This window comes from Octopus bimaculoides, unplaced genomic scaffold (assembly GCF_046866305.1).
Source record: "Octopus bimaculoides isolate indiv1 unplaced genomic scaffold, ASM4686630v1 contig153, whole genome shotgun sequence".
Lineage (NCBI taxonomy): Eukaryota > Metazoa > Mollusca > Cephalopoda > Octopoda > Octopodidae > Octopus > Octopus bimaculoides.
Window position 1 is genome coordinate 366 of NW_028315403.1, and position 72,089 is coordinate 72,454.

The 72,089-nt window shown below is 37.5% G+C and overlaps 4 protein-coding genes across 8 annotated transcripts; all 4 read left to right on the forward strand.

Annotated features, from left to right (window-relative positions):
• Positions 1-11,120: 11,120 nt before the first annotated feature.
• LOC149129108 (uncharacterized) lies at positions 11,121-15,791 on the forward strand (the record flags this gene model as incomplete). Its single annotated transcript, XM_089346780.1, is given in 2 exon segments — positions 11,121-13,092; positions 13,095-15,791. Coding segments are annotated over 2 exon segments (2,202 nt in total), but the record flags the coding sequence as incomplete, so codon positions are not given.
• Positions 15,792-20,423: 4,632 nt separating this feature from the next.
• LOC106873635 (uncharacterized) lies at positions 20,424-38,909 on the forward strand. Of its 3 annotated transcripts, none has more exons than XM_089346783.1 (3): positions 20,424-20,476; positions 23,298-29,646; positions 38,020-38,909. In XM_089346783.1, exon 2 carries the CDS (start codon positions 23,739-23,741, stop codon positions 24,456-24,458), a length of 720 nt encoding a protein of 239 aa, XP_089202909.1. In that variant the 5' UTR covers positions 20,424-20,476; positions 23,298-23,738; the 3' UTR covers positions 24,459-29,646; positions 38,020-38,909. The 3 variants fall into 3 exon arrangements, with proteins under 3 accessions (XP_089202909.1, XP_089202907.1, XP_089202908.1); XM_089346781.1 differs by having other exon boundaries at positions 23,298-28,510; XM_089346782.1 differs by lacking the exon at positions 20,424-20,476 and adding an exon at positions 20,494-23,201 and having other exon boundaries at positions 23,298-28,510.
• LOC149129109 (uncharacterized) lies at positions 33,650-38,013 on the forward strand. Its single transcript, XM_089346788.1, has one exon. It carries the CDS (start codon positions 33,853-33,855, stop codon positions 34,324-34,326), a length of 474 nt encoding a protein of 157 aa, XP_089202914.1. The 5' UTR covers positions 33,650-33,852; the 3' UTR covers positions 34,327-38,013.
• Positions 38,910-63,647: 24,738 nt separating the features above from the next.
• On the forward strand, positions 63,648-70,678 carry LOC149129110 (uncharacterized). 3 transcript variants are annotated; one of them, XM_089346785.1, is made up of 2 exons: positions 63,648-64,713; positions 65,249-70,678. In XM_089346785.1, the coding sequence occupies exon 2, from the start codon at positions 66,775-66,777 to the stop codon at positions 67,348-67,350; it is 576 nt and encodes a 191-aa protein (XP_089202911.1). In that variant the 5' UTR covers positions 63,648-64,713; positions 65,249-66,774; the 3' UTR covers positions 67,351-70,678. The 3 variants fall into 3 exon arrangements, with proteins under 3 accessions (XP_089202911.1, XP_089202910.1, XP_089202913.1); XM_089346784.1 differs by having other exon boundaries at positions 63,648-63,829; positions 64,559-70,678; XM_089346787.1 differs by having other exon boundaries at positions 63,648-63,829.
• Positions 70,679-72,089: the final 1,411 nt, after the last annotated feature.

Sequence of the window (72,089 nt, forward strand, 5' to 3'; positions counted from 1 at the left end):
TATATATATATATATATATATATATATATATAGAGAGAGAGAGAGAGAGAGAGAGAGAGATCCCTATAATAGGACATCTAACCCGCTAGAAAGAGCAGCAAAAAACTCTATACCACAAAAATAGGGATAATTTCGAAAGAGAATGAAAAATAAAAACATTTTTACCAGTCTACACTCTGTACCATGGTTTCAAGCTATTTAGCTAGATAAAATTATATCTAACTCCGGGGCTTTCATCAGCAGAGCAAGGAATACCAGAGCAGATCATATGTGACAATGGAACCGAGTTCACATCTCAGGAATTCAAAAAGCTAGCTGATGAGTATAGGTTCAACATTGTAACCTCATCTCCACACTACCCCAAAGGTCATGGATTCATTGAAAGACAGGTGCAAACAGTCAAAAGAACACTAGTCAAATGCCGAGAAACCAAGCAACACCACTGAGAGCTGACATGAAATCCCCAGCAGAAATGCTGAATGGCAGGAAATATAAAACCACCCTGCCAACTAAGATTCAACCTCCTATTGACCAGGAAGAGACAAAGGCAAAGCTAGCAGCCACTCAGGAACAAGCGCAGAAATATTACAACAGACATGCACAATATTTACCTGAGATACTTGGAGGACAACATGTGCATACTCAAGATCCCATAACTAAAACATGGATCCCAGCACAAGTTGTCAGTAGAGCTGAAACTCCAAGATCGTACATTATAGAAACTGAATCTGGTAGGCAGCTGAGACGTAACAGGGCCCACATCCGCCCAACAGCAAAGCTATCGAGGATAGCACGCGCAACACCTGCAGCATCAGTGACAACACCAACAAGAACCACAACATGCACAGCAGATGACGGCACACACAGAATCCGTATTTCCACAGGATCATCACCCCAACGGGCACCAACCACCCATCAGCAGCCCAACGACACACCTCAGACACCAGTGCAGAGCACAAGATCCACCAGATGGAGATCGAACATTTTACCACCGATTCGATACCGTTAAGAGAGAAGGAAAATAAAACAACTACTTCTGCTAGATTAGGAAGCAGAAAACCATGTGTGTGGGCAGAATAATCCCACGGTTTCTGCTGCAGGATTGCCACCCTTGCGCTGACAATCCATTAGTGCAAGGGAGATTACTTCTATAAGAAGAAGGGATGTTATATGTTCATATCTATGTGCATGTGTAGGTATACGTATATATGAATACATCTTCACTAGTAGTACTATTTTGTTAAGCGCATCTACTAAGCAGTATGAACTGTGGTTAAGGCAGATACGCACAGTGTGTATCACTCCGCTATAGACACTGTTTTGTAAACATGTCAAATAAAGTAAACACGTAGAAACATAGCAATACCTTCAGTGAGTTGTTTATTATCCCATCAAGAACAAAAGAATACATAACAGGGATGAAAGATAAATCTATTTCTAATCAAGAACAAAGAAAAGATGCTCAACCACTTCCAGCAATGCCAAAGTTTTCACTGTGTTAAATTTCATGTGTGTTCAATGAAACGTTAAATGATTTAGCTTAAAAACGCTCGGAATGTTCCGGACAACCTAATATTATTGGGAACATGTTGAGAACCAGATAAGGAATAACATCAAAATGTCTGGCCTCCTTATCAGAATCACGAGATGAGATCATACTTTCAGACACTACCTCTCTTATAGTGACAACATATAGGATACACACTGTCTGGACCATTGCCCCATCAAAGCCAAACAGCCAACGGACAGTGTCCGGTTGTGTTTCGAAACTCACCTGATGTACGAGATGACCTGTATTTGCGAGGGAACTTACATAGGATCGACTAAACGATACCTTCACATCAGAGTGAAGAAACACTATTTAGAAGGCCACAAAACGCAGCACTGTATTCCAATACCACCAACACTGATGGGAATTTCCCCACCTATATACTTGCAAAGGGAAGAGATAAATGAGGTAAATTTAATCAGAAAGAGGGTGGCCAGCCTCATCAGCAGGAATGAACTTGACGGCCGGAAATTTATTTACTGCTACCGACGCCAGGAGTAACCACCATGGAACGTCTGATGAAGGATTGTAGATCCCAAAGCGCTCATATATGTCAAGTCATACTCAAACCCCAGAACTAGCAACAAAGCTATGCACAAGCCACACGCGACCAGTAGGTCCTTTCTATCTATCTATCTATCTATCTATCTATCTATCTATCTATCTATCTATCTCCATCCATCCATTTGTCTGTTTGTCTATCACTCAATCAGTCAAGTAATCAATCCATCATAAACCTGTTAAACCATGGAAATTTCTCTATCTCCCATGAGACTTCTGGGGGAAATTTTGGAATATTTTTTTTTTAATTTAAAAGAAAATGCAGAAAATAGTTTTGAAAAGAAAAACAACAAAAAAAACATTCTGGAATTTTAAACGAAGCTTTCCAAGAGTCTCCTCACAGTTCATGTAATCTACTAAAACCTCGTCCTTTCACACTGCCTCAGCTTCTCATCATCTTTCCATCTTTTCCATGATTTTTTTTTTCTTTTCATCATTTTTCAGTTTTTCCACTTTTCATTTTTTTAACTTTTCGTTTCGCCATCGCTAATTGCTAATTTTTCAAATGTCACTTTTCTTCTACCCGTTCATTCCTCCTATCAGATTCACAAATACCTTAACTCATACCCATTAAACTTCTCGTAATTTCTATCAGCTTAGCGTCTCCTCTTTCTCTCCTTCATTACACTTCACCCCCACCACTCTTTCATCTTCCCAACCTCTCCTAGTAACGTGCTTACTTGTTCTCCCTTTCTACGGGACGGAGATCCACAGTAACATACTAAGACATCAAGGGAGATAATTAGACTTTGCTGCTTGAAATATTTCAGGACAGGAGATACGCATGCGCATTCAACGTGCTTCCTAATTGATGTTGATGTCCTCTGCATGAATTTCTCTTGATCAGCTGATAATAATACATTTATAATACTTAAAATACGTTCTACCACACACATATATAACAACATTATCCTTTATGAAACATTTCCGTAAATATTAAACAATGAAAATATCCAATGTTTTCAATTCTATAGACTTTCGGTTTTTGGCGCCTCGATTCTTTGTCTTTTCTATGATTTATGAATGAGAGATGTCCTTCATTTGTGCGGGATTTGGCTGCTATTTCTAACTATGAAAGAAAAATGTTTGTTACACATTCGAGATTTGGCTGCTATTTCCAGCCATAGAAGTACCTTCCGCACCCTCCATCGTTGCTTGGTTGGTTTGTTGTGTTTTAGTTTGAGAAATATTCTCAAATCCATTCCAACCACTGAAATGTTTGAAAACCAATAGTTTATTTTAATTTGTCGGTTGTTTCTCGGAATTACTATCGATGTATGCCCGACCAAATGGTAATTTGTTACCTCATAACATTCAGAAAAATGGGAGATCTCTTATTATGACTGACATTTAGGCCATTATTCTAATATCTTCTGAAACTTAAACATAAACATGCATAAATGCATAGAGAATCATATATAAACATATAATACACGCACATATACATTTTTAAAGTTAGTTTTATATACATCTGCGTATATAAATAAATATTGGGCATATCTACACAATTGTGCCCCCAAAGATTTGCTTCTTCAGAACCTTGAGAAAAGTAAATATTTCTTAGTGAAATTTTCTAGAAATATGCTTCAGATCGTGTAGATTCCAATTAAATTGGAATTCATTGTGAAAACTGTTTGTCCCTAAATGAGTTTTAGAACATTCACACCATTAGGCTTTGTTGTGTGTATATATATATATATATATATATATATATATATATATATATATATATATATAGATAGATAGATAGATAGATAGATAGATAGATAAAGCAATTAAGAGTATAGATAAAGCAATTAAGAGTATGAAGACCGGGAAAGCCCCCGGCCCATCAGGAATCACTGCAGAGATGCTCAAAATATCTGGCAGTGTTGGCTATAGCCTAGTCACCCGTATTACGAACCAGGTGATACACGAAGGAGTCATACCCAATGACTGGTGTAGCAGCATCATAGTCAACTGCTACAAAGGTAAAGGTGACGCTTTAGATACAAATAATTACAGAGGCATCAAGCTGTTAGATCAGGTTATGAAAGTTACAGAGAGGGTCATAGCCCAACTAATTAGGGAGCGAATCAATTTAGATGAGATGCAGTTTGGGTTCGTGCCAGGTAAAAGCACTACTGATGCCTTATTTCTAGTGAGACAGTTGCAGGAGAAATACCTAGCTAAGGATAAACCTCTGTACCTGGCTTTCGTTGACATGGAGAAAGCCTTTGACAGGGTCCCCCGATCCCTTATCTGGTGGTCAATGAGGAAACTTGGGATAGAAGAATGGTTAGTGAGAGCTGTGCGAGCCATGTACAGAGATGCTGCCAGTAAGGTGAGGGTTGGAAATGAGTACAGCAATGAATTCCGGGTAGAGGTAGGGGTCCACCAAGGTTCCGTCCTCAGCCCCCTCTTATTTACCATAGTCCTCCAGGCAATCACAGAGGAGTTCAAGACAGGTTGCCCCTGGGAGCTCCTCTATGCTGATGACCTTGCCCTAATTGCGGAGTCACTATCAGAACTAGAGGAGAAGTTTCAGGTGTGGAAGCAAGGTCTAGAATTGAAGGGCCTTAGAGTCAACCTAGCTAAAACCAAAATCCTAATAAGTAGGAAGGTAGATAAAACACAAACCCCTTCAGGTAGATGACCCTGCTCAGTATGTAGAAAAGGAGTAGGTAGTAACTCTATAAGATGTACCCGGTGCAAGCTATGGACACATAAGAGGTGCAGCAACATCAAAGGCAGGTTAACTAGCAAGTTAGTTTTTGTTTGTGGCAGATGTTCAGGTGCAATAAAGACTGCAAACAAATAGGAAACAACTTCTATCTCATTCCAGGGTGAAACACTAGAGGTAGTCGATAGCTTCCGCTATCTGGGCGACCAAGTTAGTAGTGGGGGTGGGTGCGCTGAAAGTGTAGCTGCTAGAATAAGAATAGCCTGGGCAAAGTTTAGAGAGCTCTTACCCCTGCTGGCGACAAAGGGACTCTCACTCAGAGTAAAAGGCAGACTGTATGACGCATGCGTACGAACAACCATGCTACATGGCAGTGAAACATGGACTGTAACTGCTGAGGACATACGTAAGCTCGCAAGGAATGAAGCCAGTATGCTCTGTTGGATGTGTAATGTCAATGTGAATACCCGTCAGAGTGTAAGTATCTTGAGAGAAAAGCTGAACATTAGAAGCATCAGTTGTGGCGTGCAAGAGAGACGATTGCGCTGGTATGGACATGTGGTGAGAATGGAGGAGGATAGCTGCGTGAAAAAGTGCCACACCCTAACAGTTGAGGGAACCCGTAGAAGAGGTAGGCCCAGGAAGACCTGGGCTGAGGTGGTGAGGCAAGACCTTCGTACATTGGGCCTCACCGAGGCGATGACTACTGACCGAGACCTTTGGAAATGTGCTGTGCGTGAGAAGACCCGGCAAGCCAAGTAAGATCGTTGCCAGTGCCCCTGGATTGGTTCTTGTGCGGGTGGCACATGAGATGCACCATTTTGAGCGTGGCCGTTGCCAGTACCGCCTGACTGACTCCTGTAGGATTTTCGAGCGAGATCGTTGCCAGTGCCCCTGGACTGGCTTGTGCGGGTGGCACATAAAAGACACCATTTCGAGCGTGGCCGTTTTCGTGCGGGTGACACGTAAAAGCACCCACTACACTCTCTGAGTGGTTGGCGTTAGGAAGGGCATCCAGCTGTAGAAACTCTGCCAAATCAGACTGGAGCCTGGTGTTGCCATCCGGTTTCACCAGTCCTCAGTCAAATCGTCCAACCCAAGCTAGCATGGAAAGCGGACGTTAAACGATGATGATGATATATATATATATATATATATATATATATATATATATATATATATATATATATATATATATATACATATATATATATATATATATATATATATGTATGTATATATATATGTATATATATATATATATATGTATATATATATATATGTATATATATATATGTATATATATATATATATATATATATATATATATATATATATATATATATATATATATATATATGTATATATATATATATATGTATATATATATATATATATATATATATACGTATATATATATATATATATATATATATATATATATATATATATATATATATATATATATATATATATACGTATATATATATATATATATATATATATATATATATATATACGTGTATATATATATATATATATATATATATATATATATATATATATATATATATACGTATATATATATATATATATATATAAAGTGTAGTATATTGCCACTTAAGTGTGGCTGACCCCTAGGGGTGGATGTTACTGTTGCTTTTAGCCCCAGGAGGACATCTCCTCCAGCTGGCTTATCGACACACGACTGTGTCCTGTTTGCCAAGGGAGTTATCCCTCTCACCTCGACCAGCAGCACGAACGTATCCGGATTTCAGGGTTATTTCCCTTCGTCGGTTATTTCCCTTGGTCATCAGCTGTCGAACGCCGACGAAGGGAAATAACCCTGAAATCCGGATACGTTCGTGCTGCTGGTCGAGGTGAGAGGGATAACTCCCTTGGCAAACAGGACACAGTCGTGTGTCGATAAGCCAGCTGGAGGAGATGTCCTCCTGGGGCTAAAAGCAACAGTAACATCCACCCCTAGGGGTCAGCCACACTTAAGTGGCACTATACTACACTTTATCGTGCAGTTACTGTTAATACTTCATTTAGAGAATTAACATTATATATATATATATATATATATATATATATACGTATATATATATATATATATATATATATATATATATATATATATATATATATATATATATATATGGGTGAATACGTATTTTAATTATACACGAACATAAAAATCTGACACACTATCGGTGTTACGATGATCACAAGTATCCAAAACTTCTTCATCACTCTTCCATTTTCATTTTTCCTCTTGAAGGGATGGCCGTCACCTACTTGGACTATATGCTGTACCACTGTACGACTTTCTGTCTGCTTATATTGTTGATGGTGGCGAGCCGGTAGAAACGTTAGCACGCCGGGCGAAATGCTTAGCGGTATCCCGTCTCTGTGAAGTTATTGCGTGATTCTATGTCGAACTGTTAATTGAATTGTTACCATTGTTGTTTGAATTGTTGCCATTCTTGATTCGTTAATTCTTGTTTTGTTTCCCATTGTGGGAAAATGGAGAAGGAGGGCAAAAGTGTAGATATGCAAGAGTTGGAGGTCCGCGAGATAAAAGTGGAGCCTAGAAAGATGAAGGAGAGTGAGAAATTAATCACAAAAGAAGGAAACATTTTGAAGCTGACACCACCTGAAGAGCTATCGGCCAACGTGACAAAAAGAACGGTTATATTTAAAAGCATGAAGGCAGCCATGAGAAAGATAGAAATAGCACCAATAGAGGCCATAGAGGAATGTGTTAAGAATATAAAAAGATTAACAACATACATTTCGAGAAGGGGAAGATACGCCACTATGGAGGTGCGCTTCACAACGGAGGAGGAAGCAATAAAGCACTTCACTGAGGCAATAAGGAGAGAGGAATGAGTGCTCTTACTTTCGTACTGCGGCAAACATGTGGCCAAGGTGCGAGTGGGTAAGGTGCCATCGGAATTGAAAGAAGAATGGCTGATGACAGCCATTATAGATAATATGAAAGACAGGAAGATTCTGAAGGCTACAAGGACCCAAAAGGTGGATTATGGGGATATGGTATCGAATTAACAATTAAGGCAACAACAGAGGACTTGAACAGTGTAGTGGATGAGATTGTGCCGCCAGAAGATGTGAGACTGAGAGTTACTGTGGAGGGTAGGCCACCAGTGTGTTTCACATGTGGAGAAAGGGGCCACATGAAGGCATGGTGCACCCAAAGAAAGCCACAAACAGAACAGGAGAAGAGACAGGAGGGGCAAGGCAACAGAAAAAGAAGCGGAGAAGGGATTGACTATGGTTAAAAAGAAAAAAAGGAGGGGCGGATGAATGAGTTCTCCTTCAGAGAAGCAGAAAAAGAAGAGAGAAGAGGTGAGAAAAGAAACTGAAGGAGGGCAGTAGGAAGGAAAAAGAAAGTGGAGTTACCAGTGGAGAAAGTATCGGCAACCCAACTGTATGAAGGTGAGAGGGAGAGACTATTTATGGAGGAAGAAAAGAGAGAACCAAATGTCCAAGAGAAAGGAAAGAAGATACGAGGAGGAGAAGGAGTATGGTATTATGTAACGTACCCCAAAAATGTTGAAACAGGGAAAAAAATAATCAAGTTTCATTCAATAGTAAGAGTGAAGGTGCCTTCATACGTCTACGCGGAGGATAAGAAAGCAATATTGATCGAAGAGGAAAACTACAGAAAATTGAAAGAGATATGTGGGGATAATGTTGACCCCCCAGGAGTAGAGGTGGAATTTAAAGAGCCACTAATGAAGTTCTATTAAAGACAAAAAAAGTATGAAGTTAAAGGAAAAAAAGAACAATTGTAAATAGTACATATTACGGTTCAAATGGTACTGCATGGGAGTAGGGCCCATGGGTCCATTTTCATTTTTTCATTTTTATATAATTTTCATTTCATTTATATTCCCTTTATGTATGTTTTTTTGTCCCTAGTGTGGTCTTGTCTGTCATTGTGGTGTCCCCATCTTTGTTTGGGGCTTTTTGGTATTTCGTCTGTCTTTACGTCCTGAGTTCAAATTCTGCCGAGGTCGGCTTTGCCTTTTCATCCTTTCAGAGTCGATAAAATAAGTACCAGTTAAGCACTCGGGTGGGGGTCGATGTAATCGACTTAATCCCTTTGTCTGTCCTTGTTTGTCCCCTCTATGTTTAGCCCCTTGTAGGCAATAAAGAAATAAGAAACGTTAGCATGCCGGGCGAAATGCTTAGCAGTACGCTCTGAGTTCAAATTCTGCCGAGGTTGACTTTGCCTTTCATCCTTTCGGGATCGTTAAAATAAGTACCAGTTAAGCACTGGGAGTCGATGTAATCGACTTGAACTCTTTCTTTGTCCCCTCTGTGTTTAGCACCCCTGTGGGAAATAAAGAAATGAATATTGTTGATGGACATACTGTCACTGGCATTTCACATATGAAGTCCAAGATTATATGAAAAAGTGTGAAAACCGTTGAATTACTTTTTTCTATAAAAGTATTAAAAACTTATTTGGATATAATAAAGAGAAATTAATGGTAGTTGCGTATTGTCTGTATTTTAAAACCACAAATTTTTTTTAAAATGGGGGAATGGGGTGGGTGTAATTTAAAAACAGAATTATTATTTTTTTTTTGGATAACTGTATTCTTTTCTACTCTAGGCACAAGGACCGAAATTTGGGGGCGGGGACAGTCGATTAGATCAACCCCAGTATGTAATGCAACCAAGAAAGGATGAAAGGCAAAGTCGACCTCAGCGGAATTTAAACTCAGAACATAAAGACAGATGAAATACCACCAAGCATTTCACCCAGCATGCTAACGATTCTGCCAGCTCACCGCCTGTTTGCATAATCATATTGATTTCATTATGCAAAAGACAGAATCGAAAAAATTTTGTAAAAATTTATAAAAATAGAAAGGCTATGATGGGTTTCAGTATATTTTTACATGATTATTCCGACATTTGGTATTTCTAGGTCTGCAAGAGAGATGTGTATGATTTGTGTTGGATTTGGCTGCTATTTCTAGCTATGGAAGTTATCTTCTGCACTCCCCATAGTTGCCTGGTTAGTTTGTTTTGTGTTTTAGTTTGAGAAATATTCTCAAATACACTCCACCCAGTGAAAAGTTTGGAAGCCAATACTTTATTTTAATTTATCGATTTTTTTTTCGGTATTACTATCGATGTGTTCCCAACCAATTAGTAATTTTTGTTTCCTCATAACTTTCTCAAAAATGGGTAATTCAAAATAAAATTTTCTGAAAGTACGTAGTGGTATAGATAAAGATTATGTAGGAATTTGCAGTGAAAAGACAAGTATAATTGAATGGAGGTTATGGATAATTTATACATCGACTTTATTTTCTCATACTTGTAGAATTAAAATGATACTGAAAAATGAGGCAGAGTGTCAGATTAGCTCATCCACATATGTTGGATATTATTCGTTTTGAGGGGGATTTTTTCAAATTATCTTCACCACGCATTTGAAAATGATGGGGGTGGGGAAAAAGTTATGAAAATCTGATTTCCACCTACTCATGAGACATTAAACTCTGAAATAATATTATTAGCCATATTTCTGGAGAAAGACTAATGCGTCCACCATTCTGTAGGTTTATTTTAAAACAATGTGAAGATGTCAATTTTAATAAATTAAAGTGTTAAGTTCATCGTCATCTTTTAATGTCTGTTGTCCATACTGGCATGGTTGGATGGTTTGACCAAAGCTGGTATGTTGCAACAGACTCCAGTCTAATTTGCGATTTGTGATGGTTTCTACAGCTGGATGCCCTTCCTAGTGCCAACCACCTCATGGTGCACAGGGTGTGTTTATGTGGCACTATTCTGACACTTTTACGTGGTAGCACTTTTACATGGCACTGCACGTCCGCATTTATGAGAAACTATCACAAGCGATTTTCCTCACCAGAGGCCTGAGTCCGAATACTTTTGCTGTGGAGTACAGGTTTTCTCAGTAAGCCATGTTCCAGGCATCTCGGTCTTTATCTTATCACTTCCACGTGTTCCATCTACTTTCAGAGATCAGTACTTCTCTATAGAACTGTTGGCATTCACCTCAGTTGTTAAGGTAAATGTTTATTTCTACAGTTTATCTCAGTAGAAATGAATCTGTAATTTTGAAGTAGCCTCTATGTCTTACACAGATTTTTTCTCTATAATTTCAGAACATTAGATGACAGAAGAAGAGTCCTCAATATCTACCATCTTTTAAAGACAAAAAGAAAATTTTATACAAAACTGACTGAGAAGATTATTGAATTGATTTCCCCTGAATACATGAGATAATATGTCTGTCATATCTGTATGAATGCTTCTTTCAAGAAAGTAACCTAATTATGCACAAACATATTCATACAGGAGGGAATATCTGTGGTAAATCATTCTCTCAAACTACTGTCATTGCTAAGAACAAATGTACTCATACAGGAGAGAGATCACATCAATGTGATATCTGTGGTATATCATTCGCTCAAAGAAGTCACGTCGCTGTGCACAAACGTACTCATACAGGTGAGAGATCATATTGTGATATCTGTGGTAAATCATTCTCTACTAGAAGTTACATTACTGTGCACAAACATTCATACAGGAGAGAGATCATACCCTTGTGATATCTGTGGTAAATCATTCTCTCAAAGTATTCACTTAACTGGACACAAACGTATTCATACAGGGGAGAAACCGTATCATTGTGATATCTGTCGTAAATCATTCTCTGGAAGTAGTTTGTTAACTATACACAAACATATTCATACAGAGACACCATATCGTTGTGATGTGTGTGGTAAATCATTCTCTCAAAGTAATGACTTAAAGAAATACAAACGTACTCATACAGGAGAGAAGCCTTATCACTGTGATATTTGTGGTAAATCATTCTCTCAAAGTAATGACTTAAAGAAATACAAACGTACTCATACAGGAGAGAAGCCTTATCACTGTGATATTTGTGGTAAATCATTCTCTCAAAGTAATGACTTAAAGAAATACAAACGTACTCATACAGGAGAGAAGCCTTATCACTGTGATATTTGTGGTAAATCATTCTCTCAAAGTAATGACTTAAAGAAATACAAACGTACTCATACAGGAGAGAAGCCTTATCACTGTGATATTTGTGGTAAATCATTCTCTCAAAGTAATGACTTAAAGAAATACAAACGTACTCATACAGGAGAGAAGCCTTATCACTGTGATATTTGTGGTAAATCATTCTCTCAAAGTAATGACTTAAAGAAATACAAACGTACTCATACAGGAGAGAAGCCTTATCACTGTGATATTTGTGGTAAATCATTCTCTCAAAGTAATGACTTAAAGAAATACAAACGTACTCATACAGGAGAGAAGCCTTATCACTGTGATATTTGTGGTAAATCATTCTCTCAAAGTAATGACTTAAAGAAATACAAACGTACTCATACAGGAGAGAAGCCTTATCACTGTGATATTTGTGGTAAATCATTCTCTCAAAGTAATGACTTAAAGAAATACAAACGTACTCATACAGGAGAGAAGCCTTATCACTGTGATATTTGTGGTAAATCATTCTCTCAAAGTAATGACTTAAAGAAATACAAACGTACTCATACAGGAGAGAAGCCTTATCACTGTGATATTTGTGGTAAATCATTCTCTCAAAGTAATGACTTAAAGAAATACAAACGTACTCATACAGGAGAGAAGCCTTATCACTGTGATATTTGTGGTAAATCATTCTCTCAAAGTAATGACTTAAAGAAATACAAACGTACTCATACAGGAGAGAAGCCTTATCACTGTGATATTTGTGGTAAATCATTCTCTCAAAGTAATGACTTAAAGAAATACAAACGTACTCATACAGGAGAGAAGCCTTATCACTGTGATATTTGTGGTAAATCATTCTCTCAAAGTAATGACTTAAAGAAATACAAACGTACTCATACAGGAGAGAAGCCTTATCACTGTGATATTTGTGGTAAATCATTCTCTCAAAGTAATGACTTAAAGAAATACAAACGTACTCATACAGGAGAGAAGCCTTATCACTGTGATATTTGTGGTAAATCATTCTCTCAAAGTAATGACTTAAAGAAATACAAACGTACTCATACAGGAGAGAAGCCTTATCACTGTGATATTTGTGGTAAATCATTCTCTCAAAGTAATGACTTAAAGAAATACAAACGTACTCATACAGGAGAGAAGCCTTATCACTGTGATATTTGTGGTAAATCATTCTCTCAAAGTAATGACTTAAAGAAATACAAACGTACTCATACAGGAGAGAAGCCTTATCACTGTGATATTTGTGGTAAATCATTCTCTCAAATAGTACCTTAAAGAAACACGAACGTATTCATACAGGAGGGAAACCGTATCATTGTGCTATCTGTGGTAAATCATTCTCTGAATATAGTGTCTTAGCAATTCACAAACGTATTCATACAGGAGAGAAGCCATATCATTGCGATATCTGTGGTAAATCATTCCCTCATAATTATAGCTCAACTAAACACAAACGTATTCATAAAGGAGTGAAGCCAAATCACTGATGTCAGTGGTAAATCATTCTCCCCAAATAGTTCCTTAGCAAAACACAAACATATTCATGCAGGAGAGAAGCCATATCACTGGGATGTCTGTGGCAAATCGTTCTCTGATAGTAGTCACTTCACTTCACACAAGCGTGTTCACAGGAGAGAAGCCGTATTGTGACATTTGTAGTAAATCATTCTATCAAAATAGTAACTTATCCTAACACAAACATATTGATAATAGGGAGAAATGTAAAGAGTGGTTTCTATAGTTTCATTTTTGCAATATTCACCCCCTGATCTTTTCTTGATCACTCACACTGTTTCCTTTCCATGATGTAGGGACCTCTGTACCAAATCTCCTTCTCCTGACAACCCTACACATTAGGCTTTCTTGAGTATCGCATCCTGTAATTACGGTACATTTATTGTATTTTAAATGCTTCTCTCATTAAAATACAAATCAGAAGAAATCGCAAAGGAAAAACATGAGGCATAAGTATAGTTTAGTGTCCCATACCAGACTGATTACTTGTTGGTTTCTGGATAATAGGTTCCTTAAATTCAACTTTGCAGATATAGGTTTTGAATTGACCAAATTATGTTGATTTTCATTAACGTTCAAACACAATGTTTTGGAGGAGATTTCTCACTATCCTTTGTCAACTCGGTTCCACTTCTTCAAAATGTGAGGTTAAATTCAGTTCAGCCAAGATAACCTATAAAATATCTTTTGTTACTGTGACCTAGCTTAACTAACAATTTTTTATAAAAATGGAACAGTAAATAGAATTCTCTCTTTCTTTTACTTGACACCTGTAACAGAAGCAACATGACTTGTGTCAGTAATGTCAGAGACATAAAGATGTGATTTCATCTCTTTCCTTGCTGGCTGTTACAGATGTAACATTTCTCTCTTATCCTGTCTACTCAGAGATATTTACATGATGCACAACAACTACACCCAATCTTTATGTATTAACAACTCGAAATAGTTGTTTAGCTGATAATTCTAAACAAAAGCTAGTTCACCTGTGATCTATTTCTAGTGTCCTTTATTCTATGTATGATGAATTTAACAACATGTGGCATTAAACATGTAGTGTGTTTGGGTTAAGTTTGACAGTATGCATAAAAATATCACAAACCACAGTATCCCATCCAAAAATAAATGTATGTTAAAATATCAAAAAATCTGAACTAGATTATGCCTGGGAGACAGCAGTTTACTCAAAATAGCCACCGTCAGCTTCCACCATGGCCCCGAGACAGCTCTAGAACCTGGTCTATGTGTCCCTCCCTTTGTCCCTGAAAAGATCTTCAAACACCTCCTTGATCTTGGCTACGAGCTCAGCAACGATGTTGAAACAGCAGTCAAAGTCTTTCTCAACTGTGCCTTACAAATGATAATCCAGGGGATTACAATGAGGAGAATTAGGAGGCCAGGAATTAAGGCTGGAGAAGTTGTGGGACATTCTCTGACAACCACTTCTGACTTTTTGCAGAAATATGACATACAGTCAAATGTTGTTGTCACACACACATCCTTATGACAGCATCCTGCTTTAGCAAGTTTGCACCACAGTCTCCAGCAGGTTCACGTCTCATCTGAACGGAATCTGATGTCATGTTCAAAGATGTGGTGTAGCATGACGTCACCCTCACTGTTGACACACCCAGAGATGAGCCTGCTGGTCATCACTTTGTAGTCTCTGTTGCTGCTGTTCATGTCATGTCTTACATCTTTTACAGTGTTCAGAAAGCATTGAGCAGCAGTCATAATGTCAGCATCTTTTATACCCAGTGTGAATCATCATGATACAAGTAACTCTCTTCCAATATTCAGATGGTTTCCAATCCTCTGTGTTAGCTGACTTTTTTTAAACTTTATACTCTCCAACAATATTGACTGTTCACCAATACATAAAGTGTTTTTTTCTGAAAGGTGACATAAAATATTGTGCAATTAAGCCTGAACACCCTATGTCCCAATGTTTCTATTCAGACTCTGAACTTGTGACGTGTAAATTGTTTGCTCCTTAAAGGCATCATATAAATGTGCCTTTTATATGAATTATATCTGGCAGTTAACTCTCGTTGGATCCCTTTGTCTTTAACCCTGGAAATCTCTGAAATGGTATGTTTCTCAGAGAAATAAATTTTGCTTTTGAATTCCGCAAACCCAAAAAAAAAATTATCCATAAATGATAAGTACTTTTCTCAAGAAGTAAGCCTAAAATAAAAGAAAAGAGCTTGAAATATTGGAGCTAAAAATAAAATTTGAATGGGTTCCCAATGAAATAAAATATTCAAATAAGCCAAGCCATTTAATACTGATCAACCATCTTTCACCCAAGAAGTAAGCTTAAAATAAAAGAAAACAGCTTAAAATATTGCAGTTAAATATAAAATTTGATAAAAATACTCCGATGCTTTACTATGAATACCCACGAATCAAATAAAAATTGTTTTAAGATTTTTGAAATCAAGATTCATTTTTATTTATTATTAATACAATGTTATAAAGCATATCTCTATTTTATTTCATCATGATTAACTCTATGACGTCTGCATATATTTTTATTTATTATTTGTTTTTGCAAGATATTCACCTTTAGTTCGTTAATTTTCCAGATCAACTGAAATTTACTTTTTGACCTTCAGCTGTTATCACTGTTCAGTGAGGAAATTTGCTCGTTTAGTTTCCCATTTTATTTCATTAAAAGATCTATTTTCTGGTTCACGTTTTGTCCTAACACATTCCTGCAACACATGTGTATGCTATTCTTTGACTTTTTGGAAAGATTTGGTCTCCACTACAAAGTTTTGACGAAGATTTTGCAATTATGATATCTTTCCATATTGACTTCTCTTTCAGAACATTCCATGTATTTACGCTGCACTGGCACCATCCTCCAAGCTGGTTGCTCGATTGGGCGATGATCTCCAGTGTCAATATGGTACTTCATACTACACTAGATCTGTCGTTCTGATTTCGGTGGGATCAGTGTCATCCGTAACGCTTTCACTTCACCACCTGTAATAGACAGCTTTACCACCTTGACACAGTCAAATCTCCCTTTGAGCCAAAGCTTTATAAAGCAGACATCCAGTTGACACCTGATAAATGACAAGTAATCCAGACCTAAGAAACAAGGACACTTCATCTCCACCATGTACACTAGAAGCACAACCTTTTGTCCTGCAACTTCAATCAGGACATCAACTGATCCTCTCAGTTCAGTACAGTGTCCAGTAACTCCATACAACTGCCATGATGACTGGTAGATCTCGATGATGTAACATCTTGAGACTCACAAATGTCTGCTCCAAAGCCGAACCAGTCACAAAGCGACATTTCTGGCCATCACTTCTACCAGCCATTTGTATTCTGTCAATTACAATCCTTTCACATCTTCTAAGGGTTAGAGCTTCTTCGGAATATTCGGCAGGCAGTTGCCCTTTAAAAACTAAAAAAAAAAAAAAATTTTCCTAAAGGGGATGCAGTCCATTGTCTTTACCTTTGCCTTTTAATTTTTCGAAAATTTTCATTTGCATTTCCCTATTTTCTTGCGTGTTTGCAAAATGAATTACTTGATTAAAAAAACAAAAACAAAAAAAAACATCCATCTATTTGAATGTGATACCTTTCACACAATAGGCTGCATCGTGGTACTATTCAAGAAGAGTGGTCCTGGTGCGCACACTCGCGCAAGCTAGTCGTGACTAGTCGATCCTACAATGACTATCTAGCGCGTATGAGGGTTTTAAAAAAAAAATAAAGTAAATAATTTTTTTTTTAAACAAAGTAAATTCTTTTTTGTTGAATCTTCCCCATCTTACTCTTAAAATGTCATTTTACGTTCTCCCAGAGTGTATTTTGGTGTCACATCTTTTTCAGTAATCCCATTGTACGACGCACTCCAACAATCAGAATATATAGTCGTCCCTGATTTGATAATTTTTTTAATAAGTGGTAGAAGAGTTTCAGAAGAACGGTCAGGTACAAAGAATAAAGACCTATTTTGATCCCCTCTATCCCATCCTCCGTTGTATTTGCACATCATAGATTCATCTATTTCTACGATGTGCCCAAGTCCACCAATTTGGTAGGGGTTACGCAAAAGCTAATTACTTGTAATGTCCCTCATGTACTGATACCATTGAACAACAGTAGATTTTGAAAGACCAACTTTTTAATGGACTCTTTACCAAAAACAGGTAGTGTATAATTTATTTACTTTGTGTAAAAAAAAATTATTTACTTTGTGTAAAAAAATTATTTACTTTGTTTAGAAAAATCCCTCATACAGAACAAAGAAAGATGCACTACCACTTCAAGCAATGCAAACGCTTTAACATTAAGTCTTCCTGCTTCACGTACTTGCCCCATCCTTGCTTTGAATCTGGAACTGCAGTCCACCTGAAATATTCCCGTGCTAGACCTTACGATTCAAATTCCAGAGCTCTAGCCAATGCCTCTTGCATAGTATTCCGCTTTGCTTTGGTTCACTTGAACTTTGAGCTCTGCACTGCCCTGCCCAAAGCATCGATAAACTGCTCTTTCTGAAGAAGAGCCAAAGGTTCCTGGGCAAGCAGTTATGATTCTCCTCTAACGCTTATGTGGGTCTGAAATCGTACCCACATAAGCGTTAGACACATTTTGCCATATCTTCTCTCTAACAGCTCAACTATTGAAGAATAACAGCTTCTGTCTTCCACAGACAACTGGCTGAGTACCTTTAGTGCAGTGCCCTTTAGACTAGTAGCAAGCTGAACTGCTCTTTGCTCATCATCCCATCCATTCTGGTCAGCCAAAAGCTCAAACTGGACATGGTAGGCCTCCTATGACACTTTTCCATCAAATTCCTGTCGCTTCTTATTAATGGGAAATCCACTGCGGCCTTGCATGTTTTTGGAACCAATTTTTTGGCTACTTAACGTTGCATACTTTTTTTCCTATCTAATATCTTTTAGCAAAGTCTTTACCAAAAGATTCTACTCATTAAGTTCTTTTAAACATCATAATTAAAATGAGAAAGTAAATATTAGGCACTAAATCTCCCATTTTTGGCCTTACATTCTTTATAAATTTTTTTTCTACTGTGAAAATGTACCAAATTTTTGGCTAATTAAGGCTGCATAACTTGTTTACTACCTCATATCTTTTAAAGAGATTTTCTCTAAAAGATTCTACTCAAGTTCTTTTTAAAAAAATATGATTGAATTATGGTTTATTTTTCCAGTAACTGAGAAATTATGAGGCAAAGTAAGTATCAGATGTTACTCTCCCATATTTGGCCTTACGTATTTTATAACTTGTTTTCTATTGAACCTAATTTCGATTATTTTATGTGAAAGTATAGATTAGCACAGATTTATCATGGCACAAAAAAAAAACCGAATTAAGATTAAGCTAAAACTGAATTAGGGGGTAAAGAGTCGAATTGGCTGAGAGTGAGTAAAAGTTCACCTTACCTCTTTTACTCGTTTCAGTCATCTGACAGTGGCCATGCTGGAGCACCACACTTCACACACAACCGTGTGTGAATAATAACGATGTCACTACCGATGTATGTGTTTGTATTATGTCGGCACAGAAAATATGTTTATATTTCCCTCCTTCTTTCTCGGGCACTTTCGGTGATGCTCCTGATTAATATCTAAATGTAAACGTTTACCAAAACATTTCTATTTTCCTGTCATATATATACGTAAATGCACACAGCTGCATCTGTGTGCGAGAGAGATCATATATCCCGTTGTCTCCATTAATATTCACAGGCGTCATATAGTTGCGTTGCACATTGTAACCATGTCTAGTTTCCTTCACGTACTGACATACTGCACGACCTTTGTGAATAAAGGGCTCTTTGAAGTTGTATCTTCGGTTTCCAGTTCTCCATGTAACCGCGTTATATTTTGTCTTTTGCACAAGAGACTGGGAGATTTATTACCTGACTTGCAACAGATGGCATTTGGCAGCAGAAAGGGAACCTGACCACAGAAACCTCAACCCCAGCATACTCGTCTAACCCTTACAGCATCGTAAGGTAGAAGTCCATAAACAATAGTAAATATGCGTGTGTGGGAGGGGTTGTGAGCGTTCGTATGTGTGTGTGTTTGTAATATCTAAGAAATAAACCTTCTTGTTTCTCCTCATCCTCATCATTGAACATCTACTTTCTATGCTAGAATGGGTTGGATTGTTTGATAGGATCCGACAAGCAAGACGACTGTGCCAAACTCTACTCTCTGCTCTGGTATGATTTCTATGACTGGATGCCCTTATTTCCAATGATATTCTACATACAACGTACATGGATTTTCGGCATGTTGTTGATAAAATTCGAGAGAGACCAGTTTCTAATGCCTAGAAGCACACTCTCTGGTCGTTGATTGTATAAGTTCCATTCCTTTGTTCATGTTTTGACTATGTTCACCAAAAATATTTTTCACGATATAATTGAGAAGACTGCAGATTGGTGGGAAATATACGCAAACAACTGGTGAGTGCGTTTATAGCCAATATTTATTCTGACTCCTCACAAATGTAACAATATCGGTGCCAAAACAGTGTCAGATTAAACGTCTTGCAACATAAAACTATTTATATTCAAAATATAACAGATGTAAGTTAATCTCAAGAATGTAAATACAGATGAAACAATGGAAAATATAGTGTGGGAAAGCTGTTATCAACAACTGTTGTATTTATTTTCATCTATGAATTCATCTAGCCTTATTGGTGGATGAATTTTTTTTGGTTTCATATATATTGAATTTTGACAGTAAACCATATTACTTCCTGCTGTAAGAGGCAAGTAAAAAAGAATACCAGAATTAAGAAAGAACCGGCAGGGAATAATGAGCAACGACCTATTACAACGTCACACATAAAATTTATTAGCTTCAGTATTCTAAACATAAAGGAATTTAAAAGGAGTTACGTACCTTACATGTTTCCGATAGAAGTTACACATGTGCATTGAATGTCCTTCCTCTTAACGTTGATGCACGAATTTCTCTTAATACATTTAAAATACATACATTGCATTTCTCAACAACCACACACACACACACATATATATATATATATATATATATATATATATATATATATATATATATATATATATAAAACAACACTATCTTTTATGAAACATTTCCGTAAGTATTAAACAGTGAAAATATTCAATGTTTTACCGTTTTTAATTCTGTAGACTTTCAGTTTTTGGCGACTCAGTTCTTTGTGTCTTTTCTCTGTTTTATGAATGAGAGATGTCCTTTATTTGTGTGGGATTTGGCTGCTATTTCTGTCTATGAAACATTAAATGTCTATGATTTGCTCGAGATCTGGCTACTATTTCTAGCTAGGAAAGCTAATTTGTGCATTCTCCATCGTTGCCTGGTTAATTTGTTGGCTTAACTACAGATTCTGCTAAATCTACCCCCCACCTGCCCGATTTTAGATCATAACTTTCAGAAAAATGGATATTTTTTAATGAAATTTCCTACAAATATGTGTCATATCATGTAGATTCCGAATATATATATTTTTTGAGGGGGGAGGTATTTTGGAAAATTTACCGGAGTCCACTCCAATTCGCCTCAATTTTCAAGAAAATGGATATTTTTTTTACTGAGATTCTCTACAAGTATACCTCGGACTATGTAGATTCCAAGGACATAGGAATTTTGGGGGTTAATTTTGAGAACTGTTTCCCAATCGGGGGTGTTTCGGAACAAGTCGTCCATACTTGCTTCATTTTCTCCGTTTTGATGCGTTTGTGCATCCGTAGATTTCTACTGAAGCAACAAACAGGCGATGAAGGCAAATTAAGCCCTCACCAGAAAACACGTTATGCTAAAAATAACAGCTAAAGGTCTGGCACGCAGAAATATGCTATTAAGACGACTTACGTGGTGAAAAGTGGCATCTTAATGTTGAATGCAAATATCTACGTGTTCCTGCAAATATCATTGTTTCCATCTTATATAAAATACAGTTTTCATGTTATATTAAAAATATTTACGTTTCTGTATTCGATAGTTATAATTACATACAGTGTTTACATGAGATTTCGTGATGTCACTGTTTTCAACTCCAGGTTTCTATTTCAGTATGCTTTCATTTTTTTTTAAGGGGCAATTTACTTTCACTATTTTGTGAGAGAAAACTGCATGTTAACCCAATTCTTTTCCCCACTTTCATTTGTAAATGAAAGGACTTTTTTTTTTCAGACTTTATCGAACACAAAGAAAAAAATAATTGAATCTAGAAACAATAGTGGAACTATATTTACTCTGTAATTATGATTACAGGATAAAAAGAAAATCATAAACACAGGGTAAATAGGGTTCCACTGTTAGTCTTTAAATTCATTAATTTCTTTTGTTTGTGTTGAATGGAGAAATTTTAAAGAAAGGAAAATTACATATTTCATTTTGTGTTGCGAAGTAAAAGAGGGGAAAAGAATTGCAATGGTGATCGCTGTTGTAAGGGCCAGGAGTTAGGAGCAACTTTCCTAAATTGGGGATTTTCACCAATTTCATGGACTTCTTTTTTTTTTTCGTTTAAAAAGAGTCTATCAGAAAAAGAATTTGACTCATGCAAGCATACAAATTTGGACAATAAAATGATGATGATGTGCAAAACGAGGACCTGCCAAGAAAAACCAATTTCCCATTCTTTCGTGGATCAGACAGACGTTTTTCTGCCAGATGGCCTTCTTATTATCGACCCTCACTACTTTGCAAGCAAGGTAATATGTCCCCATGTCTGCACATATTTTCATGTTGATGTGCATTGACATGTATTAAGTGATATGAAGACACACACACACACACACAGAGGACAACCTTCTTTCAGTTTCTGTCTATCAAATCCACTCAGATGGTTTTAGATGCACTGGTGCTACTAAAGAAGACACTTGCTCAAGGTGCTGCTCTGTGAGACTGAACTTGAAATCACATGGATGGAAATCAGTTGTTAAACATTTTCTTTTTGTTTTTCTAATTCAGTTGGCTTTTTGTTATTCGTCAATGTTTATTCTTGTTTTGATCAATCATAAAAAAATTAGGTTCTGCGACTATCCATATGATTGTATGACCTGCTGGAAATAACAGTACATCTCCCTTAAATTTCCCCTTCCAGTCAGGAATATTGAAGACTCTATTGGATGGTGTAGTAATAGATATAAAACGTTATAGAAATAGACAGGATGTTCATAGATGGAATGTCTTTAATCACATATCTGTTCAGTCAGAACTGACCTGGATGTAAGCAACAATGTCAAGTTATATTTCTGAAGAAAGACTAATATTAGTGTCCAATATTCAATGTGAAGGTGTCAGTGTAGGTTAGAAATATGTAAGCTTCACACAAGATTCTATGATGTCGGCTTTTATGAATTCAAATGGTAACGCCATTGTCATCTGGAAGGGGTTGCATGGTTTGGCCCGAGCTGACAAGCTGCAGCACTCTCCAGTCTGGTTTGTGATGGTTTCTACAGCTAGATACCTTTCCTAGTGCCAACCACTTCACAGTACACAGGGTGCCTTTCTGTGGCACTGCAGGATAATTTCATGTGCCACCACACTGTTGCTTTAACATGGTGGCACTGCACATCTGTTTTTATGAGAAATGGTCACAAGTGCTGTTGGCCACCATTGGGATGAGTCTGAATACTTGTGCTGTGGTTTATGGGCCTTCTAGAGTGTGGTACCAGGCATCGTGGTCTTTATCATATCACCTGAAAGGTTCAGCATCCTGAGTTTGCTCATCAGCACTTCATCCCATGTCTTCTTGGGTATCCCACTTCCACTTCTTCCATCTACTTTGAGAGATTGGCACTTCTTTATGGAACAGTTGGCATCCAGCTCCATTTTTAAGGTAAATGTTTATTTCTACAGTTTATCTCAATAGAAATGAATCTGTATTTTTTAAGTAACCTCTACATTTTACACTGTTGTTTGTCTATAATTTCAGAACATCAGATGACAGAAGAAGCATCCTCAAGAGCCACCATATTTTAAAGACTAAAGGAAAATATTCTACAAAACAGATGCATAGCATTGTTTCTACAATCTGTGGAAGAATTGCTGTGAAACATTTGCTCTGAAATAATATTATTAGCAAAATTTCTGAACATTGCTGACTGGAGTGTCGAGTAGAGGAGCTTGTGTGTTACTTAAAGTTGGATAAATCTATAGAAGTGTTGCAGAAATATAACAGTAGAAGTGTATGTAAGGAATATCGTATAAAAACAAAAGCAAGAGAAATATATTGACTAGGATTTGAGAGGAAAAGTAATAGAAAATAGCGAGAAAATTATAGAAGTGATTTGCAGTAAACATATAATTAAAAGAGATAATATCATATGACTGTGATATCTGTAGAAAGTCCTCCTCTTGGAAAAGTAACTTAATCATGCACAAACATATTTATATAGGAGAGAATCTATATCATTGTGATATCTGTAATAAATCATTCTCTAAGGAGAGTAACTTATCTAGACACAAACATATTCATACAGGACAGAAACCATATTATTGTGATATCTGTGGTAAATCATTCTCTCGGAGTAGTGATGTTGCTGTGCACAAACGTACTCATACAGGAGAGAGATCATATTGCGATATCTGTGGTAAATCATTCTCTCAAAGAGGTAACTTATCTATACACAAACGTATTCATACTGGTGAGACACCGTATCATTGCGATATCTGTGGTAAATCATTCTCTAGCAGTAGTCACTTATCTAAACACAAACATACTCACACAGGAGAGAGATCATATCATTGTGATATCTGTGGTAAATCATTCTCTCAAAATATTCACTTAACTGGACACAAACGTATACATACAGGAGAGAAACCATATCATTGTGACATCTGTGGTAAATCATTCTCTCAAAGTTATACCCTAACTATACACAAACGTACTCATACAGGAGAGAAACCGTATTATTGTGATACCTGTGGTAAATCATTCTCTGAAAGTACTACCTTAACAAAACATATACGTATTCACACAGGAGAGAAACCATATCATTGTGATACCTGTGGTAAATCATTCTCTCAAAATGCTACCTTAACCAAACACAAACATATTCATACAGGAGAGAAAGGAAAAGAGCAGTTTCTATAGTTTCTTGTTTGCTGTATTTGTTTAACCCTTTCGTTACTAACCCGGCCGTAGCTGGCCGAGAGTACCCATTGCTATTTAAATGTAAATTTGAACCCAAATCTCGTTAGTACATTCCTTAAAACACCTGATTTCACTTTGCAAACAGTTGAGTTATTGTATCCGACATTGTTTGGCGTGATATTTGAACTCAGTGAATTTTGGAAGATTTTTTTTTCCACATTTTTGGCGGCTTTAATTTTTTCAGCTTTGCAGATGGAGAGCAGTTTCATTCTATCAAGCAGTGATTCCGAATTTGAAGGCTTTTCAACAGAAGACGTGGAGATATCGAAGACAAGAATGAATGAACGACAAAAGCATGTGGTGAACGATAATGAATCGGATATTTCTGTATCTGAAACTGAAAGCAGCGACAGCGAGGATGATTTTCACCAGAATGGAGTAAAGATTTAAAGAATATTTTTATTAACAATTTTTCTGAGGAGATAGGGTCTAGGAAGCGAAACCTTTAGATTTCTTTTTCTTATTTTTTCCAGCATGCTTGTTTGAAAGGATTACTGCGGAAACAAACTGTTATGCAGAATGTAAACAAGCCAGAAAAAAAAATAGCATGTGAGAGACACTAGCAGTACTCTCAGTACGTGGAGAACCAAGCTTTGATCCCTTATTTAAAAATAAAACCCCTCATCGACTGCCTTCAAAATGCATATAAAATATTTTACAAGCCTGAGAGATACTTATCCATTGATGAGGGCATGGTGGGGTATAAAGGAAGAGTATGCTTCCGACAGTATATGCCAGGAAAGCCACAAAATGGGGGCTCAAAGTTTGGAAAATTTGTGAGGCAAATACTGGGTACTGCTGTCGATTTAGCTTTTATACAGGGAAAAGAGACAATAATGTTAGTCAGCATGGTCTAGGGTACGATGTGGTCTGGAATTTATCACGTCCATACCATAACCAGGGCAGTCAAACTAAAGCGTTTGACCCGGTGACAAAAATTTAAAAAATATTAGTCTGATAGGTGTAAAACAACTCGCTGGGAACGAATATGAAGAAAAAAATGCGCACTCGCGAACGAGGTGGGTGGGGAAAGGGCTCGGAACATTCACATGGTGAATGTTCCAAGACACCTCACCGGAGCCAAGAAACAAAAGAAAAATAGTGTAATAGATGTAAAACAACTTGCTCTGAAAGAATATCAAGAACACACACACACACATATATATAACATTCGTCTAAATTTATGATTATTTTAGAATTTAATTGAAACTCATGAGGGGTGTATTTTGGTCAGAAATATAGTAATGAAAGGGTTAATACTCCTCTGTTTTATGCAATGGAAATTACAACTAAAGTATTTACAAAAATGATTTGTTTTTTGTTGTGCTTTTTCTAATATTCACCTGTCACTCCTTCCTAGACCACTCGTGCATTTACAAGTTATGACTGTTTCATACACAGGAATATTGTAAGTTGTCAAATATTTACATAAACAATGACCCCGAGTACAAAACAGAAGAGACCACTAAAGAAGAACATGAGGCATAAGTATAGTTTAGTGCCCCACACTAGACTGATCCCTTGTTACTTTCTAAATAATGTTTTTTCTTAATTAAACTTTGCAGAAATAAGTTCTCAAATGTCCAAATTATGATTATTTTCATAAAATTGAAAATAAACACCCTGTTTTTATCAACCTTAACTTCAGAACAGGGCAAAAGTTTCCAGCCCTCTTGATCAACTATATATCTGGTGACCCACAAGCTACACTGGTTACATTCTCACTGGAAAACAGGATAGGCAGATCCTTGTGAATGTACAGTGATTCTCTTGTAAAGAATGAACTTGACAACATAGGTTGGCAGTTAATGATTTGAGACTGAGAGCTTGAAGGTCTGAGAGATTTCCTAGAAACTTAGAGATCCCTAAAACAGTTGGAGATGTGATGTAATAATTAAAGCCTTTGATGAAAAGGTGGAAATAACGGACAACTGGAAGTTCCTATGAGACAGCCCATGTAGAGCTGCAGAACAAATCTGTTACTGGTGCAAAATGTCAGCCAGGTGAAGTGTAATGTAAATGTGGAACAGGGAAGTATAGAGCACTATGAAAGAATGGGGATGGCTTATAGCTTGAAGAAAAGCTTAGAGACAGGTCTATTTAGCAAAAGGAAAAGACACACACACACAAAAAAAATATGTATGCCAATATATTCTACAGCTTCAGGATCAAAAATATGGAGAACTCTGTTTTGCAGGATAGTGTAGCAGAGGAAATTGAGTGCAGAAGGATAATATCATGGTTGCATTCTGTGACTGAAAATAAAGAGGCATGTAAGTGCAAATATGAAAAGCTACTCAATATGGAGCATGAATACGAGAAAGCCTTTGTAATGTGAACATATGAGAGGGTTCAATACTCAGATGGCTTCCAGTCCTTCATGTTAGATTAATTTTATTCAATTCTCCAACACCATTGACTCTTCACCAATACATAAAGCTTTTCCTGAGTGCAGATGACATAAAAAAAATATCTTGAAATTTAATCTGAACACCCTGTGTACCAATGTTTATAGTTACAAAGTTGCAGACTCTGATCTTGTAATGTGTAAAATGTTTGTTTCTTAAGGCCATCATAGCAATGTGTGTCTTATATGAAGTATTTCTAGAAGCTAACTCTTGTTTGTCCCTTTATCTTTCAGTATATTGCTATCGATATTACACACAATTTATATTCATCATCATCATCATTTACAGTCTATGTTCCATGCTGGTATGGGATGGGCGGTTTGATGAGGACCCAATGAGTCAAAAACTGCATTTCCTAATGCTAACCCTTTTACACACTGTACTGTGTGCTTTTCTCGTGTCACTGGCACAATGTGGCTCACAAGTGAACAAACCCAGGGAGGAAAGATGTGGCCATTATAAGATAGGTCGGGATAAGACTATGAGAGAAGGGTTTGGAGTAGAGCAGGTGGTTGTGGAAGAAATACATTTAAGAGAAAAAGTGAGACTGAACTAGAGGTAAGTCAGAGGAGATTAGGCATCGAGGTGGCATGGCACTGGAGGCTGCAGGAGCTGTAGCTGATGGGTCGTGATGGTCAGACTGTGTGCGCGGGAGGCTAGGGTGGCAGCATCTGTAATGATTGAGGGAGGAGGGTACAGATGTTGAGGAGGCTACAGGGATACTAGAAATGTGGTGATGATAATTTTGACAGTGGGAAGCACAAACACACACACATATATAATGGGGTTATATCAAAGATGTATATATGTGTGTGTTTATAGACCTCAAAGAAATTCTATAAAATCTTTCATATTTAAGGAATAAACTTTGGATTACTTTGGAGGATGTGTATGTAATTGCAATTTATTGAACCTTAGAGTGTTGATATCATAAATGTTATAAAGAATGTCATATGGAGAAACGTCTGTGTATGCCACACACAAACGAAATAAATTGAAAATCGCAAAGAAATTATTATAAAAACCACGGAGCTAAGTCATCTGAAGGTGGTGCTCCGGCATGGCTGCAGTCAAATGAATGTAACAAGTAAATGAATATAGATGTAAAATATAATGCTGGAAAACTGTTATCAACAACTATCGTATTCGTTTTCGTATATGAATAAATCTAAACTCACTGACTTTTGATTTTCTATTTCATATAGAAGGAATTTCCACAGCAAACCATGTTACTCTATGCTTTAAGAGGCGGGGAAGAGGTTGGCGTCAAGGAAAGTTAACAAACTGTAAACAACACTTTAAAAACCCGGAGCCACAATGAATGGATCAATTGTTTCTGTGGTGAAAAGCCACAAATCAACAGCATTACATAAAGGGAGATAATTAGGTTTTGCTGCAGGAGAGGAAATACGCATGCGCATTGAAAGTACTTCCTAATTGATGTTGACATCCGGTTAAATGTCTTTTGCATGAATTTCTCTTGATCAGCTGATAAAACATTTATTTATTCTCATAACGTATCTCGACTACCACACACACACACACACACATATATAACAACACTATCTTTTATGAACCATTTCCGTAAGTATTAAACAATGAAACTATTCAATGTGTTTTAATTCTGTGGACTTTCGGTTTTTGACACCTCAATTCTTTGTGTCTTTTCTATAGTTTATGAATGAGAGATGTCCTTGATTTGGCTACTATATCTAGATATGAAAGAAAAATGTCTGTAATTAGTGCGAGATTTGACTGCTATTTCTAGGTATGGAAGCTACCTTCTGCTCTCTGCGTCGTTGCCTGATTAGTTTGTTGTGTATTTTAGTCCTGATGATTTCTGAGCATTTAGAATGCTTTTTATGCTTTGATGCTGTTGATACATTTCCATCTTCAGTCTCTAAGTCTTTACAAACTTTGTGAACGAAAGATCTGGCAACTTGTAAAAGTCGAGATATTTCTAAATCGCTATGCTCAGCCTTTATAACCCCAATAACAGCATGCCTCTTCATTTGTTGAGTAAGCTGAGGGTCTGCCATTATTATTGGGTCGGTGCATAACTATTGCAGCTTTTTTCAGCAAATTTTTATTCAACAAAAACAATAACAACATTTAACTAAAACATTCTGGAGAAACACTAATGTTAGTGCTCATCATTCTGTAGTTTTATTTTAAATCTTGCACAATGTGAAGATGTCCGTGTAGTTTACAAATATTTAAGCTTCACACAAGATTCTATGATGTCAATTTTAATAAATTAAAATGTTAAGTTGGTCGTCTTTAAATGTCTGTTGTCCTTGCTGGCATGGGTTTGCAGGGGTGGCAAGCTGGGGAGCTGCAGCAAACTCGAGTATGACTTCTTATGGTTTCTACTGCTCCATGCCTTTCCTAGTACCATCTACTTCACAGTGCACAAGGTGCTTTTATGTGCCATCACAGAGTTGCTTTAACATGGCACTGCACATCTGCTTTTCTGAAGAAGGATCACAAGTGCTTTTGGCCACCAGAGGGATGAATCACAATACTTCTGCTGTTGAGTATGTGTCTTAAGTACAGCGAGATGCCAAGCATCTTGGGGTTTACCATATCACATTTCAGGTGATGTGGTAAATACCGAGATGCCTGGTTCAACGTCCTGAATTTACTCATCAGCACTTCTTCCACTTGTGAGAGATCAGCACTTCTTTATGGAACCATTGACATCCAGCTCAGTTGTTAAGGTAAATGTTTATTTCTACAGTTTATCTCAATAGAAATGAATCTGTATTTTTAAAGTAGCCTCTACATTTTACACATCATCATCATCATCATCATCGTTTAACGTCCGCTTTCCATGCTAGCATGGGTTGGACGATTTGACTGAGGACTGGTGAAACCGGATGGCAACACCAGGCTCCAGTCTGATTTGGCAGAGTTTCTACAGCTGGATGCCCTTCCTAACGCCAACCACTCAGAGAGTGTAGTGGGTGCTTTTACGTGTCACCCGCACGAAAACGGCCACGCTCGAAATGGTGTCTTTTATGTGCCACCCGCACAAGCCAGTCCAGGGGCACTGGCAACGATCTCGCTCGAAAATCCTACAGGAGCCAGTCAGGCGGTACTGGCAACGGCCACGCTCAAAATGGTGCATCTCATGTGCCAACCGCACAAGAACCAGTCCAGGGGCACTGGCAACGATCTTACTTGGCTTGCCGGGTCTTCTCACGCACAGCCCATTTCCAAAGGTCTCGGTCCGTAGTCATCGCCTCGGTGAGGCCCAATGTACGAAGGTCTTGCCTCACCACCTCAGCCCAGGTCTTCCTGGGCCTACCTCTTCCACGGGTTCCCTCAACTGTTAGGGTGTGGCACTTTTTCACGCAGCTATCCTCCTCCATTCTCACCACATGTCCATACCAGCGCAATCGTCTCTCTTGCACGCCACAACTGATGCTTCTAATGTTCAGCTTTTCTCTCAAGATACTTACACTCTGACGGGTATTCACATTGACATTACACATCCAACGGAGCATACTGGCTTCATTCCTTGCGAGCTTACGTATGTCCTCAGCAGTTACAGCCCATGTTTCACTGCCATGTAGCATGGTTGTTCGTACGCATGCGTCATACAGTCTGCCTTTTACTCTGAGTGAGAGTCCCTTTGTCGCCAGCAGAGGTAAGAGCTCTCTAAACTTGGCCCAGGCTATTCTTATTCTAGCAGCTACACTTTCAGCGCACCCACCCCCACTACTAACTTGGTCGCCCAGATAGCGGAAGCTATCGACTACCTCTAGTTTTTCACCCTGGAATGAGATAGAAGTTGTTTCCTGTTTGTTTGCAGTCTTTATTGCACCTGAACATCTGCCACAAACAAAAACTAACTTGCTAGTTAACCTGCCTTTGATGTTGCTGCACCTCTTATGTGTCCATAGCTTGCACCGGGTACATCTTATAGAGTTACTACCTACTCCTTTTCTACATACTGAGCAGGGCCATCTACCTGAAGGGGTTTGTGTTTTATCTACCTTCCTACTTATTAGGATTTTGGTTTTAGCTAGGTTGACTCTAAGGCCCTTCAATTCTAGACCTTGCTTCCACACCTGAAACTTCTCCTCTAGTTCTGATAGTGACTCCGCAATTAGGGCAAGGTCATCAGCATAGAGGAGCTCCCAGGGGCAACCTGTCTTGAACTCCTCTGTGATTGCCTGGAGGACTATGGTAAATAATAGGGGGCTGAGGACGGAACCTTGGTGGACCCCTACCTCTACCCGGAATTCATTGCTGTACTCATTTCCAACCCTCACCTTACTGGCAGCATCTCTGTACATGGCTCGCACAGCTCTCACTAACCATTCTTCTATCCCAAGTTTCCTCATTGACCACCAGATAAGGGATCGGGGGACCCTGTCAAAGGCTTTCTCCATGTCAACGAAAGCCAGGTACAGAGGTTTATCCTTAGCTAGGTATTTCTCTTGCAACTGTCTCACTAGAAATAAGGCATCAGTAGTGCTTTTACCTGGCACGAACCCAAAGTGCATCTCATCTAAATTGATTCGCTCCCTAATTAGTTGGGCTATGACCCTCTCTGTAACTTTCATAACCTGATCTAACAGCTTGATGCCTCTGTAATTATTTGTATCTAAAGCGTCCCCTTTACCTTTGTAGCAGTTGACTATGATGCTGCTACACCAGTCATAGGGTATGACTCCTTCGTGTATCACCTGGTTCGTAATACGGGTGACTAGGCTATAGCCAACACTGCCAGATATTTTGAGCATCTCTGCAGTGATTCCTGATGGGCCGGGGGCTTTCCCAGTCTTCATACTCTTAATTGCTTTATCTACCCTGGTACTATCAACTCGGATAGCTGGTCCCTCTATTGGGTCGACATAAGGCAGGCTCTCTTTCTCCCATTCATTCTCTTTATTAAGCAATCTATCGTAGTGGCATCTCCAGACCTCTTTCTTTGCATCCTCATTTAATGCAAGCGTACCATCATCCATGCGAACACATTTCTCTCCTACAACATCACTATTCTCTCTCCTACACTGTCTTGCAACACGAAATACCTCGAGTCTTTGGTCCTCACGGCGCAGAACATTGGCAAATCTTTCCTTATCTGCTTCCCCTCTGGCTAAATAAACCTGTCGCCTAGCCTCCCTTCTGGCACATTGGTACAATTCCCTGCTACCACCGTTCTTCCAGTCCTTCCAAGCCTGTTTCTTTTGTCTAATAGCCCTGTCTACCTCCTTGTTCCACCACCACGTTACTCTGGGTTGGGAGGGGACCTTACACCACCCACAAATCTGGTCGGTGGCTTTCAACAGGTTGTCCCGCAGAAATCTCCAATTGTCTTCCACGTTGTATGATGCTATATCCCCTTCTATTTCGTTAAATGCTTCAAGTAACTTGTCTCTAAGTCTCTGTCCATTTGCAGGGTCTTTAAGCTTCCACACCCTTCTTCTCCAAGCCTGTCTAATTCTGGGCACCCATTTTGCCTTGATCCCAAAGTCGCTAACTACTAATCTATGTTGTGGGGTACATTCTTCGCCAGGGTAGGTTTTGGCATTTATAAGCCGCCCTCTTTCCCTATTTCTGGCGAGGATGTAGTCGATTTGGCTAGAGTGTCTGCCGGAGCGGTAGGTGACTAGGTGACTGGCAGGTTTCCTGAAGTTGGTATTGCAGACCATAAGATTGGTTGCATCACAGAACTCCAGCAGTCTGGTTCCCTCCTCGTTGCGGGAACCGAAGCCATAGCCTCCATGTATGCCATGGAAGCCCCCAGCACGACGTCCGACATGACCGTTGAAGTCTCCAGCCACAAAGAGAAGGTCCCTGTCACTCGTCGACGAGGTAGTTTGCAAGAGGGTGTCATAGAATTGGTCTTTCAGACCATCTGGTAGCCCAGGTTGAGGTGCATAGGCTGAGATGACAGTAGCTAATCTATGATGAAGCACTAGTCTGATCTTAAGTACTCTGTCACTTACTCTAACGACCTCGATTACCTTATCCACCCATTTCTCCGCTAGAAGTATTCCTACGCCCCCGACCCCGTCAGTGTTCCCTGCCCAGAAAATCTTGTACCTGTGTTCTTTGCCTGTGAGGAACCTCGCAGAACCTCCTCTCCATCTTACTTCCTGGATGCAGCACATATCTACGCGTCTCCGTTCAAGCATCTCAACAATTTCACCAGATCTACCTTTCAGCGTGCCGACGTTGAGAGTGCCAATCCTAACAGTATGGGTGTTGGGGGTGTGGGCCTGTAGCCTGGGAAGGGGAAAAGCAGTGTCGTGTACCTGAAAAGAAAACTTGCAATTGGAAGAATTCATAAGCAAAACAGTACCTACAACCTGCAAACATTTCTCAACCTTAATGCGCTACCCAAAGGTAGGGGAGAGGATGGCCAAGGCCACTAGATGGGTTCCGGGAGACAGCCGAGGTTGACAGGATGACAGAGGAATGAACTTCCGGTGGAGGGGGCGGGATGACAGAGGAATGAACTTCCGGTGGAGGGGGTGGTCTATATAACTTCAGAAGAAGAATATTCAATATCCAACATGTTTTAAAGACTAAAGGAAAATATTATACAAAACAGATGCATAACACTGTTTCTACAATCTGTGGAAGAATTGCTGTGAAACATTTGCTCTGAAATAACATTATAAGCCAAATTTCTGAACATTACTAACTGGAGTGTCAAGTAGAGAAGTTTGTGTGCTGATTAAAGTTGCATAAATTTATGTAAGTATTGCTAAACAAAGGTAACACTGGAAAGAAATGCAGCAGTAGAAGGAATAACATATAAAAACAAAAGCAAGAAAAATGTACTAATTTGAGAGGAAAAGTAATAAAAAAAGGAGTGAGAAAATTATAGAATTGATTTCCCCTGAACACCTGATAAAAGAGATGTGATCATATGACTGCCCCTCTCTTGAAAAAGTAACTGGATTATGCACAAACATAATCACAGAGAAGAGAAGCCGTATCATTGTGATATCTGTGATAAACCATTCTCTGAAAATTCTGTCTTAACAGAACATATGCATATTCATACTGGAGAGAAGCCATATCATTGTGATATCTGTGCTAAATCATTCTCTCAAAATTATAGGTTAATTGCACACAAAAGTAGTCATACACCAGAGAGCCCGTATAATTGTGATATCTGTGGTAGATCATTCTCTGAAAGTACTACCTTAACAAAACACAGACGTATTCATACAGCTGAAAGGCCATATCATTGTGATATTTGTGGTAGATCATTCGCTCAAAATAGTGACTTAACAAAACACATAGGTACTCATACGGGAGAGAAACCATATCATTGTGATATCTGTGGTAAGTCATTCTCGCAAAATAGTGACTTAACAAGACACAAATGTATTCATACAGGAGAGAAACCATATCATTGTGATATCTGGTAAATCATTCTTGCAAAATAGTGACTTAACAAGACACAAACGTATTGATACGGGAGAGAAACCATATCATTGTGATATCTGTGGTAAATCATTCGCTCAAAATTCTAGCATAACTACTCACAAACGTATTCATACAGGAGACAAGCCATATGACTGTGATATCTGTGGTAAATCATTTGCTGAAAACACTACCTTAACAAATCATGTATGTATTCATACAGGAGAGAAGCCTTATCACTGTGATATCTGTAATAAATCATTCTCTCAAAATAATCTCTTAACTATACACAAATATATTCATACAGGCGTGAAACTGTATTATTGTAATATCTGTGGTGAATCATTCTCTGGCAGTGGTCACTTATCTAGACACAAATATATTCACACAAGAGACACCTTATCACTGTGATACCTGTGGTAAATCATTCTCTGATAAAAGTAATTTAATAAAACACAAATATATTCATACAAGGAAGAAAGGAAAGGGGTAGTTTCTTGTTAGCCAGTTATTTAATATTCCTGTGTTTTATGCAATGGAAATTGTGACTTAAATATTTCCAAAAATTCTAGACTTTTTTCTTCTATTTTTGCAATATTCACCTCCCGCTCCTTTTTTGACCACTCGTGCAGTTTCCTTTCCATGATGTAAGGGGCTCGTATAGAGCTCCTTACATCATGGAAAAGAAAGAAATCTCCTCCTTCTGATAACCCAGCACATTCTTTCTTGAATATCACATCCTGTAATTTCAATACATGCATTGTTTAATGTGTTTTAAATGCTTCTCTCATTAAATATGTTATACAATAGTATGAGTTATGGCTTTTTCACACAGGAATATTGTAAAGTTGTCAAATATGTATATAAACAATGGCCCCAAATACAAAACAGAAGAGATCACAATGGAAAAAACATGAGGCATAAGTATAGTTTAGTGCCCCACACCAGACTGATTCCTCATTTTTTTTTTTTTTTAAATAATTGTTTCTTCAAATGAAACTTTTCAGAGATAAGTTTTCATAGGTTCAGATTAAGATTAGTTTCATAAAACTGAGAATAAACATTTTGGAGGACATTCTTATTCTCAATGCCACCCTGTTTTTGTCAACTCTAACTTCAGAACTCTGGGAAACCTACCAGCCATTTGATAAACTATGAATCTGGTGACCCACAAGCCAGAATGGCTACATTCTCACTACAAAACAGATACTTGTGAATGCAGTTCTTCCCTGGTAAAGAATGGACTTAACAACATAGGTTGGCAGTTAATGATTTGAGAGACTTAGAGATTGAAGGTCTGAGAGATTTCCTAGAAACTTAGTTATCGTTAAAATAGTTAGAGATGTGATGTACTAATTAGATGCTTCAATAAAAACCTTTGATGAAAAGAAGAGATAGAGGACAATTGGAAGTTCCTATGAGGCATCTCATGTAGAGCTGCAGAACAAATTTGTAGCTGGTACAAAATGATCGCCAGATATAGGATGACGTGATGGTTGAACAAGGAAGTATACAGAACGATGAAAGCAGAGACATTTTGAAGGGTTTGAAAGAATGGAGACAGCTTTTAGCCTGAAGAAAAGGTAGGAGACAGGTCTATTTAGCAAAGGGAAAAGACAAAAAAAAAGGGTATGCCGATATTCTAGAGCTTCACGACCAAAGGGAGCATATTGTTGCTCTCAAGCCAACAATCCCAAGGAGAGGAAATGTTGCTGCTATAAGGTAGGTGGGGATAAGACTGTGAGGGAAGGGCTTTGAGTAGAGCAGGTTGTTGTGGAGGAATTACATGGCTATTTACATTTAGGAGAAAAAGTCAGACTGAACAAGGAGTATGTCTGAGGAGATGCATGGAAATGGCACTTCAGACTGCAGAAGCTGTAGCTATAACGGGTAGTCATGGTCTGCTAGTATGGGTGAAAGGGAGGAGAGCAACATGTGTAAAAATTGAGAGAGAGGGGTACAAATGTTGAGGACGCTACAGGAATCCTAGAAACGTGGTGGGGACGATAATTTTGACAGCGGGAGCAAACACACGCACAAGCAAATATATATATATGTGTGTATATATATACGGGGTTACGTATAGTGAGGTGTACCTGTGTGCGTAGATCTCAAAGGAATTCCATAATAACCCTTTGTATTTAGGGAATAGAATTTGGATTACTTCAAAAGATGTGCATTTAACTGCAATTTATTTAACCTTGCAGTGTTGATATTAAAACTGTTATAAAGAATCTCAAATGAGCAAACATCTACATATGCCACACACACACACACACACAAAATAAATTCAAAATCCGGAAGAAATCATTTGTATTATAATTATCACAGAAGTAAGTTATCTCAAGGTTTACTCCAGCATGCCTACAGTCAAATGACTGAAACAAATAAAGGAATAAAGATGGGGCGATGTAAAATATAGTGCTGGAAAGTATCATCAACAACTCTTATATTTATTTTCATGTATGAATAAATCTTGACTCACTGAATGGTGATTGTTCTATTTCATATAGAAGGAATTTCCACAGTAAACTATGTTACACTATGCTTTAAGAGGTGGGGAAGAGGTTGGCGCCAAGAAAAGTTAACAAACATTAAACAATACTTTAAAAAACGAAGCCACAATGAATGGATTAATTGTTTCTGTGGTTAAATCTTACAAATCAACAGCATTATACTGTTATGTAAAAAGAGATAATTAGACTTTGCTGCTTAAAATATTTCAGGAGGAGATACACATGCGCATTGGACGTGCTTCCCACTAGATGTTGATATCCGGTTAAATGTCCTTTTCATTATTTAATACTTTTACTTGATCTGTCATAAAAACTGTAGTTCCTGTGATTCTCCATGTGATCACATGACTTACTACAAATATTAGCACATTTTGCTTACATGTCTCCTACGGGTCTTGAAGACCTTATTGGATGAAATAAATATGCAATGTTACAGAAATAGACAAGATGTTCATGGATGGAATGTCTATAATCGCATGTCTGCTCAGTCAAAACTGACCTGGATCTAAACAATGTCAAGTTATATTTCTGGAGAGAAACTAATGTTAGTGTCCGCCATTCTGTAGTTTTATGTGAAAACTGTTACACAAAGTTTATTGTCATCTTTTAATGTCTATTGTCCGTGCTGGACCTGTTAGACGATTTGAACCAAGCTGACAACTTGGGGAGCTGCAGCACACTCCAGTCTGATTTGTGATAGTTTCTACATCTTGATACCTTTCCTAGTGCCAACCACTTCACACTGCACAGGCACTTATATATTCCACCATACATTTCCTTTAATGTGGTGGCACTTTAATGTGGTGGCACTGCACATCTGCTTTTATGAAGAACGGTCACATTTCCTTTTCACTATCAGAGGGATGAGTTTGAATACTTCTGCTGTCGAGTATGAGTCTTCTAGAGTACAGTGTGGTGTTAGGCCTCGCAGTCATTATCACATCACCTGAAAGGTTCAGCATTCTGAGTTCCTTCATCAACACTTCCTCCTGTGTCTTCTTCAGTGCCCCACTTCCACTTGTTCCATCTACTTTGAGAGATCAACACTTCTTCATGGAACTGTTGGCATCCAGCACAGTTGTTAAAATAAATGTTTGTTTCTACAGTTTATCTCAATAGAAATGAATCTGTGTTTTTTAAGTAGCCTCTACATTTTACACTGTTCTTTCTCTATAATTTCAGAACATCAGATGACAGAAAAAGTATCCTCAATATCTACCACGTTTTAAAGACTAAACGAAAATATTATATAAAAGAGATGTATAACATTGTTTCTACAAATCAGTGGAAGAATTCCTGTGAAACATTTGCTCTGAAATATTGATATTAACCAAATTTTTGAACATCAATGACTGGAGTGTCAAGAGGAGGAGCCTATGCGCTGATTAAAGTTGAATAAATTTATAGAAGTGTTGCTAAACAAAGGTAACACTGGACAGAAATACAGTAATACAAGTGTATGTAAGGAATAAAATATAAAAACAAAAGTAAGAGAAATATATTAACTGGGATTTGAGAGGAAAAGTAATAGAAAAGAGTGAGAAAATTATAGAACTGATTTCCCCTGAACACATGATTAAAGAGATGAGATCATATGACTGATATCTGTAAAAAGTTTCTTGAAAAAGTAACCTACTAATGGATAAATACATTCATACAGGAGAGAAACCATATCACTGTGATATCTGTGGCAAATCATTCTATCAAAGTTGAGACTTTAATGTGCACAAAGGTACTCATACAGGAGAGAAGCCATATCACTGTGATATCTGTGGTAAATCATTCTCTCAAAGTTGTCAGGTTGATGTGCACAAACATACAGGAGAAAGATCTGTGGTAAATCCTTCTCTCTGTGGTCCCTTATCTAGATACAAATATATTCATACTGGAGAGAATACCTATTAGTGTGATATTTGTGGTAAATCATTCTCTCAAAATAGTGACTTCACAAGACACAAGCATATTCATACAGGGGAGAAAGGAAAAGGGTAGTTTCTTGTTTGTTATATTTGTTTAATATTGCTGTGTTTTATGCAGTGGAAATTATGAGTAAAGTATTTCCAAAACTTTTAGAAGTTTTGTTTTGTTTTTGCAATTTTCACCTCCTGTTCCTTCCTTGATCACTCTTGCATTTACTTTCCATGGTAAGAGAGCCTTTATACCAAGACATCTCATGCACGATGATATTTTGAATAAATGGTGCCATAATAAGTCGTGATGCGAAGCTGTCCCGTTTCTTTGCTTACACCAACAATGTGGTCACTACTGGAGCAAATGGAGCATGACCTTAATGGGTTTAGTCAAACTGATCAACCCCAGTATTATTTTTTAAGCCTAGTACTTATTCTGTTGGTCTCTTTTGCCAAACTACTAAGTTACAGGGATGTAAACACACTAACGCAGGTTGTCAAAGAGTGATAAGGAGCAATCACACTCACACACCCATGATGAGGGCACCTGGCCTAATGGTTAAGATATTGCACTTATGAGATGGTGGGTTTTGATTCATCAGACTCTGGCCATACCGGAGCACCACCTTAAGAAGTTTGTTCAAACTAATCAGCTCCACTATTTATTTTAACTTTGGTACTTATTCTATCGACCTCTTTTGTCAAATGCTAAGTTATGGGGTAAGTAAACAAACCAACACAGGTTGTCAAAGAGTGATTAGGGGCTATCATACACACACAATGAGGGTATGAAAGACACATCGACATACATCATCATCATCATCATCATCGTTTAACGTCCGCTTTCCATGCTAGCATGGGTTGGACGATTTGACTGAGGACTGGTGAAACCGGATGGCAACACCAGGCTCCAGTCTGATTTGGCAGAGTTTCTACAGCTGGATGCCCTTCCTAACGCCAACCACTCAGAGAGTGTAGTGGGTGCTTTTACGTGTCACCCGCACGAAAACGGCCACGCTCGAAATGGTGTCTTTTATGTGCCACCCGCACAAGCCAGTCCAGGGGCACTGGCAACGATCTCGCTCGAAAATCCTACAGGAGCCAGTCAGGCGGTACTGGCAACGGCCACGCTCAAAATGGTGCATCTCATGTGCCACCCGCACAAGAACCAGTCCAGGGGCACTGGCAACGATCTTACTTGGCTTGCCGGGTCTTCTCACGCACAGCCCATTTCCAAAGGTCTCGGTCCGTAGTCATCGCCTCGGTGAGGCCCAATGTACGAAGGTCTTGCCTCACCACCTCAGCCCAGGTCTTCCTGGGCCTACCTCTTCCACGGGTTCCCTCAACTGTTAGGGTGTGGCACTTTTTCACGCAGCTATCCTCCTCCATTCTCACCACATGTCCATACCAGCGCAATCGTCTCTCTTGCACGCCACAACTGATGCTTCTAATGTTCAGCTTTTCTCTCAAGATACTTACACTCTGACGGGTATTCACATTGACATTACACATCCAACGGAGCATACTGGCTTCATTCCTTGCGAGCTTACGTATGTCCTCAGCAGTTACAGCCCATGTTTCACTGCCATGTAGCATGGTTGTTCGTACGCATGCGTCATACAGTCTGCCTTTTACTCTGAGTGAGAGTCCCTTTGTCGCCAGCAGGGGTAAGAGCTCTCTAAACTTTGCCCAGGCTATTCTTATTCTAGCAGCTACACTTTCAGCGCACCCACCCCCACTACTAACTTGGTCGCCCAGATAGCGGAAGCTATCGACTACCTCTAGTTTTTCACCCTGGAATGAGATAGAAGTTGTTTCCTGTTTGTTTGCAGTCTTTATTGCACCTGAACATCTGCCACAAACAAAAACTAACTTGCTAGTTAACCTGCCTTTGATGTTGCTGCACCTCTTATGTGTCCATAGCTTGCACCGGGTACATCTTATAGAGTTACTACCTACTCCTTTTCTACATACTGAGCAGGGCCATCTACCTGAAGGGGTTTGTGTTTTATCTACCTTCCTACTTATTAGGATTTTGGTTTTAGCTAGGTTGACTCTAAGGCCCTTCAATTCTAGACCTTGCTTCCACACCTGAAACTTCTCCTCTAGTTCTGATAGTGACTCCGCAATTAGGGCAAGGTCATCAGCATAGAGGAGCTCCCAGGGGCAACCTGTCTTGAACTCCTCTGTGATTGCCTGGAGGACTATGGTAAATAATAGGGGGCTGAGGACGGAACCTTGGTGGACCCCTACCTCTACCCGGAATTCATTGCTGTACTCATTTCCAACCCTCACCTTACTGGCCGCATCTCTGTACATGGCTCGCACAGCTCTCACTAGCCATTCTTCTATCCCAAGTTTCCTCATTGACCACCAGATAAGGGATCGGGGGACCCTGTCAAAGGCTTTCTCCATGTCAACGAAAGCCAGGTACAGAGGTTTATCCTTGGCTAGGTATTTCTCTTGCAACTGTCTCACTAGAAATAAGGCATCAGTAGTGCTTTTACCTGGCACGAACCCAAACTGCATCTCATCTAAATTGATTCGCTCCCTAATTAGTTGGGCTATGACCCTCTCTGTAACTTTCATAACCTGATCTAACAGCTTGATGCCTCTGTAATTATTTGTATCTAAAGCGTCCCCTTTACCTTTGTAGCAGTTGACTATGATGCTGCTACACCAGTCATAGGGTATGACTCCTTCGTGTATCACCTGGTTCGTAATACGGGTGACTAGGCTATAGCCAACACTGCCAGATATTTTGAGCATCTCTGCAGTGATTCCTGATGGGCCGGGGGCTTTCCCGGTCTTCATACTCTTAATTGCTTTATCTACCCTGGTACTATCAACTCGGATAGCTGGTCCCTCTATTGGGTCGACATAAGGCAGGCTCTCTTTCTCCCATTCATTCCCATACACATCTCCCATACACATAAATACGTGTGTGGCTTAGGGATTTGAGTATTGTATTCATGATTGTTGGACCAGGCTGATCTTTGTGTGTTTGAGCAAAACCTGTCATTTCATGTTGCACTGTGATCACTTCAACATCTCGTGTGGCATGTTGTGTACCTGTTCAGGCAATGTTGATTTCATGGAGGTGGGAGTAATCAGAGAGTAACATGGTTTAGTGTCAGAATTCCTTGTGTATGAAAATAGAAAATCACCAGTCAAAGAGTCTAGATTTATTCACAAATAAAATAGTTATTGATAACAGCTTTCCAGCACTATATTTTTCATCGCTCCATCTTTATTCTTTAATTTGTTTCATTCCTTTGACTGCAGCCATGCTGGAGCACCACCTTCAGATAACTTACCTCTGTGATATTTATAATATAAATAATTTCTTCCAGATTATGAATTTTTTTCTGTGTGTGCATGGCATATATAGATGTTTACCCATATGAGATTCTTTATAACACTTTTAATATCAATACTGCAAAGTTAAATAAATTACAGTTAAATGCACATCTTTTGAAGTTATCCAAATTTTATTCCCTAAATACAAAGGGTTTTTATGGAATTCCTTTGAGGTATACACACACATGTATATACAGGCATACCACATTTTACATAACCCTGTATATATATATATATATATATATATATATATATATATATATGTATATAAACGTATATATATATATATATGTGTGTGTGTGTGTGCTCCCCACTGTCGAAATTATCATCACCACCATAATTCTAGAATCCCTGTAGCCTTCCCAACATTTGTACACTTCTCCCTCAATCATTACAGATGTTGCCAACCACAAACACTAGGAGACCATGACCACCCCAGCCAGCTACAGCTTTTGCTGCCTCAAGTATAACCTCGATGCCTAATCTCGGAGATACCTCTAGTTCAGTCTCAGTGTTTCTCCTAAATGTAAATAGCCATGTAGCTCTTCCACTTCAACTTGCTCTACTGCATGCCCTTCATTCATAGCCTTACAACTACATACGTTATAGTGGCAACATCTTCCCTCCCTGGGTTTGTTCACTTGTGAGCCACATTGTGCTCTCAGCAGTGCCAGTGACATGAGAAAAGCACACAGTACAGTGTGTAAAGGGGTTAGCATTAGGAAATGCAGTTTTTGACTTATTGGGTCCCCGTCAATCCGTCCAACCCATGACAGCATAGAACATAGACGTTAAATGATGATGGTGATGATAAAATGTATATTGATAGCGACATACTGAAAGATAAAGGGAGAAATGAGAGATAGCTGCCAGAAATACTTCATATAAGACGAATTTATATGATGCCTTTAAGAAACAAACATTTTACGTATCACAAGATCAGAGTCTGCAACTTTGTAAATATTAAAATTGGTACAAGGGGTGTTCAGATTAAATTTCAAGATAGTTTTCATGTCTCCTTCATTCGGGAAAAACTTTTTGTATTGTTGAACAATCAGTGGAGTTGAAGAGTTAAATAAAATCAATGTAACATGAACGACTGAAAGCCATCTGAATATTGAACCCTCTCATATGTTCACATTACAAAGACTTTCTCATATTCATTCTCCATATTTAGTAGCCTTTCATATTTTCACTTCCATGCCTCTTAATTTTGAATCACGGAATGCAAGCATGACATTATTCTTCTGCACACACATCCCACAACTCAATTTTCTCTGCTTCACTATCCTACAAAACAGAGTTCTTCATATTTTTGGTCGTGAAGCTGTAGAATATTGCCCTACCTCTTTTTTCTTTGTTTTCCTTTTACTAAAGAGACCTGTCTCCAAGCTGTCCCTATTTTTTCAAACCCTTCTGCTTTTATGGCTCTGTATACTTCGCTGTTCAACCATTTCATCACCCTTCATCTGGCTAGCATTTTGCGCAAGCCACAGATTCGTCCTGCAGCTCCACAGGAGCTGCCGCATGGGAACTTCTAATTGTCATCTATCTCTTCCTTTTGATCAAAGGATTTAATTAGCACATCACATCTCTAACTGTTTTAAGGATCTCTAAGTTTCTAGGACTTTCACTTGCAAATTGCTTGAAATCTCTACAGACCTTTAAGCACAAAACACTAACTGCTAACCTAAGTGGTTAAGTCCATTCTTTAGCAGGGAATAACTGTGAATTCACAAGTATCTGACTATCCTGCTTTCTAGTGAGAATGGAGCCAATATGGCTTGTGTGTCACCAGATTCATAGTTCAGAAATGCATTATAATTATTATAAATGTATTATCAGCCAATTAAGAGAAATTCAGGCCCACGACATTTAACTGAATTTCAACATCAAGAAGCAGATTGAATGCGCCTGCATATCTTCTTTTGGAAATATGTAAGGTATCTAACTCTGTTTAAATCCCTTTATGTTTTAGTATATTGCAGCTAATAAATTTACGTGCCTGTGTTTATGCAAGCATTTATATTTCACTGTATTGACCATCCTATCGTTGTAATGCACCGCTAATCGCGACGCTCTTCCAATTCTTTCTTACTTCTCGCATTCTTTGCCATTTTGGCCCAAATATTTTAAATGAACCGTGATATCCACATTAGATCACTCTTGCCAGTTAATGTCTTAATTAGACATGTTTGTATTTACATAGGAATGTATCTGTATAAGTGTGACAATTCATAACAACGAAAACAGACATTTGAATCCCCTTCTGAAGTGGGTTTGTTTTGTAGGTTTTAGCCTCAGTAACAATTCATCCATTCATTGTGACTCCGTTTTTTAGGTTTTTGTTTACAGTTGGTTGACCCCTCTTGACGCTAACTTTTTTACTTGCCTCTTACAGCATGAAGTAATATGGTTTACTGTCAAAATTCTTTCTATATGAAACAATAAAATCACCAATCAATAAGTCTTGATTTATCCATAGATGGAAACAAATACAACAGTTGTTGATAACAACGTTCCGCCTCTGTATTTACATTCTTGAGATAATTTACCTATGTGATATTTTTAATGCAAATAAGTTCCTAGGAATTTTGAATTTATTTTGCAAGAAATTCACTCTGACAATGTGTCTTGACACCCATATTGTTATATTTGTGAGGAGTCATAATTAATGTTGGCTGTAAACGCACTCACCAGTTGTTTGTGTATATTTCACACCAATGTGTTACCTCAATTATATCGTGAAAAGTATTTTTGGTGAACATAGTCAAACATCAACAACTCTCAAAAAAAAAAAAAAAAAAGCAAAGGAATTGGTATTTATACTATCAATGACTAGTGAGTGTGCTGAATATTCATGTCGGTTGTATGTAGAGTATTAGTGGAAATGGGGGCATCGAATCATAGAAACCATATTACAGCAGAGAGTAGGGCTTGACACATTCGTCTGGCTTGTTGGCTCCAAACAAACGATCCAGCCCATTCCAGCATAGAAAACAGATGTTTAATAATGATGGTGATGAGGACGAAGAGGAGAAACAACAAGGTATATTTCTAAGATAATAGAGACATGCACGTACGAATGCGCACGCCCCCCCCCCCCCACAAATATGTACTATTATTTTTGAAGTTTTACTTTACGATGCTATAAGGGTCAGACAAATATGTTGGGGCAGAGGTTTGTGTGGTCAGGTTCCGTTTCTACTGCCAAATGCCATCTGTTCCAAGTCAAGTAATAAATCTACCAGTCCCTTGTGCAAAGGATACCACTTCAAAGAGCCCTTTATTCACAAAGCTCGTGCAGTATGTCAGTGCATGTGAAGGAACCCAGACATTGTTACAATGTGTAATACAAGTAAACGACGCCTGTGAAGATGCAGATATGTGTATATATGTAGTGGTTCATGCTGTCATGGCATGAATTTGATCCCCAATTGCAAAATTTCACTTAACAGTTCAACAGCACTTTTCCCATGGTAAAACAATAGTTCCTCTGTGAGTGACAGCAGTTACATTTGCCATATGCCTTCGCTAAGCAGAATAATGTCTTTCCCACTTGACCCTTCTAACCTCTTCTAGGGCACTAAAAGCTAGAATAGAGATAACAGACCGCCAACGAAATCTATTTTCTCAATAATATGTCTCTCCTTCTGACTAGTTTTGGATAGTTCTAAAAAACAAGAACTCCGTAAGCCAAAGTCAGTTAGCGAGAACCATTTGTTCGAACTAGTCATTGGCTGGGAGTACGTTTTATTGAAAAGTCTGTTAAAAAGTAGTTTTTGTTGCTTGCTTGCAAGAATTGTTTATTTTTACTTATTTATTTTGTTGTGGTTTACCGTAAAGGAAACATTGTTGAACTGTTTTATTGTGTGAATTTCTTCTGAAATTGTTAGCCTCCCCTACGGGGGAAGGAGTTGTTTATATTATTTATGAACTGTGTTCCATTTGGAACGAGACTTGCCATTGTTCTCGCAACAATATTGTGTGTTTAAAAAAAATGTCTTCGGTTGAAGAAATCAGAAACTTCGCCTCCGTTCTGGGAGGAAAAGAAAATATAACCTTCAAAAAAAGAGGAAATAGAGGCCTTGTACGGGATGATAAAGGAAGAAAATGGTGAAAGCCGAATTACACCTCCCAGCGAGATTTTGAATCGCACAATGGAAAGCAGAATTATTTATAAAATATACGATTGTGAAAAGAGAAATTTGAAGGAAGTACTGTAGAAAAGTGCCTCGGACCAGTGTTAGGCTAGATAAAATAGCTGACCCGAGGCACTAAATTTGCGACTGTGGAAGCGAGAGTTGAGTCAGCCGAGAAGGCAAAAGAATTATCAACTCGGACCTTGCAAAGTGGTATCATTATGTTGCTACCACTATATCTGGGACGTAGAACGTCCCGGATTAAGATTAAAAATATCCTGCCGGAAATTGAGATAGCGTGGATAATTGCCACCCTACTATACGGGAGAGAGGAGAAATAAATATAGTACAAATCTCCAGAGACGCCCCACAAAGCTGGAGAGGGCAAACTTTGGAGATCTTGGCCCAGGCAACAACAATGGACCTGGAAAAATTATCAGAAAAGATATGCATTGGCGAAGACACCATATTAGCTGTGCATGTAGAGGGGAGGAAACCCAGGTGCTTCAAATGCAGAAAAATGGGGCACCTGAGGTCGAATTGCCCCCAACAGAAAAATGCACAGCAGGAGGAACAAGATGCACAGTAGAAGGAACAAGAAGAAAGTGTAGAAGAGGAGGTGCCCTCAGCCACAGAGGCTGTTATGCAGAGGGCTGTCACTGAATCAGAACAAATCGAAAAACCAATCAAAGCAACACCGTCAGTAGAAGGAATGGACTTCGAGACGGTGTCGCGAAAAAGGCGAAAGAAAGCAGTGGAGTCGCCTACTAAAGAGGCGGCTCCGGAAACCAAAGAAAGAAAAAAAGTAGTAACCCGGTGAAAAAAAAAAAAAACACAAAGAGAAAACATTTATAACGATAAAAATAGACAAACCTTAGCCCCAAAAGGAAATGAGTACGGTGGTATTCAAGAACACCAATAACTTAATGATGGGTGTAATTAAACCCCACTTACAAAGCAAAATATACCTAACGAATAACAGTAAAAATCTGAACAGCATTGCAAAGATCCCTAAAGAACTTCACAAGGACTTCAAGAACAGATTTTCTAAAGAAACTATCGAGCTAAAAGACTTACCAAAAGTGTTCAACCCGCCGGAAGAACCGCCTATGGAAGAAATAAAGGTGGGGAAATCCCAGCCGCACCAGTGCTGAGAATGATCCTCCTTGACTAAGATGTAAATAGATTTCTTTCTTTTCCCGTTTTTGTCATGGCTACGCTACGTGTAGGTTGTCTAACTGTGCGTGGCCTAAGTTCGAAGTGGAAGCAAGCCTGTTTCCTGGACGACTTCAGGTCACATAAAATTGATATTATGGTTGCTACATAGACCAAGTTGGACAAGCTGCAGGCCTTCTCAAACCTCCTGAAAGACTATGAGAAAATCATATCTCCTAGTCGGACAGGGGAGGGGTGGCGTTGTGTTTTGACGTCAAGGATGATAGTAATGTTAGGAGACTTTAACGCTGTTCTGGACGCACGCCTGGACAACGTTGGCTCGACCGATAGGAAAAGTAACTCACGCCTCATCGATCAGCTGAAGCGATTTAGGCTGGCAGATCGATTCAGACTCGAGAATCCGAGCGTTCCAATGTGGACTTGGAGTAATAACGACAGATCTCGCAGGTCTTATACAGACAGGATAGTAGTGAATACCACAGATAGGTCCTCCTTTAGCTGTCCCCAATTTACTTATATACCCTACACGGATCACAAATTAGTGACGTGTAAGGTACATATAAAGTCCATAGACAGGGATCTGGTTACTGAAAGTTGAACAAGACCCTATTGGCTTGCGAAACATACCATAACCAGATTAAGGAGTTAGTCATGAGGACACTCAATGGTACCGTGTTGAATAACCAGCGGTGGATTACCCTCAAAAAGAGCCATTCGACTTGAGTCATATTTAGCAAACAGATAAGTCTAGAGCAGGCTAGATAAGTCTAGTTAATGTGTTAAAAGAGGCGTTGAGGGTGGGCTTTGCAGCCCAAGTTTTAGCGGCGAGATCAACCTTGGATCGACACCTCAATGCCAAACTGGAAAGTTGCAGGGTCCAGGCTAAAGTACGTGCATTGGGTCACGAGGGTATCAACGTTACCGGGTAGGCTCGCTCGATAGAAACCCAACGTGGCGTAGATGCTACGATAAAGTCTGTGGTAAATGAACAAGGACAGGAAGAGATGGGTAAAGCCTTTGAGGAGCATTTCGCTGCGTTGTACGGGAAGTGAGGGGCGCTGGACCATGGGGATGCCCTTCGGGATTTCCTGGCTGGTGGCCCGTGTCTCTCGGCGTGCGAGGCGGAGCACTATGAAGGAAAAATCCAGCGGGTCGAACACGACCCCAAAAAGAGAATATCATCGTAAAATTTAAAAAATTCATTTTGATTTCATTGTACTGGGTAAATTCATCCGATTACATATATTCGATTTGTTAACTAAGGTATAAGCCAGCCCCTAAATATTTTTTGTTTTGTCCTTGTGCTATTCCCTCTGTGTCAAGGCCTGTGTGACGAATAATAAAAATTAGCGAAAATATAATACAGATCTCCAGAAACACCCCACAAAACTGGCGAGTGCAAACTTTGGAGATCTTGGCCCAGGCAACAACAATGGACAGTTCTATATTTAAGAGATGAAGAATTATTTAAATTATTTATATTGTGTATAACGTTGTGTACAACGTTTCGGCTGACACATCCTCCAGCCTTCATCAGGCGCCTTCGGGAAATTTCGAACCTGGGTTCTCATCCCTAAGGTATTTTTTAGATGTTGTTATTATTATTATTATTATTATTATTATTATTATTATTATTATTGAGTGAGAGAGCAGTGCATGCCATCAAAGTAACACTGGGGTAAAATATACGAAGCCCATTATACCCTTCATGACTACCCGTCTGATAAGGGTAGATCAGGCACATGCACCACAACCATATGTACGCGACATGGTGATCGCATATCAAGATAAACAGTGCATGCCCTCGCAGGTGGGGCCCTGTTAAAATTTTCTTCAGGCTGAGTAGCCCATCTCGCTCAAAAGGTCCCTGAATAAGGTTTCTTTAAGGATGTTGAGCAAAAAACCCATGTTTCCAAAGGTGAATTATTCAAACCCCAAAGAATTCCTATCAACACATGGTTATCATGCTCCCCCACTACTTCTGCTCATGATCAGAGATGCACATATCGTCAGCCACCAAGGGACATGCTCAACTGGTTAAGGTCAAACAACTGACAAGCAAATCTGTGGTATTAAGCAGAATATTTGCTGTAGCCCATCTTTTATACCAAGACAAAACAATGTACATGATAGCACTTCAAATCAGTTAAGATCAGAAGCCATGAGAGCCACTGCCTGGTACTACATCAGGGCATTCATTATTATTATTATTATTCAGTAGTTTTATTTTTATAACGTGCTTTCACTTCACTACCGAGCGCAGATCTGTGTGTCTTGGGTTTGTACTGTGGTTTGCTGTGATGCTCTTATGGTTACTGTATTGAAAGTGTTTTGTGTAGGATGTGTGCAGTACCCAGTAGTGCAATTTTCTGTATGTTATATATATTTGTAAGTCCTGGTGTTTTTGTTATGTATTTGTCTGAATATTTTTTTATTATACCTAAGGCGCCTACTATGATAGGAATTGTTTCTGTTTTTAGATTCCACATTTGAGTTACCTCTATTTCCAAGTCTTTGTATTTTGAAAGTTTCGCCATTTCTTTTAGGGAAACGTTGTCATCTGCTGGTACTGATACATCAATTAGAAAGCATTTTTTCCCTTCATGATCTTTGACCACTATATCTGGTCTATTGGCCTTAATTTCTCTATCTGTGTGTATTGGCATTATTATTATTATTATTATTATTATTATTATTATTATTATTCAGGTCACTGCCTGGAATCGAACTCGGAATCTTGGGGTTAGTAGTTCGCGCTCTTAACCACTACACCATATGCCCGTGGGCATATATGGTGTAGTAGTTAAGAGCGAGGGCTACTAACCCCAAAATTCCGAGTTCGATTCCAGGCGGTGACCTGAATAATAATAATAATAATAATAATAATAATAATAACATCGAAAAATACGTTAGGAATGAGAACCCAGGTTCGAAATTTCCCCAAGATACTTGAAGGCTGGAGGGTAAATCAGCCGAAACGTTTTGTTAACAACAAGATGACGACAAATATCCGTCAAAGGTAAAAAAAACAAAAACTGTTGTATTTGTTTTCATCTGTGAATTAATCTAGACTTATTGATGGATGAATTTTTTCTCATATATATTGAATTTTGGCAGTAAACCATATTACCTCTTCCTGTAAGAAGCAAGTAAAAAAGTTAAAGGATACCAGAATTAAGAAAGATCAGGCAGGGCATAATGAGCAGCGACGTATCACAATGTCACACATAAAATTTATAAGCTTCACTGTACTAAAAGATAAAGGGAGTTACATACCTTACATGTTTCCGATAGAAGATACGCATGCGTAATGAAAGCACTTCCACTTGACGTTGACACACGGTTAAAGGTTCTTTGCAAGAATTTCTCTTGATCAGCTGATAATAATAGATTTATAATATTTATAATGTATTTCTCAACTACCACATACACACATATATACTACAACACTATCCTTTATGAAACATTTCCGTAAGAATTAAACAATGAAACTATTCAATGTTTTTAATTTTCGGTTTTGGCGCCTCGATTCTTTGTCTTTTCTTTGTTTCATTAACGAGAGATGTCCTTGATATGTCCGGAATTTGTCTGCTATTTTTAGCTATGAAAGAAAAATGTCTGATTTGTTCGAGATTCGGCTGTTATTTCTAGCTATGGCAGCAACTTCTGCACTCTCTGTCATTGCTTGGTTTACTCCAACCACTGAAATATTTGGAAACCAATACTTTATTTTAATTTATCGATTGTTTCTCAATATTACTATCGATGTGTGCCCAACCAATGAGTTTCCTCATAACTTTCTCAAAAATGGGTAATTTTGAAAAAAAAAAAAAAAAAAAAATTACAGTATTTTTCAGATCTTCTGGATAAGGATTATGTAGGAATTTGTTGCGAAAAGAAAATGGGTCAAACTAAAGCGTTTGACTCGAGCTCAAAAATTAAAAATAGTTAGTGTAATAGGTGTAAAACGACTTGCTGTGAACGAATATGAAGGAAAAAATGCGCGCTCGCGAACGGTGGGGTTGGGAGAGGACTCGGAACATTCACATCGTGACACATCGTCAGTCCATGGCCTCTAAACTATAATGTTTGACCCGAGCTCAAAAACAAAATATAATTAGTGTAATAGGTGTAAAACAATTTGATGTGACCTTGTTTATCATTTTGTCTATGTTTATTTGCAACGTCATGTACCCAGATATATATCTATATGTACATGTAGATGAAGGTATGTACATATATATGCATATACTCATATATTGTTTGTATCACACGATCGAACGCACGCGTTACCTTTACAAGTAAGTTTTTGAACTTTATTTTTCTGACGCGACTCTCTCTATCTCTGTATCTATCTCCCACTCTCATTCTTCCCTCTACTGTTTTTCGCCTCTCACTGTCACTAATATTATCTCTCTCCCTCTCTACCTCTCGTTGATCACTTATATTCTACTTCCTCCCCTTCTTCTCCCTCTTCTACTCTTTCTCCCTACCCCTCGCTGGTCACATGTGTCCAGTGCCATTTCTTTTCGGTCTCTGACCACAAAGCTTCGGACGCATTTCTTCGCCTCTCCTGTTCATGCTTCACAGCGTTCAATATACACACACGTCTCCACGTCTGGCTGTACAGCCTTTTGTTTGTTTATTTCACCGTTTCGTTTTCCTGTCTTGTTTTCCGTCTGCCACTATCCTCCACGAAAAAAAATTAATTTGTGTTCGTGGGAAGAGCCATTTTAACGATGCGTCCTGCCCTAACTCTTCGAAACACCTGTGTTTTAATGGTGGCAGCTGATGAAAGATATGTTCTCTATGTGGCCTGCTTGTTTTTTGTACCTTGTTTATCATTTTGTCTATGTTTATTTGCAACGTCATGTACCCAGATATATATCTATATGTACATGTAGATGAAGGTATGTACATACATGTACATATATATGCATATACTCATATAATGTTTATATATATATATATATATATATATATATATATATATATATATATATATATATATATATATATATATATATGTGTATATATATATATATATATATATATATATATATATATACTAGCAGTATATGCCCGGGATTAAGCTAGGATTATTAAGTGATCAAGTGCTTATTTCAAACCAAAATAAGTAACATCGACATCAGATTTGAGAGAAATCCGTTGAAATTGGTTTGGCTGAAAATGGTTTACTGGCAATTTGATTGGGAAATCCCATAAGGAATCAGTTTATTGGTTATTTCCACTCATTGACTGTTTTTTTTAAAGTTGCATTAGAAATCTGCATAGGAGAAGGTTGATCTGAAGGTTTCCATTGGGGATCTGAATTTGAGTAACTTAGGAAAACTTACCAACAGCCTTAACCAAAAAATAAGGGGCCTGTCCTTTCTTGATTAACTCTATGATCGACTTAGCCAATCACTGATATCAGCCGAGTGAGCATTGTTGTTGGAGAAGTCAGCGTTGTCCAATGAAAATGAGGAAGAGTCCATAAGTCATGTTGCCATGATTTGCGAATATGTCCGGCCAGTGCTTCCGGATCACTGTTTATAACCACATCGCCTGCAATGACACCTTGTCTATAAAACTTCGCTATAGACAACATTGTGTGTTCTGCCCTGAAGAACATACACAAAAAGAGCGTTTGTACTACCCACACGGGAGCAGACCACATAAAGTTGCCCATGAGAAAAGCATGGCTCCCCCAAATGGATGCCTGCCACCGGTGTGCTGAAATCCTCGGAATTTCACTCCCACCCACACATTGATCTTTTCCCCATCTATTTTTCAATGTACGGGAAAATACGGAGATTAAGAATATGAAAAAAAAATTTTTAATTCAAATTTACCATGAAAAACTCCAGCTAACTTTTTAGATAACACTCGCACGATTTTCACTAAGATAAAAAATAAATGGGATTTTTTGCGTGGAATCAACTATCCTGGCATGCTAATATGCTACAAAACCATTTTTGTGGTTCGAAAAACGGGTTAGGGTGTGGTGGAAGCCTCGGAAATTTTACCCATTTATATTGTGTAATTCACTGACAAATTATTACATACCTCTTTGTTTCATTGTTGTCAATATACTTTTTTCTTCGGCGTGAAATATAAACAAAACTCTTTCGCTCCCAAAGTAGTATGTGTGTGTGAGAGAGAGAGAGTTAGAGGGGGGAGAAAGATGAACGATTTAAAATAAGTAAATGATTTAAAATAAATCCCACTTTTTCTTTACTTTTTTTTTGTTAGACGCTGGCAAACAATCTCTAACTCTCGCTCACTTCCCCTCTCACGCACACACATACATTAACACACAGTTTCTCTCTCTCTCTCTCTCTCCCTCACACACACATTTTTACTTCGCCATGTAGGCAAACTTCAAAATTGGTAAAAGTTATGTTTGAAAATCGATTTTTACAGCTATACGCGGGTTGCCTACGAGAGAAAAAGTTGATGAAAATGCAGATAGGGTCATGATGAATGTCCTCCTAAAATTGGAGCGACATGCGTGCTAATTTGTGGACGTGCATAAATTACATTCACGTACACACACACACACACACACACACACACACACACACACACACATATATGTGTGTGTGTGTGTGTATATATATATATATATGTATATATATATGCATATATATATATACATATATATGTATATATATATGCGAGTAAAAATAAATACAAAAAAGGGGGTTTTTTTGTATGATTGTGTATAGAGGAATATATTATTTTGTTTAAAAGAGTTCCAACACTGTCTGTTTTTTATGTTTTATTTATATTCCTGCAGAACCAATGTGGGGTATAGAATATGGAATATACAATATATAATATAAAATAAAAATATATGTATATATATATATATATATGCGGAGGCGCAATGGCCCAGTGGTTAGGGCAGCGGACTCGCGGTCATAGGATCGCGGTTCCGATTCCCAGACCAGGAGTTGTGAGTGTTTATTGAGCGAAAACATCTGAAAGCTCCATGAGGCTCCGGCAGGGGATGGTGGCGAACCCTGCTGTACTCTTTCACCACAACTTTCTCTCACTCTTATTTCCTGTTTCTGTTGTGCCTGTAATTCAAAGGGTCATCCTTGTCACACTGTGTCACGCTGAATATCCCCGAGAACTACGTTAAGGGTACACGTGTCTGTGGAGTGCTCAGCCACTTGCACGTTAATTTCACGAGCAGGCTGTTCCGTTGATGGGATCAACTGGAACCCTCGACGTCGTAAGCGACGGAGTGCCAACAACAACAACAACAACAATATATATATATATATATATATATATATATATATATACTCATAAATACAGGGATTAGCATGAGTTGCTTCTCCAACATACTGAAAATTTAGAAATAGCAGTCAAAGAACTACTGATTCCAAACTACAAATTTTTTCTCCAACGGATGGCGATATTTATGGCATACACAGAACAAAACCGAAGAGAAAAGCAAAAACAAACCTGCCTTTAGTTAATTGAGTACGACGTTTCACGCTTAAGTGTATGAAGGTACTCTATTCCGATCTTCAGCCCAATATTCGAATAAATTTGAAAATGTCTATACAACTCATGGGAGTTTTGACCATGCGACATCAAAAACAACACATGAGGAAGGCACTTATAAGTGGTTTTACCGATAAAGGTTTTTTTCATACTGAACTACTTGGCAAAATTGTTAATTATTAATTTCATTACTAATTGACGATTCCCTGCCCTATATCTGTATATATATATATATATATATATATATATATATATATATATATATATATATATATATATACATGTTATATATATTTGTGTATGTGTATTCTTGATATTATTTCAGTGCAAGTCGTTTTACATCTATTACACTATTTTTCTTTTGTTTCTTGGCTCCGGTTAGGCGTCTCGGAACATTCACGATGTGAATGTTCCGAGTCCTCTCCCCACCCCACCGTTCTCGAGTGCGAATTTTTTTTTCTTCATATTCGTTCACAACAAGTTGTTTTACACCTATTACACTAATTTTTATTAAAAAATTTTTTTAGCTCGGGTCAAATGCTTTAGTTTTACCAGAAAATGTACAGCTGAATCGCGGTTAAGGATGAGTTATACACGTCGACTTTCTTTCCTTAGACTTATAGATTTTACATTATTCCTTTTGAGGGGGATGTTTTCCAAATTATCTTCACTACACTTTTGAAAATGATTGGGGAGGCCTTTTATGAAAATCTGATTTCCACCAGTTTTTAAGTCACCGAACACCATTACAATTCTTGGGTATAATGTAGTATACCGTCGTGAAAGGATGAAAGTAAATCGATGATTTGTTTTTGTTCGTATAATCTATAATATAAATTGAAGTTCGCCGACCGTTGTATTCTTTCTTGTCATGAGGTTCCCAGCCAAACGGCTGGTTGGATTCGCATAAAAAATGGCACACGTGTGGAGACGGGTGCATAGATTGGAATGCGCTTTCTATTTTTCTCTTAGCCCCCATACTTACAGAGAAAATCGATTAAAACAACTTGTGTGCGTGTATGTGAATGTGTGTCACTGAAGCCATTCATACGTATATACATATAATCACATATTCTATCTCGCACACCCCATCAAACGCGCGCACACACACACACACACACACACACACACACACACACACACATCAATTCTTCCGTCTCACGGAACTTCAAAAGAACTTCACTGACACAACCACGCTCTCTCTGTGTGTCTCTTTCGCTTTCACGACGACTTCAAAAGATCCCCTTTTTCCCCAACCATCACATAAACTTCTTCACTGTGTTGGATTGTTAATGTTGTTTAGCCATAGGTCAGCCCTGATCCTCTTCTATCCTGGTGTTATATAAAACTTTATATTCTATATTATGTATACTATGTTAAATTTTGTTGTTATATCTTCTTTCAATTTCTGTTCTCTGATTGAACAAACGTCTAATACAATAGCTCTCAGCCACATTTTTTTCTAAAAAGGTACGTGTCTATTTTTTGCCTAACCGAAAACAATCACAGCCACATCATCCAAACAGACCGGGTGAAACCGGGTTTAGCTGCTAGTAAAATATAAATTTTTATTTGGCAACATATTTTTGGAGGAAGAGATGAAAGAGAAAACATGAAAAGTATAAAAGATGAAATTATCGTGAGAGAAAAGGAAAGTACCTCACCAACGAAACAAAGGGAAAGAAAGAAGTGGGGTGGGATTAACGAGTAGGAGATGGGTGGGGAGGGGGGGGTTTAATCTTTTAAACATTCAATGTTTTTTGTTCCTTAATTTTATTCCTGTAAAAGTCTGTTGCTAAACATAACCTTATATCATATGAATATAAATTGTCCCCTAAAAAGTGTCTTTTACGATAGAAACCGGAAGTGGCAACAGTAATATACGAATATTTGATGAAACATGTTTGATTTTCGATTGGGGAAGTTCCTGTGTGGGTCTCAGCAACTTGTATACCCGTTAAATTGTCAATGATTCACTCAGTTTTCTTAATCCAAATGATGTCAGCATCCATAGAGAGACTATAGAAGGGCGATGGATGTTCACGAAGAAGGAAGGCGACAATGTGGGATTACTCTTTAATTTGTTTCAGTCAGTTGATCGTGGACATGCTGGAGTACCGCCTTCGAACAAATCGACATCAGGACTTACATTTTTAGCCTAGTACTCATTCTATTGGTGCCGTTGCTGAACTGCTTAGTTACGGAGAGCAACACTGATTGTCAAGCAGTTATAGGGACACACACACACACATATATATATATATGCATGTGTGTATTTCTAGTTTAGCAGCACTGTGTGCAGCCCCTCAGTTTGCCACCCCAAGACCCCACAAAAACCACTTTCCCTATATCAACAGCCTACAACAGGATGAAAAGTGCCCCCCCCTCCAGCCTCAGACTGTAATAGAATCTTCTTACCACATACACACAACTGTGCCTAGTGGTGATTCATGTACACCATATCTTCATAAACATCTGTAGCAAAGCAAACTTAGAGATTGAGAATAACTATTCACAAATCTCATTTCATGCATCAATAACTATTTTTTTTTCCCTGCAATTGTGATTGTTTCCATCTTATATAAAATACATGTTCAGTTTTCATATTAAATATATTTACGTTTATGTATTGGATACATTAGTTATAATTACATACATTGTTTACATGAAATTCTGGGATGTCACTGTTGTCAGCTCCAGGTTTCTATCACAGAATCCCTTCATTTTTTTAAGGGCAATTTACGTTCACTATTTTATGTGTGGAAACTGCATGTTAACCCAAATCTTTTCTGCAGTTTCATTTGAAAATGAAAACACTTTATTTTCAGACTTTATCTGACACAAACAAAAGATAATTGAATCTAAAAACAATAGTGTAATTATGATTACAGGGTAAAAAAAAAACAAAAAATATAAATACAGGGTAAACATGGTTCCACTGTTATTTTTAGATTCATTAATTTCTTTTGTTTGTGTTGAATTGAAAAAGTTTAAGCAAAGGAAAATTACATATTTCATTTTGTGTTGCAAAGTAAAAGAGGGGAAAAGAATTGTAATAGTGATCCCTGTTGAAAGGGCAATGATTTAGGAACAATTTCATGGACTCTTTTTTTTTTTGTTTAAAAAGAATCTATCTGCATTCTTTTAAGTACAGAAAAAGAATTTGACTCATGCAAGCATAAAAATTTGGACGATGAAACAATGGTGATAAAGATGATGATGATGTGCAAAACAACACCTGCTAAGAAAAAACACTTTTCCATTTTATTGTGGATAAGTCAGACGTTTTCTTTTCCTGCCAGATGCTCTTCTTGTTATCAACCCTCATTAGTTTCCAAGCAAGGTAATATTTGCCCATGTCTGCACATATTTTCATGTTGATGTGCATTGACATGTATTAAGTGATATGAAGACACACACACACACAGAGGACAACCTTCTTTCAGTTTCTTTCTATCAAATCCACTCAGATGGTTTTAGATGCACTGGTGCTATTAAAGAAGACACTTTCTCAGTGTGATGGTTTGTGGAGCTGAATTTGAAATCACATGGATGGAAATCAAAACAAATAATTCCTTTTCTGTAATTTAGTTGGCTTTTCATCATTCATAAGTGTTTATTCTTACTTCATCTGTCATAAAAATTGTATGCCGTGCGATTCTCCATATGATCACATGACCTACTAGAAATAACAGCACTTCTTCCTTAAATTTCTCCTGTGGGTCATGAAGACTGTATTGGATGATGTAGTGATAGATATACAATGTTATAGAAATAGACAGGATGTTCATGGATGGAATGTCTATAATCACATGTCTGCTCCTGTCAGAAGAGACTGGGATCTAAACAACAATGTCAAGTTATATTTCTGGAGAAAGACTAATGTTAGTGTCCACCATTCTGTAGTTTTTTTTAAAAACTGTTACACAATGTGAAAGTGTCAGTGTAGTTTAGAAATATGTCAGCTTCACACAAGATTCTATGATGTAAATTTTACTAAATTAAAATGTTAACTTCATCATCATCTTTTAATGTCTGTTTTCCATGCTGGAATGGATTGGACGGTTTGAGTAGGGTTGGCGAACTGGGGGAGCTGTAGCAAACTCCAGTCTGATTTCTTATTGTTTCTACAGCTAGATGCCCTTCTAGTGCTGACCATTTCACAATGAACAGGTTGCTTTTGTGTGGCACTGCACAGGCACTCCTACGTAACACCACACATTCGCTTCACCGTGATGACACTTTAACATGACACTGAAAATTCACTCTTATTAAGAATGGTCACAAGTGCTTTTCACCACTAGAGAGATGTATCTGAATACTTCTATGGTGGAATAATGGTCTTCTTGAGTACAGCGAGGTGCCAGGCATCTTGGCCTTTATCATATCATCTGAAAGGTTCAGTGTCCTAAGTTTGCACATCAGTACATCCTCTCATGTATTCTTGGGTGTCCCACTTCCATGTGTTCCAATCCACTTTGAGAGATTCACTCTTTTTTATGGAACTGTTGGGTATCCTCCCCAGTTGTTACGGTAAATGTTTGTTTCTACAGTTTATCTCAGTAGAAATGAATCTGTCTTTATTAATTATTCTCTACATTTTACACTGTTGTTTCTCTTTAATTTCAGAACCTCAATATCTACCATGTTTTCAAGACTAAGGGAAAATATACGAAACAGATGTGAAACATTGTTTCTGCAAACCTGTGGAAGAATTCCTGTGAAACATTTGCTCTGAAATCCTAATATTAGCCAAATTACTGAGCGTTGACTGGAATGTCGAGTAGAGGAGCTTGTGTGCTGATTAAAGTTGGTACATTTATGGAAGTTTTACTAAACAAAGGTAACACTGGACAGAAATACAGCAGTAGAAGTGTATGTAAGGAAAAAAAGTATAAAGACAAAAGAAAGAAAAATATATTATCTGGTATTTGAGAAGAATTGTAATGGAAAAGAGTGAGAAAATTATAGAATTGATTTACCCTGAACACATGATAAAAGAGATGTGATCATATGACTGTAATATCTGTATAGAGACCTGCTCTCAGAAAAGTAAACATATTCATACAGGAGAGAAACCATATTACTGCGATATCTCTGGTAAATCGTTTGCTAACCGTAGTCTCTTATCAATACACAAACGTATTCATACTGGAGAGAAACCGTATCATAAGTTATACCTTAACTATACACAAACGTACTCATGCAGGAGAGAAACCATATCATTGTTATAACTGTGGTAAATCATTCTCTCGAAGTATTAGTTTATCTGCACACAAATGTACTCATACGGGAGAGAAGTCATATCACTGTGATATTTGTGGTAAATCATTCTGTGTAAGTAATAACTTAAAGAAACACAAACTACTTTATACGGGTGAGAAGCCATATGACTGTGATATCTGTGGTATATCATTCTCTCAAACTATTCACTTAACAGGACACAAACGTATTCATACAAGGGAGAAATCATACCATTGTTATATCTGTGGTAAATAATTCTCTCAAAATGGTTTGTTAACTATACACAAACGTATTCATACAGGGACACCATATCGTTTTGACGTCTGTGGTAAATCATTCTCTCAAAGTAATGTCTTAACGAGACACAAAACTATTCATACAGGAGAGAAACCATATCATTGTGGGATCTCCAGTAGTAGTTACATAACTGCGCACAAACGTACTCATACGAGAGAGAAGCCACATCATTGTGATATTTGTGGTAAATTATTCTGTGTCAGTAATAACTTAAAGAAACACAAATGTATTTATATGGGAGAGAAACCATTGTCAATGTGATATCTGTGGTAAACCATTTTCTCAAAATACTGCCTTAACAAGTCACAAACGTATTCATACAGGGGAGAAAGAAAAAGGGTAGTTTCTTGTTTGCTATATTTGTCTAATATTCCTGTGATTAATGCAATGGAAATTATGACTAAAATATTTTCAAAAATTAAAATTTAAAAATTTTTTTGCAATATTCATCTCCCGCTCCTTTCTTCACCACTCCTGCAGTTTCCTTTCCATGATGTAGGGATCGCTATACCAAATCTCCCTCTCCTGACAATCGTACACATTATTCTTTTTGAATATCGCAAGCTATAACTACTGTGTATTTATTGTTTATTGTCCTTTAAATGATTCTCTTATTAAATATGTTATACAATTATATATGTTGTTAATTTTTTTATACTCAGGAATATTGTAAAGAATATTGTAAATATGCATAATCAGTGCTTCCAAATACAAAACAGAAGAAATCACGAAGGAAGAACATGAGGCATATGTATAGTTTAGTGCCCCACTCCAGGTTAATTCCTTATTAATTTCTTTAAATGAAACTTTGCAGAGATAGGTTTTGAATTGACCAAATTATGATGATTTTCATAAAGTTGAGAAGCAATATTTTGGAGGAGATTTCACACTATCCTTTTCAACTTTGTTCCACTCTGATAAACTTATCCACTTCTTCAGCATGTGAGGTTAAATTCCGTTCAGCCTAGATAACCTATAAAAAATCTTTTGTTACTGTAAATTAGCTTAACTCAGAAATTTTTATAGAAATGGAACAGTAAATAGAATGCTCTCTTTCTTTCACGTGACACCTGTAACAGAGGCAAAATGCTTTGTCTCAGTAATATCAGAGGCATAAAGATGTGCTTTTGTCTCTTTCCTTGCTGGCTGTTACCGATGTAACATTTCTCTCTTATCCTGTCTGCTCAGAGATGGACAACAACAACAACAACAACAACAACACCCTGTTTTTATGCACGACCTTTGTGAATAAAGGGATGTTTGAAGTGGTGTCTTCGGTTTCCAGTCATCCATATAACCTTGTTAGGTTTGTCGTTTGCACAAGAGACTGAGAGATTTATTACTTGTCTTCGAACAGATGGCAGTTGGTTGCAGAAAGGGAACCTGACAACAGAAACTTCTACTCCAACATACTCGTCTGACCCTTACAACATCGTAAATAGGACGTGTGTGGGGAAAGGGTGTGCGTGTTTGTAATAACTAAGAAATAAACCTTCTTGTTTCTCCTCATCCTCATCATTGAACATCTATTTTCTTTGCTGGAATGGGTTGGATTGTTTGACAGGAGCCGACAAGCAAGACGACTGTGCTAAACTCTACTCTCTGCTGTGGTATAGTTTCTATGACTTGATGCCCTCACTTCCAATAATACTCTACACACAACGTATATGAATATTTTTAAAAATTTTGATCAAATTCGAGAGAAGTCACAAAGTTACACATTTGCAGATCAGAATGCTTGAAAAATAAATTCAAAATTCCCAAGAAATTATCGATATTAAAAACATCACAGATGTAAGTTATCTCAAGGATGTAGATATAGATGTAGCGATGTAAAATATGTTTGGACAGGCTTTTCTTCAAAAGTGTTGTATTTCTTTTCATGTATGAATAAATCTAGATTTACTGATTGATGAATTTTTGTTTAATATGGAAAGAAGTTTGACTGTAAACCATATTACTTCATGCTGTAAGAAGCAAGTAAAAAAGAAAGGTCAAGCAACTGTAAACAAAAACCTAAAAAACGGAGACACAAAGAATGAATTAATTGTAGCTAAAACCTACAAAACAAACCCCACTTCAGACGGGGATGAACATAATTTTTGTTGTTATGAATTGTCACAGTTACACAGTTCCATTCCCATGAGAATCCAAACATGTCTAATTAAGATATTTACGTTGCCTGAATGATCTAATGCGGTTCATTTAAAATATTTGGGCCAAGATGGTAAAGAATACCAGAATTAAGAAAGAACGAGGCTAATACAGTTTCGCACCTCTCCTTGAAAAATCCATTGTTTAAAAAAAAAATTTTTTCGAATTCCTATGTTAAAATTTTTGATTTTGTTTACTTTAAAAAGATCGTAGCAAATTGTCAAATATATGCAAATCGAAATTAAATACAGACAAAAACATTAAAGTGAAAAGAATTTGCGTTTTACTTTTGTTTTCCTTAAATAATCGTAAATAATTATTTACTGTAAATTAAATATACACTATTTTATGAGAAACAAACATTAATGCTTAATAATTAATATTTTTAATAAGGGGCTCATATTTCACCCCCTCCTTCAATTTTAAATTTTGAACATTTTCACTCATTATATATTTATGTGTCTATGTTTTTATAACTGTCCGTTTATTCATAAAATATATTTGTCAACTAAATGTGGCGGTCCAACAGAGGACGGTGATACTGTTGTTTTTAGCCCCAGGAAGACATTCATATCTATCTCTCTCTTCATACACATATCTATATATGCTTATTGAATTTAAAATTTAGAAAACGTGGTTTCTTGCATATTCGGAATCTCCATCATCGAAAACAGGGGGAAAAAAAAATTCGAAAAAGTTCAAAATTTTAACGGAGAGTGTGTGATAGTTGGGGGGAGGGAGTGGTATTTGTTTTTTTGATTTTGCTTATTTGTAATCTCCAACATCTAAAACGTAGGGATCAGAAATTTTTTTTTCGAAAAAATACAATTTTCAAGAAGAGGTGCGAAACTGCATTAGCCCCGAAAGAACTGGAAGGGCATAGTGAGCAGCGACGTATAACAGCGTGAGATAGGAAAGTCAATAAAATCAAAAATAAAAACACGTACGTCAATTTATTAGCTGTAATATACTGAAACATAAAGGGATGTAAACAGAGTTAAGTACCTTACATATTTCCGCCAGAACACGCATGTGCATTGAAAGTGCTTCCACTTGATCTCCTTAAATGTCTTAAGCGAGAACTTCTTTTAAATAGTTGAAAATACATTTATTTATTCTCATAATGTATTTCTCAACTACCACAAACACATACATATATAACAATACCATCCTTTATGAAATATTTCCGTAAGTATTAAGCAATGAAAATATTCAATGATTTTAATTCTGTAAACTTTCGGTTTTGGCGCCTCGATTCTTTGTCTTTTCTGTTTTATGGAAGATAGATATAGTTGATTTGTGCGGAATTTTGCTGTTATTTCTAGCTACGAAAGAGGTTATTCTGCGATTTGTGCGATATTTCGTTGATATTTCTCAGGAAGAGAAATGTCTTATTTGTTTGAGATTTGGCTGCTATATCTAGCTATGGAAGATGCCTTCTGCCCTCTCCATCGTTACCTCGTTAGTTTGTTGTGTTTTAGTTTGAGAAATATTCTCAAATACACTCCAACCACTGAAATATTTAGAAACCAATATTGTATTTTAATTTATAGATTGTTTCTCTGTATTACTATCGATGTGTGCCTAACCAAATGGAAATTTGTTTCCGCATGAATTACTGAAAATAGGTAATTTGAAATATAATTTTCTGAAAGTACGTTTCAGTTAGTGTTTTGGCAAGATTGAAAAAAAATGTTTCGGAAAGCTAACATTTTAAAATTCTTCGGGAAGCGACACTGTGATAGTTTCTATATTTAACCGTGCGTGTATATTCCTATTTTTGCTCCTGTTCTCTTCTACTTCTTTACTAGAAACGTTTACTTTGGAATTTACTTCTATTGAGAAAAAAAAAAAAAAATCATGTGCATGTTATTTTTAACGAAAGTTTTCTTATGACGGCTTCTCTTCACTGTCTAGAAATCTACGGATGCACATACGCACATAATAGAGAAAAATGAAACAAATATGGACGACTTGCTCCGAAACACCACCGAGTGGGGAACGCTTCTCAAAAATAACCTGCAGTTGTTTCCTTCCAAATTCCTACATGCTCGAAATGTACATACATCAAGGTATAATTGTAGAAAATTTCACGAAAAAATATTAATTTTCCTGGAGGTTAAGAAGAATTTAAGTGGACTCTGTTGGAATTTCCGAAAATTGTCCCCCCACCCCCATTCCAAAACACTTTCACCGGAAATTTTTGTATATTCGGATTCTACATAGTAAATACTATATGCATAGAAAATTTCATTAAAACATATTCATTTTTCTGAAAGTTATGACCTCCCAAAGTCGGGGGGGGGGGCGGGTAAAACCCTGTAGTTATGCCAGTAAGGTGTAGCATCTGTATAGCTCGTCCATATAAATAGGATATTATTCATTTTGAGGGGGAATTTTTCAAATTCTCTTCACCACGCTTTTGAAAATGATGTGAGTGTGAGGCCTTCTATGAAAATCTGATTACCATCCGCTTTTAAGACACAGAATACGATTACAATTCTTGGGTGTAGTGTAGTATAACGTCATGAAAGCATGGAAATAAATCGATGATTTTATTTTTGTTCGTATAATAAAATATAAATTTTTATTTGGCAACATTTTTAGAGGAAGAGATGAAAGAGAAAACATGGAAAGTATAAAAGATGAAATTATCAACAGAAAAAAGGGAACTACCTCTCCAACGAAACAAAGGGAAAGAAAGAATTGGGGCAGGATTAACAAGTAGATGGGTGTGGAGGGGTTTAATCTTTTATACTTTTAATCTTTTTTCTTTCTTTTATTCTTGTAAAAATATGTTGCTAAATAAAAATATTCTGTGAAAGAAAAATTGTTCCCTAAAAAGTGTATTTTACGATAGAAACCGGAAGTGACGACAGTAATATGCAAATATTTGATGAAACATCTTTGATATTCGATTGCGGTGGGCCTCAGCAACTTGTATACCCGTTAAATTGTCAACGATTCACTCAGGTTTGTTGATCCAAATGATGTCAGCATCCGTAGACGGGTGATGGATGTCCATCAAGAAGAAAAGTGACAATGCGGAATTACTATTTTACTTGTTTCAGTCACTTGACCGTGTCCATGCTAGAGCACCGCCTTTGAACAAATCGACATCGAGGTTTATTTTTTAGTCTGGTACTTATTCTTGCAGTTCCTTTTGCCGAACCGCTAAGTTACGCAGAACTAAATACAGCAACACCAATTTTTTAAGTGATCATTCAGAGATAAACAGACAGAGGAACAAATACACACACACACGTATATATATATGTATGACAGGCTTCCTTCAGTTTCCGCTTACCAAATCAACTCCTACATCTTTGGTTGGCCTCAGGCTACATTACTAGACACTTGCCCAAGGTGGTCATGCAGTGGGACTGAACTTGGAACTTGGTGGTTGGAAAGCAAGCTTTTTATCACACAGACAGACATTGTGCCCAGTAATCATTTATTCACTCCACATGTACATGAACATCTGCAGCGAAACAAATTTAGAGATCGAGAATAAATCTTTAGGAATCTAAATTCGTGCATAAATAACTGTTTTTTTTTTTTCCCTGCAATTGTGATTGTTTCCATCTTATATAAAATACATGTTCAGTTTTCATATTAAATATATTTACGTTTATGCATTGGATACATTAGTTATAATTACATACATTATTTACATGAAATTCTGGGATGTCACTGTTGTCAGCTCCAGGTTTCTATCACAGAATCCCTTCATTTTTTTAAGGGCAATTTACCTTCACTATTTTATGTGTGGAAACTGCATATTAACATATCTTTTCAGCAGTTTCATTTGAAAATGAAACTACTTTATTTTCAGACTTTATCTGACACAAACAAAACATCATTGAATCTAAAAACAATAGTGGAACTATATTTACTCTGTAATTATGATTACAGGATAAAAAGAAAATCATAAACACAGGGTAAATATGGTTCCACTGTTAGTCTTTAAATTCATTAATTTCTTTTGTTTGTGTTGAATGGAGACATTTTAAAGAAAGGAAAATTACATATTTCATTTTGTGTTGCAAAGTAAAAGAGGGGAAAAGAATTGTAATGGTGATCCCTGTTGAAAGGGCAAGGGGTTAGGAGCAATTATCTTCCCTGAAGACATAATGAAAGATATGAGATCTTATGACTGTGATATCTGTACAAAGTTCTTCTCTCGGAAAAGTAGCCTGATTACTCACAAACGTACTCATACAGGAGAGAGGTCATATGAATGTGATATCTGTGGTAAATCATTCCCTAAGTGTAGTAACTTATTTAGACACAAACATATTCATACTGGAGAGAAACGATATCATTGTGATATTTGTGGTAAATCATTCTCTTTCAGAAATGCTGTTGCTGTACAGAAATGTACTCATACAGGAGAGAGATCATATCATTGTGATGTCTGTAGTGAATCATTCACTCAACGTATTCACTTAACTACACACAAACGTATTCATACAGGAGAGAGATCATATCATTGTGCTGTCTGTGGTAACTCATTCTCTCTAAGTAATACTTTAAAGAAACACATACGTATTCATACAGGTGAGAAGCCATATGATTGTGGGATCTGTGGTAAATCTTTCTCTCAAAGTTTCAATTTATCTACTCACAAACGTATTCATACAGGAGAGACACCCTATCACTGTGATATCTGTGGTAGATCATTCTCTCAGAATAGTAACTTAACATGACACAAACATATTCATACAGGAGAAAAAGGAAAAATGTAGTTTCTATAGTCTTTTGTTTGCTGTATTTGTTTAATATTCCTCTGTTTTATGCAATGGAAATTATGACTAAAGTATTTCCAAAAAATTTAGTTTCTTTGTTTTGTTTTTGCAATATTTTTCTCCCTCTCCTTTCTTGACCATTCATGCAGATTCCTTTAAATTGATGTAAGAACCTCTACACCAAATCTCTTCATAACAACCCTATACATTATTCTTTCTTGAGTGTTGCATCTTGTAATTACAATGTATTTATTGTTTACTAGCAGAAATACCCGGCGTTGCCCGGGTTAAAGAGAATAATGAAATCTAAAAACGCTGTCAAGACTACGCATCATCTTTATATATAGAGATGTATATACACACACGCACCCAAACACACGTATATATATGTATATCAATATGAATATATGAAAGTCAATGAAGTTTCGTAAAAGAACGTGATCATGTACATACTTTCTTGCTGTTGTGATTATAACACCTCATTGTAAACTATGTTCCTTGTTTTCCCTTGTGGAGCATATACAAATAGGTTTTTTGTTGCTGCCCACTCTTGAGCAGCCAACATACAGTTGTCCATGTGAGAAGCAGGGCTCTTCCAAGAGAAGACCAGCTACAGACAGTGTTTGACCCTGATATTTGTTTATGGACATGGCAAAAGTCACACGAAGGGGGAATTGTAGTCTTCTGAATGTAAAAGGAATGTCTGCTCCTGATGGAGTAAGAGGAATTCTTGGAATAAAGACGTCATCCCCTTTTGCACATCCAGAAAGAATGGTAGCCTCGATAACGTGTGACATCATTTTCTAAATAATGCTCATCTGTTATGTTCGGGTTAAAATTTCATTAACATCAAAATATATGAATTTTCATGGGAGTTATGGCCGTTATGCAAAGAATATAATTTCCAAATTTCATAAAGATCCATTCAGTACTTTTGACGTAGTTTTGGATAAGAAAACAAATGACTAATGTGTGTTTTTGTGTGCATGTGTATGTGTGTGTGATGGGTGTATATATGTATAGATATCTGTATGCATGTATATATGTATATATGTGTACATATTACATGTACATCTATATATATATATACATCTACACATATGTAGACATATACATGTATGTATAGATCTATATATATATACATATACGTGTACATCTATATGTATACATATACATCTCTCTCTCTCTCTTTCTCTCTCTCTTTCTCTCTTTCTCTCTCTGAAAGTATCTGTCATTACAGTATCGAAATGGTGTACATGTATATGTATACATATACATCTCTCTCTCTCTCTCTCCTTCTGTCTCTCTTTCTCTCTCTCTTTCTCTCTCTGTGAAAGCATCTGTCACTACAGTATCGAAATGTGATTGTTTCAGTTAGTGGAATAGTTTCATTTTTAAAGTGAAAGTATTTGACATGAGTGTTTTTGTTTCACTTTTGACACGTAATACTGAAATAGTGGAGGAGATATTATGTTGCCGTGTGCTCGAACTCTGCAAGAAGTTAATAATTTATTTTGACTAAAACACAACTGGAACCCTAAGTAAGGCATGTGTAAAATTTGAATGAAATTGGTTGCGTAGTTCTCGAGTTTTAGGGATTCACACAGACAGACAGACAGACAGACACACATTCTCATTTTTATATATATAGATTGTCTTGTAAATGCTTCGCTCATTAAATATTTTATATAATAACATAAGTTACTAGTTTATTTTATATTCAAGAATATTGTAAAGTTGTCAAATATATACATAAACAATGACATGAAATACAACACAAGAAAGCGTAAAGGAAGAACATGAGGCATATGTATAGTTTAGTGCCCCACACCAGACTGATTCCTTGTTAGTTTCTGAATAATGGTTTCTTTAAATTAAACTTTACAGAGATAGGTTTTGAAGTGTCGAAATTATAAAGATTTTCAGAAAATTGAGAAACAACATTTTGGAGGAGATTTCTGACTATCCATTGTCAACTCTGTTCCACTTTGATAAACTTATCCAATTCTTCAACATGTCAGGTTAAATTCAGTTCATTCTAGAAAATTCTCTGATAGCCACTTTGGAGACATGTTGCAGAAGTATGACAAACACTTCTACAGGTATAGCCTTCTGGCAGTATCCTTCTTAAGAAAGGTTTCTCCACAGCCTCCAGCGGGTTCACGTAGCCATCTAAATGGGACCTCACTCCATATTTAGTATTGTTGGGTGGCATGACACACAAGCCAGATTGGCTACATTATAACCAGAGTGCAGGATAGGCAGACACTAGTGTGAATGCAAAGTCTTTCCCTGGCAAAGAATGGTCTTTACAACATAGGTTAGCAGTTAGTGACTTGAGACTGAGAGCAAGAAAGAAATTCCAACCAATCTGGAACAGTAAGTCTTGGAAGCTCATGGATCCTGCAGACTGAGATGTACTTTGATGAAAAGAAGGAGAGAGTGGACAACTGGAAGTCCTGATGAGACAACCCATGTAGAGCTGCAGAAGAAATCTGTGGCTGGTGCAAAATGTCAGGTAGGTGAAGGATGACATGATGGTGGAACAGAGAAGTTTATAGAACAATAGAAACAAAGAAGCAGTCTTGGATGAACGGTTGCTGTTGGTAGCTAGAAGAGAAGCCAGGAAACAGGACACTTTAGCAAGGAACAAGCAAAATGAAAAGAGGTATGCCAATATTCAACAGGTTGAGGACCAAACATATGAAGTATTCTAATTTGCAGAAATTGACGTTTGGGATGTGTATGGAGATAGATAATGACAAACTTGCATTCAGTGATTCTAAAAAGAAAGAGGAATGATAGGACAAATATGAAATGCTATTCAAAGGTTAATGTTTTAAGACCATTGTCAAGATCAAGAGCAAATAGCAGAAGGACCTTGACTCACACAAAATGACTTCCAGGCCAGTTGCCAAAAGTGGCAGAACACAACTAGTTTGGAAACATTTTCATACTACCTCATATCTGTATGAAGTAATTTGATCCTGCATTCCAGATCAGGAAGTAAAACTGTAGCCTGAATGTTTCTGTAGACTTTTCCTCACTTTTTTTATCTGGCTCTGCACTCTGCCAACTTCCTGATTATCCATTGTCAACTCCGTTCCAATCTGCTAAACTTATCCACTTCTTCAGCATGTGAGGTTAAATTCAGTTCAGCCAAGATAACCTATAAAATATCTTTTGTTACTGTAAACTAGCTTAGCTATGAAATTTTTATAGAAATGGAACAGTAAATAGAATGCTCTCTTTCTTTTATTTGACACCTGTAACAGAAGCAACATGACTTGTGTCAGTAATGTCAGAGACATAAAAATGTGATTTCATCTCTTTCTTTGCTGGCTGTTACAGATGTAACATTTCTCTCTTATCCTGTCTACTCAGAGATATTTACATGATGCACAACAACTACACTCTGTCTTTATGTATTAAGAACTCAAAATAGTTGTTTAGCTGATAATTCTAAACGAACGCTGGTTCACCTGTGATGTATTTCTCGTGTCATTTATTCTATGTGTGATGAATGTAACATGTGGCTTGATACATGTAGGGTGTTTGGGTTAAATTTGACGGTTTGCATAAAAATAACACAAACCACAGTATCCCATTCAAGAATAAAAGTATATTAAAAGATCAAAACATATCAACTAGATTATGGCTGGGAGACGGTAGTTTACTCAAAGTAGCCACCCCCATGGTCTGAAGGCAGCTCCAGAACCTGGCAGAACTTGGTCCCTCAAATTATCTTCAAACACGTTCATCTTGGCCACCCCAGCTCAGCACTGATGTTGAAAGAGATGAGTCGGTGTCTTTCTCAACTGTGCCTCACAAATGATAATCCAGGGGATTACAATCAGGAGAATTAGGAGGCCAGGATTTAGGGCTGGAGAAATGGTAGAAATTCTGTAACAACCACTTCTGACTGTTTGGGGGAAGTATGACAAGTAGTCAAATGTTGCTGCTGCATATGTAGCCTTCTGGCAGTATCCTTCTTCAGCAAGGTTTCTCCACTGTCTCCAGCAGGTTCACGTAGCCGTCTGTATGGAACCTTACGCTATGTTCAAAGATGTAGGTTGGCATGACACACAAGCCAGGTTGGCTACATTCTCACCACAAAACAGAATAGCAGAGACACTTTTTTTATTTCCAAGAGATGCTATTTTCTTACAAACGAAATATATTTTCAGACTCGCCTGAAAATTTGTTTCTATTTTATGTTGATTAGAAATTAATTAATTAATTAACTTTGTAGTTCATAATTAATGAAATTAAATAGTCCACATTTTGAAGGATAATTGAAGAAACATTTATAAAAAGACTTGTCCTAGGGATGATTTCACATCATGCTAGAAATAACTGCCAAGTGCACTCAAATTTGCGTTGTTTTACTAAATTGAAAAGAAGCATTTGTAAAAACTTTTCACAAATATGGTCAGTCTTCTTCCCGAAATAGAAACCAAATTCACTATGTTTATCCTTTATTTTGTATAAGTGAAGGAATTTCACTTATATGTAACGAATTTTCGACAAACAACAAGCAGCTTCCGTCCAATTTGTGTTGCTTTTCAATAAAAACAAAACACTTGAAGTGTCTATAAAATGTATTTTACTGCAGGCGGTCTGGTATCATGCTAGAAATAACAGCCCGTCAGACTATATTTTGTAGTGTTTTTATGAAGGACAATTTAAGAAATATTTGT

Excerpts from the sequence above, each read along its gene's own strand:
- LOC106873635 (XM_089346783.1), top strand. The coding sequence starts at position 23,739 with ATGCACAAACATATTTATATAGGAGAGAATCTATATCATTGTGATATC.
- LOC149129109 (XM_089346788.1), top strand. The coding sequence starts at position 33,853 with ATGCACAAACATAATCACAGAGAAGAGAAGCCGTATCATTGTGATATC.
- LOC149129110 (XM_089346785.1), top strand. The coding sequence starts at position 66,775 with ATGAAAGATATGAGATCTTATGACTGTGATATCTGTACAAAGTTCTTC.